The sequence below is a fragment of the Haliotis asinina genome, chromosome 14, assembly GCF_037392515.1.
Source record: "Haliotis asinina isolate JCU_RB_2024 chromosome 14, JCU_Hal_asi_v2, whole genome shotgun sequence".
In the NCBI taxonomy this organism is placed as follows: domain Eukaryota; kingdom Metazoa; phylum Mollusca; class Gastropoda; order Lepetellida; family Haliotidae; genus Haliotis; species Haliotis asinina.
Genome location: NC_090293.1, coordinates 35,361,056 through 35,423,640, shown reverse-complemented (window position 1 = coordinate 35,423,640; position 62,585 = coordinate 35,361,056). Strand labels below are relative to the sequence as shown.

The 62,585-nt window shown below is 40.3% G+C and overlaps 3 protein-coding genes across 5 annotated transcripts; 2 read left to right on the top strand and 1 right to left on the bottom strand.

Annotated features, from left to right (window-relative positions):
* Positions 1-6,474: 6,474 nt before the first annotated feature.
* LOC137261093 (transmembrane protein 41B-like) lies at positions 6,475-22,648 on the bottom strand. 2 transcript variants are annotated; one of them, XM_067798766.1, is made up of 7 exons: positions 22,571-22,648; positions 15,215-15,365; positions 12,368-12,496; positions 11,567-11,660; positions 10,575-10,679; positions 9,556-9,694; positions 6,475-9,250 (listed from the first exon to the last, which is right to left on the bottom strand). In XM_067798766.1, exons 1-7 carry the CDS (start codon positions 22,623-22,625, stop codon positions 9,081-9,083), a joined length of 843 nt encoding a protein of 280 aa, XP_067654867.1. In that variant the 5' UTR covers positions 22,626-22,648; the 3' UTR covers positions 6,475-9,080. The 2 variants fall into 2 exon arrangements, with proteins under 2 accessions (XP_067654867.1, XP_067654866.1); XM_067798765.1 differs by having other exon boundaries at positions 22,466-22,634.
* A 1-nt stretch (position 22,649) lies between these two features.
* On the top strand, positions 22,650-35,360 carry LOC137261091 (polyglutamylase complex subunit TTLL1-like). 2 transcript variants are annotated; one of them, XM_067798764.1, is made up of 15 exons: positions 22,650-22,705; positions 25,597-25,721; positions 26,372-26,437; positions 26,704-26,846; positions 27,067-27,171; positions 27,507-27,582; positions 28,266-28,400; positions 28,731-28,839; positions 29,106-29,186; positions 29,334-29,396; positions 29,626-29,666; positions 30,091-30,136; positions 31,684-31,793; positions 32,307-32,360; positions 32,944-35,360. In XM_067798764.1, exons 2-15 carry the CDS (start codon positions 25,609-25,611, stop codon positions 33,062-33,064), a joined length of 1,263 nt encoding a protein of 420 aa, XP_067654865.1. In that variant the 5' UTR covers positions 22,650-22,705; positions 25,597-25,608; the 3' UTR covers positions 33,065-35,360. The 2 variants fall into 2 exon arrangements, with proteins under 2 accessions (XP_067654865.1, XP_067654864.1); XM_067798763.1 differs by lacking the exon at positions 22,650-22,705 and adding an exon at positions 22,808-22,878 and having other exon boundaries at positions 32,944-33,771.
* A 1,615-nt stretch (positions 35,361-36,975) lies between these two features.
* LOC137261747 (inactive cell surface hyaluronidase CEMIP2-like) lies at positions 36,976-60,292 on the top strand. The gene is made up of 35 exons (XM_067799533.1): positions 36,976-37,143; positions 37,567-37,771; positions 37,999-38,165; positions 38,588-38,732; positions 38,996-39,172; positions 39,704-39,940; positions 40,212-40,316; positions 40,693-40,886; positions 41,416-41,488; positions 41,613-41,731; positions 42,457-42,629; positions 43,281-43,350; positions 43,990-44,151; positions 44,611-44,759; positions 44,982-45,053; positions 45,214-45,402; positions 45,692-45,914; positions 46,156-46,371; positions 47,092-47,182; positions 47,476-47,581; positions 48,082-48,252; positions 48,591-48,750; positions 50,498-50,548; positions 51,034-51,124; positions 51,847-52,137; positions 54,189-54,352; positions 55,388-55,550; positions 55,648-55,746; positions 55,965-56,116; positions 56,896-56,992; positions 57,501-57,575; positions 58,484-58,516; positions 58,741-58,825; positions 59,443-59,549; positions 60,022-60,292. The coding sequence occupies exons 1-35, from the start codon at positions 36,976-36,978 to the stop codon at positions 60,228-60,230; spliced, it is 4,989 nt and encodes a 1,662-aa protein (XP_067655634.1). The 3' UTR covers positions 60,231-60,292.
* The last annotated feature ends 2,293 nt before the right edge of the window (positions 60,293-62,585 follow it).

The window sequence follows — 62,585 nt, the reverse complement described above, 5'->3', positions numbered from 1 at the left end:
GCATGTGAAACGGTGCTAAGAAGACTGCGCTACGGGTCTGACTCTACATCAGCATGCCACTATAGTCCTGAACTGTTCGGCTGGATGGTTATCAGGGTGGTTTACAACTCAGCAGGAGTGATTTCTGTTCCACGTGTCTGACTGGTACAGACTGTATTACACATCATGGATATGTCCCTGTATGGTGCTCCCGGTCGGGGTCTACATTGTCCTGTACGTGTCCTGAGATTAGACTGACAAAGTTTGGGTGGTCAAGGTGGCCAGGTGGCTTGACTGCTTACATCGTCGTCCATGAATGGCCATTTATTCAAGACAAATATGATACGTAGCCAGACAGATAGAAGTTGTACCAGATGAATTATGTTTAACATCATTCTGATGTGAGTGAGTGAGGTTTCTACTCCGTTCAATATGGCGTGAAAAATGTTACGCCGAATATTTAGTTGAGTTGTAGATGAACCTGATCGGCATCCGTTGTGGGACAAGGAAATATAGAAATTTTCAGTTGTACCTGTTGACACTACTTCACGTAACAGGGGCAGATAAACACTGTCACAAAACACCACTGTTTTGGTAAACAACGATACAGGCAGCAGACATCAACAAAGTCAGACACAGTGGACAACTACATCTGTTTACAATGCGGTAACTACAAGCACCAGTGTCCAAAGGAATACCACACGACGGAAGGCCGGAAGTGGATGTAAGGGCGAAATTATAGCCAGGGGACTTTTCCAAAGGTAGGGCCTTGGCTATAACAACACTCACAAGACACGGACATAATGGTTACAGAGTTAGTCGTCACGGTCGATATCCATGCATCGGTTCAAGGCGATTCAAGCGATACTCACTAACAAACAATCCCTGTGTTTGCTATTACAGAGTGTAGATATCCAACACTTCGAAGTCAGTGAGTTTGGAGTCAACGCCATGGAAACATTTCAGTTTAATCACAAGGTACCATCTTTTAGCAGAATGGCTTGGAATGTGACCTACACAGCCATGATCATGACGTGGAGAATCTGGGATTCGAACCCATTATCAGCAGATCCTGTCAATTATTTTTCATTAGGTTACTTTCTACACTGCGTTAATGGTAATGAATTCATATAAGGTATGCTTCCAAATACGTATTTGCTCAACATCGCTGACAGTAAGAATGACTATGAGAGGGATATTGTGGACAGGTGAGTTTTTAGGGTTTTTTTAAAGAGCCTTTGCAACTGATTTCTCTGATAGTGATTGGGAGGTTGTTCCAGACTGTGGTGTAGCTGAGAAGGCTCTGTCACCCATAGTGATTGTGGATGATGGAGAAGGAAGGCGTTGCTGGAGTGGTGTTATCTGTTAGGAGTATGGGAAGTTACAAGACTCTTCAGATATTTGGGAAAGATATCGGAAGAGGAGAAGATTGAAATTGATTCAGAATGATATAGGGAGCCAGTGAAGTTGTTCGAGGATAGGAGTGATTCTGTCATATCGTGGAACACTCGGGCAGCAGAGTTTATAATTCTTGGCAGTTTGGAAAGTAGATGCCCAGCAATACTGCGATAATGTTCTCGCCAGAGATCGAGAGGAAGGACGGTAGAACATGTGGAGATCAACAATTGGGACATCTCCATGTCCTGGCTCCGTGGTGACACGTCATCAGACAGTCGGCATGGAGCCATGGAGTCTGGAAGTTGTTTCCTGGTCTAAACAACCCAACAGAGGAATGTTCATCTGGGCTGAGGCAGATTACCAAACACCTCAATATGTATTAGCTACCCAAGTCAATATGACCGTTATTGTGCAGCTGATTTCTTTATTGAACATGAAATGATATTTTGTGGATGTTGTGAATGTGTACATGCGGAGCTCTCAAATGAGATTGATTATTATTCAATCTGCAATCATGCCAACACACAGCTGACAGAGAGTATGTGATTAGACTGTTGAACATAACGCCACTGCTTACATTTGGCTGTGCTTAGAAAACGATTCACTTATGACGTCAGTTGGTACTAAGGTCCAACCAGCCATATCGTAATTTGTTTTCTCTATGGTAATCGACTAGATGCGATAACGAAGGCGCATATAACTAGAATCTCATCAGCATGTCACAATACCTAACTCCATTTGTCAATAAATTCTGCCCCGATACTGTCAGTCGGGGTAGTGGGGCTCTGTACTTGAGTTACATCATGAATTGGATGAATATATTAGCACATAGTGCTTTGGTAATGTTGCGGTAGCGCACCATGGTAAATATTTAATCAATAACGCAAGATAATACCTGTATTTGTAATGGCTAAAATATCGATAAACCTCCAAATGTAGCTGATTTTGTAAAGACGTTATAGCCCGTTACTATGGCTTTTTTCATTTTGTAATCAATAAGCGGGCTAAAAACTGTTTAGAACATATTCAATGTATTCAAGAAGTACTGAACCTGAAGGCAAGGCCAAATTTCAAAAACTGGCGCTCATGCTTCATCATACCTTTGTTATAGTGTCTACGTCAGGACAACCATGTCCAAATATTTCTACAGACCAATAACTATGTAGCCAGGCTACATGATATTTAGTTATTATTATTCAATCTGCAATCTTGATCTTTGTCACTACCGCAGAGTACATTGTTTTGTCTGCTACCTTGTTCTTCTTTGTCACTTCCATTAATTACTGTATATGACATTTATGGCCTTTATTGGTCATCCCCCTTGGCTGTGTCTGTCATCACATCAACTGTAGAAGAAAGAGTTATTGTTTCTCTATCTGTCCATTGTTGAATCTTTGCCTGTCTATATAGACGTATGCTCACATCTATACTGCACGTGAGATGTGAGTGTGGAGACCGGCATTCCGACTGTCTTTGTAGGGACGACCACGAGCAGGATTATGCCACTCGCAGCAAAGGCCCTGGGGTTGAGCTGGAAGTCCGCTCATCTCATTCATGTATACTTGTTTGTCATGTCTTGTGAAAGCAACTAAAGAAGTTTGAACAACTAAACTATGCCTTCGTTTTCATCAACACATTCATTTGTCTTCGTCAACGTAATGTTTATCAAAATCATGAGCTAATTCTCCAGTCATCCTATCCATGAGCCGGTCCCCAGTCCAAGCACCAACCATTTTTGAACGCGTTGAAACCTCATAGACAAAAACCCAAGATAGTCCTTTATCCGTATAAGAACCCAGGATAGTCTTTTATCCGTACAAAGATCCACTATCGTCTTTTATCCGTACTAAACCCAAGATAGTCGTTTAACAGTACCAAAACTCAGGATAATCCTTTTTTCATACTGAAAATCAGGATAGTCCTTTATCCGTTCAAAAACCCAGGGTAGTTCTTTTTCCGTACAAAACCCAGAATAGAGTTTTTATCCGTACAAAAACCCACTATCGTCTTTTATCCGTACTAGACCCAAGATAGTCCTTTATCGGAGCTTAAATCCATGATATACCTTTGTCGGTGCCAGTCTCTGATGTTTGGTTGGAATGAATGATCTAACCTATCTTGTTTCCAGGCCTTCCGCTCTAAACAAAACCTATCTTAATTCATCACAGCCACAAACGGTGTAATCCAGTTTCATCAACTCTAAATATATCAACTAAATGCAAACATTAATAAACACTTCAGATTACCAAAGTCCCATAGGATGTAAGCACACAAAGGTTCAGTGCAGTATAGCTTTGTAACATAACGCACTGTGCAAATATCTCCCGAGATGTATGTAGATGAATTTTCCCATCTTGTTATGTGATTTCTGGTTGATAAAATACTTTCCCAACTGATTGATATCACTCATTAAAACCTATACATGACGTTTGCTGTGCGAGTTATAACAGATAGTAACGTACCTCCAGGCTGGTCCCTACGCTTACCAATAGCTCATACAAGATGTGTTGTTCACAGATAAACTTTTAACAACCACGCCAGTTCCAAACGGCATAAAAATCATTTCACTCACTCACTCCCACTCATAAAAATTTTACCTACCTGATAAAATCAGAATCACACAGAAAGCGTGTGGGGACATAGTCAATCTAGGATTCTACATTCCGATCCACAAATGGTTCGACTAAAAATACATATATTCCGAAGGCGGAGTCCACATTTTCCAAAACCTCACATGTTTGTCACTGGAGCTATACCTATATTACTGTAATGCATGAGTTCATAGTGTCTTTCAACTTTATAAAGCTGGTACCGCAGTGGTTATACAGTTGTATCAATGCCTGTATTCACAACGCCGAGGCTAGACTATAGAGACATGAGTTCAGGTTGCTGTAACCAGGATCATGTCATACACATGAGGACTCGCCCCGCTGGGGCATACCGGGGTAGACCGCTACTGTTAGGAAACCACCTGACTGGGGTGAACGTCCTCCCTTCAGTGCTGCCTTAAGTGTGGCTTTGACATGGCGTTTAGCAAAAAATATACCCAGAATAAAAAGTTAAGCGCTAGTCGGTTTTAAACCTAAGATGTGATGCTGTGGAAATGTTAGACTAAAATATTTGGGAACATCGATCCATATTTACAGAAGATTCATCTAATAATTGATTTAGGGATATTATAATCACTTGTATTTAAAATCAAAGGAACTGACAGTACTGTTTGTATAAAGCTAAATAACTATTCCCATCCTGCTTATGCAATAATATTAAACTTGGGTTTCACTTATCAGGAAATGACATTAATGTCATTTCTGATTTTCACTTTCAAAAGAAGGTAACTTGTTTGAGAAAAACACAATGCCTTATTTCCAAAAGCGCATACATCCTGTTTAAAGTAAAAGATAATTTCAATAATGGTTTTGTTTTTAAACTGAAAAGTATTAAACCTATTACGATAATTGTTATTTTTCTGAAAGATTTCGTATCAGACAACAAAAAGGGCAAAAGATGCCTGATGGTGCTTAACTTTTTATTCGAAGTATACACATTAAATCAGTCGAAGTAGTGTACCCTTACATCAACAGTGGTATCTAAAATTTATTATTTGAGGTCATGCCTGTTAATGCTGAACGTTGCAGTCGATTGGTATGCAGCTATATCAGCTATATCAACCTGTGAAAATTCTGGAGCAGTTGAACCCGTAGTTGATAGCGCTATCTCCAAAGCACGGGCTTCAGTTATATAGCGTCTTTGGTTACCGCTGAACAGGGTGAATCTGTTCACAAATGACATCGACATACAGTCCATCTCGACCATAGACCGACTGTCTGTTTATAGCACAGGGCAGTTGCGGGTTTTGCATCGTTGGGAGTCAACGACATGCAATGGACCTCGTCGTCGGACCTGACCTTTTGATCCACAAATAGTTACAGACAAAAGAGTGAGAGCATTAGTATGTTTTACGCCACTTATATAAAATTGTCAGCAATATCACGACTGGGGACACCAGAAACGGGCTTTAAACACCGTACACACGTGGAGAATTAAACACGGGTCTTAAGCGTGACCAGCGGCCGTTGTTACCATTAGGTTACATACTGAACAGGTTATAGACAAGTAGAGGGGACCTACTGCGGTGTAGAATATGTATGGTGGGCAGAACATTCGCACGTCCAAAACCACCGGTAATATTAAATCTGCCTCACTGCACAAAGCAGTTCTAATTCAATAGCGGTTACACCCATACATCATATTCCTAGTGAGGTTGTCAATCAATGCGGAGCAGTGCACGTATGTCTCCTTCAGTGTAGCCGGACGATTGGGGTAGCATATTGTTAGTAACCTCTCCTCCATACATCATCACAGACAGGACATTGTTAACCTGTAGGGCTCACAGCAAAACTCTCACATGGCTTTACCAATGCAGCTATTTTAATGGGTACCCTGTAAGGAATAGCTTAATACTGTTACATGGAAAGAACTAGGGTTGAATTCTTGCCATAGATATTCAGCAAGGAGGGCTGATCAGCATTTTAGTCAGTCACCCCTTCTCTTGCCACGTCTGTGGCTTGCCCCGCTTGGGTTCTTCTCCCAGCATGGAGCAGACATGCCGTGTTATGACTGAAATGCTCTTACAGGCGGCCTGAACTCAAAATCCACTCACTCAGAAAGTAACTACCTTATGTGTCCCTGAAAGGAACTGTGAAAAAGTGGCAATTCATATTTCAGACACAGGCATTCGGAATCGTATACTAACTCGCGGTTTACAATCAGAGATAGCCAAGCCTAGGTCCCATCAAACAATGCTGTTTTAGCGCTAAGGTAATCGTGGCTCCGCACTTGAACAGTGGCTAGCCAGATAGTCGTGGCGCCGAGATTGATGGTGCACCCACAGTCTGAACATGGCCCATTGAGACTATTTCAAGCTCGTCTTTCTTACGATTTGGTAACCAGTGCTAGTATGTGAGATACACAGGAAAACAACTGTGTAGCGATCTGCCCCAACTGTGCCCATACGGGTGTGACCCCTTGCCCGTGAATGCTGGCCTTCAGTTGCAGCTTTGGGCAACTGATGAGCAAAACAACAGACCAAAATAATAATGTCTGCATATTTATTTTCACCATAATTGTTTGGGTTTACTTTAAATACATAAATTAAATTATACCTAAACCTGGTTTTGACAGTGAGGTATTCAGGACAAATACGAAACCAATGACAATGACTCCATTAGCGTCTTACCTGGTTTACAGATGTATGTTATGGGCAACATAAAAATAAATAAATTGAAAAAAAAAGTTAACACTTAAAAGTAATTTGATGAGATAAAATACAAAATGATGTGGTAATAAGAAAGGGTTTTTACAAGTAAGAGGATTACTTCAACTGCACCAAACATTTGTCATCACTGAAACTTGGGACGAAGAAAAAGAAAGTACTCTAAAACAAAATATTGGATGTTTGTGTTTCATCCAGACCGTCAAATCTGGTATTCAAAAGTCAAATGCCATATGATACATGATTCTAATATCAGAATGGCATGTGGAAATGGAACACTTTCTACCTATCCTTATTTGTACAATGAAGTTAATTGTTATGCATCAGAAGACCCATGGGTAATTATCTATGAAACGAGGTGCAAACAAGTCACTCAGATGAGAATGAATGGTCAAAAAACACAGCAAAATTCTAAAAGCAAAAACAAAAAAAAGAAAAAAAATTAGAAAAAAAAACTCATAAGGAACTGGTTTTGATCAATGTAGTTTATGATGAAAACAATAAAATATTTATCATGAATCCAGTCATTCTGCAGAAATATTGTAAATCTCTGATAATGTTAATTTGTCTATCCAGTAATCAACTACATGGTGGAAGAGATGCTGCAACTGGTGTCCGAATATGGAAGTATCTAAGAACTGAAGACCCTGATAAATATTAAGTAATGGCTAGTGGTGTAGTTACAAGCACTAAGCAACTGCCAGCTGCCTCAGCTCTCATCAAGGTTGCATAAGACACAAGGTCTGTATACTTAAACACCTGGGTAAATATAGTTACAGATTAAATAAAGAAAAGCACAGTGTAGACACCCCTACTGTCCTGAAGTGGAGGTTTCCAGGTAGACAGGGTTCACTACCTACTTTCATGGAATTTGTTCAAGTATAGAACTCATATGAACTATGAACTAGTGTTGGGAAATAGAAACGAAATCCACCGTAGATTATTGGAGGACTTGTGGTGAACAATTACCAATTATAATTTGAAATATATACATTTTAAATACAATCACAAATTTTAAGGGTTTTTCCCAATTTTTTTCTTAATTAATGTTAATATAATTAATTTGCATATTAGTACAACAAATATCCATCAGTTTATCTCATGTTCACAGCAGATATATTCTTAGGCTGGTTACATTAATATTTACCATAGCGATGAATCTTAAACCACAAATACAATACCCATAGCTTTACACTGTTGAGCCATGTTTGTTTGTGAATATTTGTCAAATTTAATGGTAAGTTTACTTCATTCGAGTATGCTGTACTAACACCAAATTACCATTAACCGAAAATATGTTTGTTATGATAGTTAATTATTTTTAATCGTTCTTTTGATCAATTTTCCATCATTGGAACACCACTGCTATGAAAAGTATACAGGTATGAAAGCATAAATAATAAACATTCATAATGCTATTCTGCAATATTTGGTTGTAAAAACATACAAAGGTAGGAAAAGATCAACACTGTGAAATCTCAACTCTCAACACTTGATGTTTGGTCCCAGTACAGTTTTGAGAAAGCAGTATTTTAATCAACAACCATTAACGTTAGGCTTGAAAAATACTGGTGCCAATGTTAGCTGTCCTAAGGCTTGCACCATTGCAACTAAGTAGTCTCAAATAGCAAGCTTCAAACTAAGAATTTCTAAAATGTTAAAACTATTTAACAAAATATATTCACACATTGGTCAGCCAGGACATTAATTTATATATTCTATATGAAGAGAAAATAAACCCTCAGCCATGTATTGATTGCACACTTCCCCCAACACTCCAATTAGCTGGCAATAAAAAATAGACAAGATTCTTACCAAAAATTTTCAAACAAATATATACAATGTATCTGAATCACAATTTCAGTACCTTTTCATTGCTCTATCATAAGGGACAACCCTCCCACTCAATGTAGATACGTCCATGGTAATACATATAATACATATATACTGGATGTGGATGTGAAGACATGGAACAGGGGACCATGTCAGACTTCTGTCAGATAGTCCCAGTAAAACAGTATCAACTGACTTGTTTTGGTCTGATGTTCAAACATTGTAAACACATTAACTTCAAGTATAATGTGTCATCCAATTATGTTTGGTAACAAAAGGCATCCATATTTGCAAGCAGATCCTGACTGGACATGCCTAGACATGCCAGTGGTGAGTTTCTTTCATTTTGAGATTTAACATGACTTTCAAGTCAATCGAGATTACCATCAGAGAACCATGCCACTTTGATGTGTTCAAAATGGTCTCACACAACTAGACAGCTTCTGATGACCCGTGACACTAAATGCAGTTTATTGGAGGAAACTGTTTATCAGTACATCAAATACATGGGTAACCACAGTAACAGAAACATACACAGAATCAGACAGATCTGTCATTCTCCTCACACACAAGAATGCCTAATAGGTGACTGATGTCAATCAAATTTCTTTTGTAACCTTTTCTTGAAAACTACAGGTAGTAGAGAGAGGATAGCTAATGCTGCTAGTACAATAATCGAGGTCCATGACACAGCATCCCCTGATGAGGTCAACTTGTACAAGGTTGTTCCTGCCTGGACTGCTACAAAAGAAGGGGGAGCAACTCCTGCAACATTAAGAGCAACAGAAAAAAACATAAATCTTCATAGTATAACTTTTATATTCCTTCAAACGAAAACTGGTATTTTCACCACAAAAACATTCTCCAATGAATCAGCTAAACAATAAGACAACTAACAGAGGCTTCTTTTTCACCTCTTGTGATATCGACAGACCAAAGATTAAAACCATGAGCTAAGGGACATAACTCTGCATTATTGACTGCTGCACCACTAGACACCCCATTATCCATGACCAGACAGGGTGAACAAACAGACTTAGAAACACAAACAAGGATCCTGAGAGGCCCACCTATAAAAGTTCCCCAGAAGAAAGGTGGGAGAGGCACGTCTATGACTGGGGCCGTGATGTTGATAAACCAGTTAGGAAGGAATGGAGTAATTCGCAGAAATATCATGTAGTTGAGCAGGTGTTCACGGTTCTTTTCAACCTGCAAAAAATATGACCTAATTATCAATTTTATCAGTGCAAAGATACATCACCTCCGAGAAAGAAATGTTTGCAGGATTTCTAAAAGCCACTTGCTACAGGACAAATGAGTTTGATAAAGTAACTTGTTCTGACTAATGTTCCACTTGCCCTAATTGTTATGACATCATCATGATGCTGTAATTATGAAACAACAAAATCAACATGGTATTTAATGTTAACGTTTAGTGGACTAGTTATTGAGAAGTGATAAATAGCAAAGAAAGACAACTATACTTTTTTATCGTTCTGAAATTTAAGTTACATTTTGAGCAGATATGAAATGAAATCCAGGCAAAGTTTATTTGCAGTTAGAAATCATAAGTGGAAATTATTTAGTAGCCCATGGACAAGTAAGATACCATTATTTGATTTCCTGAAATGAAAACTGACTTGTCACGGGCATGGGGCAATGGGCTTCTTCAACCCCTGATTTGGGAGCAATTCTAGAAGTTGTAAATGATAGTAATGATAGTTATGAATGGTCAACTACTTTATTTGTGTAATAGCGATGGTTCGGTATAGGTAATTACACTGTTTTCATTCAAACTTGAAAATCAGTACAAGTATCTATTACACAGTGAAGAAAACTCCATAAAAGGGCTGACATTACTATTTTCCAGAACAACATACTTTCCAAGAAATTGGACACGTCAGAACAGCCTTACCCCAAGTTAACAAACTTATTTAATTCTTGTCAAATGTAACAAATTCATACTGTTCGTTCCAAGTTATCACACAAAGATCCTCCATACATAAAACATTACACTACAGACAGACATGAAAATGGTTGACAAACATTTGTATAGTTTGTGTTAAAGTGTTTGTGAAAGGTGACTCACATGTGACCTCCACTGGGCCACTCGCTCGGGGATGTACTTCCTCACCAGTCTTCTTCCAACCAAATATGACAATAAATAACAGAAGGAAGCACCAACAGCTGATGCCTGTGGAGACAATTACACACCAGTTTCATGCACTTCCTGCAAACAGATCTTTCTAAATGCTGTTTCTGGTAAGAGTGAGTGATACAGTAAGTGAGTAAAGTTTTACACCACACGCAGCAATATTCCAGCTATATGGTGGTGGTCTGTCAACAACCAAATCTGGATCAGACAATCCAGCAATCAACAGCATGAGCATCGATCTGTGCAATTGGGAACCGATGTCATGTCTCAACCAAGTCAACAAGCCTGACCATCCAATCCCGTTAGTCGCCTCTTGTGACATACATAGTCGCCTTTTATGGTAAGCATGGGTTGCTGAAGGCCTACTCTACCAGGGACCATCATGGGTCGTTTCTGGTAAGAATATATTCAACTAAAACTGTGAAGATCTGAGTTAGAACTGATTTGAACGCTGGCTGTTAAAGAGTTCTAATGGCAACAGGCGTTCTGACAGGCTTTCTAACTTGAATGTTGAATATCTACTTCTCAGATAATATAGGCCATAATATGATGAAAAGCTCAATATGGAGCTGTAAGTTTGGAATAACAACACCATTCCTGTTAAACTGCAGTCAGCTTTGAGGAGGAGGGCCCCAAGTAGGTGGTCATATGTGCAGCATTAACTTTTCTGGTTATATTCTAGTATTCCTCACTACAGACAGACCAAAGGTCAGCTGAGCAGACATTTGTCTGACATACATTAATTGATGGAAGGTTTGTCTTAGAATATCTTGCAAATGAATCAGATGAGAAAGAGACAACTAAAGCCACCAATTAAGGAAGTTGCGGTGACAGACAGACAAAATAGAAAATTAATCAAGTCAAATATTTTTTATTCTGTTCACCTACTACTGGAGCACAATATGAATAATGTGTACAATACTCACCAGACAAACACCAAATAGAGCAATGTAGTAGGAGAAAAGATAGCCACAGATTATGCTGAGAAATATAGATCCAGGTATAGCAAATGTTTGTAAACTGAGCACTGGTTAAGGAAAACACATACAGACACTGAACACATATGACACATATTTCTTGTATGTGAATAGATTGAAAGTAATACCCAATATCAAGACACAAGCATTTAGTTTTAACTTCTGAAGATTCCTAAACTGACATTGTGCAGGTCAGCCTGCAGGACAGCCACTCTTCATTGTAAACATATACATTGAGTCCTACAACCTTCAGTCCAGAAAACACAAGACTGTTTTACAGGAGTGAGTGAGTGAGTATTATTTTATGCTCTTTTTAGCAATATTCCAGCAACACCATGGCAGGGGACACTAGAAACAGGTTTCACACATTTAACTCATGTGGGGAATTCAACCTGGATCCTCAGCACAACTAGCAAACACTTTAACCGCTAGGCTACCACACCATCCCTCTAACAGTAGGAAATAACAATGTCTCACAGAAACATGTTCAAACTAACCTTTTCCCATTTTCAATATTCAAAAGACCAGGGTCAAACATCCTATCAAGAAGAAATAATTTACGTGAATCAGTGCATGATATAAGTAATCGATCAGAATAATGATAAGGAACACACACAACAAGTTGAGGTAGCTTGTTATGTTTATATTCAAAACAAATCAGGCTACTGTGCTATGATGTTATCCAGCCTGTAACACAAACTGGACATACATATCTTCACTGCAGGGTGCATTAATGTGTTTAAAGGATACAATATATACATAACAAAAACTCCAATTAAAACTTGGTAAAAATATTTGTCCTTGTATCTTGACAAAACTCTTCCCAAATTTTTTGCATCATCAATATCTCTAGGTAGTTTAATATACTGAACTTCATCTCTGAAACAGAAAAAAACACAAAATCATGATTACACATTTCTGAGATGAAAATACATACAAATCAAAAGCAATAATCGCACAATTATTCACTTAATTAGTTTTCAAGTTTAAACTTTCATTGCAAGTTTGGGATTGTTTGAAGACACTACCATCAAGCAAACTGACAGGAACTCTACAAGAGAAATAGAAATCTTTACACCCATCCTGTGATCACTGATAATGCAATAAGATAACCCAAGCACATACATCATCCATTATGAAATATTTACAAACTTGCTAGCTGTGACAAGGCACTACTGTATTACCACAACAAAGTCATGTTAGTTGATAAATATGATAATACCTCTCCTGGATATATACAACATTAAAAACATCCACTGCGAATGGTTATTTATACAGCACTGCATTTATCCTCCCTACCTCCAAGGCTGGCATTTCAGTAAATCACAAATTATCTGCCCTTCATTTTCATCAAACAGACCCGAGGCATGTTCAACAGAACAAATATTCGTTTAACGAGCACACGCATACACGCAAACGTCTGCTGAACGTTAACTGCCCTCACCAGCACTTTCCTCTCAATACATCAGTAAGAACTCACAGCACTCCTTTATTGTTTCTGTCTTGACATGGAGCTTAGACACAGGTTCTTCCCAGAGGCTATATTAGGCACTACCTACTGTGCTTGTTATGCTAGTCTATTATGCCAACATTGTTTTGTCATCAAAACACAGACATACACTTTTGTATAGCACCACTGAAATGAATAAAAATATTAATTGAAAAAATAAGGTTCTTCCCAGAGGTGCCATTAATAATTTGAAATATCACCTAGCCACCCTGGACACCATGTTAAATTTCTTGGCGTGATAGGTCTGAAGCGGTCACAGTTTTATTTGCGGATAAGCAAGACTTCGTTTTCGTTCAGCAGTGGATACTCAAGAATACTCGAAAGTATTCGTTCTGTTGAGCATGCCTCTATACAGGAAGGAAAGTGTAAGGGAGGTAACTTTTTATATGCTGAAATAATAGTCACATGCAGCTTTAGGGGATGTGAATGCATCCTTTCAATCAGAGAGATTTTTCACCAGGGAGTTCTTTTGCATGTCTTCTTTTTAAATGTTGAATTTCCTGCTCATAAAAAATCACTGTGATTGTTTACCACATTGAGGATGGTTAGCAGCTCTCACTAAGGTACATTAAACCTACAGTCTGTTTGGGTCAAATTGATACCAATGAATCATAACTTAACTCCAAATTGGTTCTTGATCAAGCATTCATTTCAACATGGAATGTAATAAAACATCAAACCAACTCTGGCAAAAAGTTTCTTAACTGTTCCTACAACAGTACTACTATTACTTGTAAAACGTCACTCAGAAAATCAACAAAATGACAATACTTTGTTAAGTAACTATCACATTTTAGAGAGACATGGATTGAAACTTTGTTCCAGAGTTGGTCTCATATTTTCACTACATTCTGTTGAAATGGATGTTTGATCATGATTGGAGTTAGACTGTGATTCACTGGTATCATTTTGACCCAGACTTTAGTATTAGTAGTAGTACTGTAACAAATCAAACTGACAAAGTGACATTATGAGAAGGTAATCTGAGATTGTGAGAGTCATGGGAAATGATCCAGTAGGTTTCCTGAAATTCGAGCCCAAGATATATACATACCCTTTAACTTGAACATGAAAATACAAAAGTGGGCTGCTCACCTTATCATGATATTTTTTTTAAAAATCAACAACATTCTTCAAATAACATACAGTTAAAGTTCCTTCACAGGAAGTCCTTGGTACAACAGAAAGAACAGTTGTTCTAGACAGGTGAACTAAACAGGAAGCATGCATGGTCAGTAACTAAACACAAGAAACCTCATCCACCATCGCAAACCACTGAGAAATTGTTAAAAAATACGAGGAAATCTGGAGGGAATCTAATTTCATCCTCTTGAAACAGGCTTCCCCATGACAACGACATAAACTCACTGTATTGACAGTCAGGTAGCACACATTAGTACAGGCAGTGGAGTAAGTGCATTCCTTCTCCACAATACATGATAATATAGTAATGCCCTGTTCATCAGCAACATATTTAAACAGGGTTTTATATCTACCAGTGGCAGAATTTAGTTACTGATTAGTGATGTTACTCTGAACAGTGAATGTTACAAGGGGGTTTACTCAGTACAGTAATGGTACATCAAGGAGAGGCAACTTTGTACAGTAGTTGTACAACAAGGGGAGGCTACTTTGTAAAGTAATGGTACAAGATGAGGCTACCTTATACAGTAACAGTGGAAGTGGTGGCTACTCCATACAGTATTGGTACAAAAGGGGAGCCTACTCTTCAGAATGGAAGGTATGACCTGGAGATGTTACAAACTGGAAAGTATATAAACTGCTGTCTGCTGCTTAATACCAGCCAGAATTAAAGCTGCTTTTTGTCACCAGTACATTTGCTTTGAGTTTATACCAACAGTAATGACAAAATTAATCAAAATGATTCAGACCAATATCAAGGATTGTAACCACTGTTACAAATGGAAACTTCAGCCTGTGTTAGTGTCCCATATTGATGAGTTACAGGTGGCAGCATACAGCAGTACACAAAAGAACAAGTCACAGTGTTGTGAAGCTCATATACAAACCTTACACAACCTTGATGAAGGACGGCAAAGATGGGCTTATATGGACAAAGTACTCACTGATCCAGCTTTGGGAAGTTGAGATACACAACTCCCAAGGCTAGCAACGATGCCAGGAAAATGAGTCCGAGTATGAGGAATGACTTTGTGCTACTTCCCTCGGATGCATGGCGTGACCGTTGGCGCGAGTCAGTTTCATCAGTGGAGTAGCCTAAAACAGTAAGAGGACACAAGTAAGTCACAACCTGCTCCAAAGTCACATCACAACTTCAGAACAAATAATGCTGTGTCTCTGTGTAACTCTCCATGTCAGGTGGGAATATACATCTTCCTGATAAGACACCAATACTGAAAATGTGTTAAGTGATTTATTGTCTCAGCAATGAACTCATCAATGAGCTATGTGCATGACGTATACATGTAATACAGAATGTATTTTATGATATCTCACCTACTTGTAATTTGAATCTTGTAATACAAGACATGAAGATCAGAACGTATTTTATGAATATATCTTATTTACCCTGTTTGCAAACATCTTTTTTTTTTTCTACAAAATTTAGTAAAACAAGCAAAGCCAGTGGTCTTTCATAGGTCTTGGTATCTGAAGTGGTGTTTCTCGGGGAAGGAGGACGGATGGGCATAAAATCGAGCTGAGCTGGGTCACAATATTAGCTAAACTGTAGCTGAGGCAGCTTACTGTAAGGTTGACTAGTCACTAGTCAGCAGTTCACAGGGAAATATATGCTCAGGAAACTGTCACTGAAGAGGATGGTTGGATCTTCCACTCACAAAATGTATGTGAAAATACTGCCAATAAAAGCATGACTAACAGAATCAAAGATATTTGCTGGACTGGAGGCATGTAAGTTTTTAACGGTCAGCATAGTAAGTGCTAAAAAGTGTCAGTGCAAGACCAGATGAACATGTCCTGTGGGGACACAATCGTGGGAAACAACAAAACATAAGCTGCAGGTGAGAAAAAAATGTCCTAATGAGGAATGGCAAAGCAAGACAAAGGCACACTTGACTTACCCTCCATGAGCTTAGAAAAGTGTTTTGAGAACTCTGAAAAAATACAATCCTTGGACTTCTTTTCAAAATATATTCTACATATCTTTCTACAAGTTAAGGTCTGATTCTCTTTCCACTAAACAAGCCAGGTGCAATATAGTGTAGATAATATTGACAATGCTCAACATGGTGTGTTGCCCTTTGCTTTCTGATAACCTGTATGTGGTTATTCCAAGGATAAGCACAGAACAACATGTTTACAGTTTACTCGTAACCGGGCAGTGTGGACATAGTAACAGTAGCTGGTCAATGTACACACACACAGCAGATACTGTCTTGTTCAGGGGGTCGAGAAGTCACAATGAAGTGGTGGTCTGTGGTCCTGTGCACTGAGCTCAGATCACAAATCATTTGAAAATTGAAGTTAGGCAACACTGAGTGCATCGAGTCCTTGGATGGGTGACTGTGTGTGACAGCTTGACAACTGAGCACTTCAGTCATGCAGACAAAAAACTATGTGATACATGTGGTCTCCCCTTAGGCAACTGTGTTTGTTCAAAACTGCCTCTGTTCACCAGTGAAAAATGGGTACCTGGTAGGATCAGTCATGTGATTGTAACCTCTCAGCACCTAACAGGCAGCTTGGGTTATCTGGGACAATAATGTGCTAGTGCCATGAGCAAACTTACGACCATTGATATCTGTACATTACAAATATGCACTGCTAGTATTATGATGTTGTATGTCCTATTCCTGACTTGGGGTGAAAAACGTATCATTTTTGTCAGCTCATACATTAATAACTTGACTAATGCCCCATTTGAGGACTGTTTAAATCTGTTAAGTATGCCCCTAACTTACTTTCACAGTGAATATTTAGTTTAGATATCATTGATTGACAACACACCTCTTGCTCTAGTTCTATACCCATCTCCAGGAATACACAATACTTTTTTTTCACTAAGTGAGAGAATGAGTTTAGTTTTAAACCATACTGAGCAATATTCCAGCTGAATAACTGAGTCTGGACCACACAATCCATTGATCAACAGCATGAGCATCGATCAATGAAACTGGGAACCAATGATGTGTCAACCATGTCAGCCAGTCTGATCTCGTCGCCTCTTACGGCAAGCATTGTCGCCCTTTGTGGCAAGCATGGTTTGATAAGGACGTATTCTACCCATATCATCACAGGTCTTTCTTTTTTTTTTAACTAAGAATGAGTGAGTGAGTGAGCATAGTTCAATCCAGCAACATCGCAGCAAAGGACATTAAAAATGAACTTCATACATTGTACCCACGTTGAGAGTCGAATCAACATCTCCAGCAAGACAAGCAAACGATTTAACCATTAAGCTACCTCACTGTCCCTTTTTTTACTACAAATATTTTGACAAAATACAAAATACAGTAAACATTGCGAAGCTGAACTGAATAACTAAGTGTCGCTGTTCACTTTAATTATACAACCAAAGCACATTTAAGACTAACCCAGCATAACCTTCTACTGAGAATATTGTTAGATCGTGGAGACAGTCTAACTAAACTTAGTCTCAGTGTATTTCGTTACACTCCACCACCGAGTTTAACAAAACCTAGTAGAAGGTCGTGTCAGGTAACCTTTGAGCAACCAATGACCGGCCAATCAAACGTGAGACGGTTAAATAGATTTTTACCCAATCTGACAACAGCTTCTACTAAGGGAGCAGAGGGACTTTCAAAATATTCAGGTCACTGACACAGATCTTTCAACAAACAAAAATCTGCACATAACACATTTATTTGACCTGCAGTATATATGCTTTGGGGTTTCTGTTGACATGGTTACCATTAGCTAATACTTCTGCAAGATAACATCCTTGAATACTGCCAAAAATACTATTTTCATAGAGTGTTTACTCACTGTTGTCATGGTTGTATGCGCGCCGTGTGCATCACCCGGAAGTGAGCGTACGCTAAATAGTATTCAGAATCGTTTGGGTACGAACCTTTTCGAGATAAAAAGTTCAAACGGTATGTGCGAATGTGCACTTTCTCGATTTGTTAAGCTGTGTTCTGCGTGGTCAATCTCAAAGGTTACCTGATGCAACCTCCCATAAGGTTTTGTTAGACTCAGTACTGGAGTGTAACGAAAAGTACTGAGGATTAGTTTACATAGACTGATCTTGGAGAGTGGACACTAAATAAAATGCACAAATGAAAAAATTACAAGATATTCATGCTGTCATGGTTACCATTTATCATATTTATTGTCATTTCAAAAAGACCACTCTGGAGAAGTAGCATATTTATCTTTTCTGAGTGAGTAAATCTAGTGAAGCTTTGGTGTAACTTGATTTCAGTGATAAGACATCTCAGGGATTGAGATGGTTAAGTTTAATGTAGCAGAGGAAAGTATTTCAGTCGTACTACCAAATGTCCACTCAATCTTGGAGTGATGCATATTTTTATTACTTGTCTTGGGTCGAAATGACGCATATTTTGTGTGACAAAAGGTGGTAAAGATTGAAACATGTCTTCATGGCAGGACCAAAATTAGAAAAACAAGACAAAATTGTGTCCAGGGACACGCATGCCCTCAGTGCTGCAGGAAGTGTTCCCTATAGTGAGTGTGCTCTGGTGATTAATTTCTACTAAAGAAGTTCAATAAGCATCTATGCAACCATGAGATGCACACCTTTCGAGTCACAATGAAACACATATACATGTACATGTATAAGCTTAATCGATTCTGTTGAGTGGAGAAGTGGATAGACTTAATCCCCTTTTTCACTATCATCAGAGAGAAATTCCACAAAATGTATCTAAGTTCAAATGCCTCAAAACTATAAAATACAAAAACAAATATGAGATTCACACCTTTACTGCCATTAGAGTCTCCATAAAAGACACATGTAACCTAAATGCGTTATGTGCAGTGGTTTTTGAGAAGTGGATAAAGTACACTCCTTGTTGTGTGGGACGAACAGGATGAATAGAACCAAATTCAATCAATTCTGTTCAGCAGCCTTTGTGGAGAGTTGGATAGACCTCATTCCCTATAACAATATATTCATAGAGAAATTCAACAAAATTTATTCAAGTTCAAAGGGCATTAAAACTGAAAAAATAAGAAAAATACACAATCAAAACATGAGATGCACACCATCAGAGTCCCTATAAAGCACATGCATAATCTAAACGAATGCCATAAAGTAGTTTTTGAGGAAAAGTGGATAACTTACATCCTCCTCCCTCCACCCCTTCCCCCCTACACCTTTGTCCCCTACTACTCTATCATCACAGAGAAATTCAGCAAAATGTGCCTCACATGTCTCTAAACTTACAAAAAAACAATAAAATACAAAAAAACAAAATATGAGATACACACCATTAAAGTCCCAAGACAGCCAATGTGTAAGATCATTGAATTCCACAGTGTTTTTTTTCATGGAACAGTGGATAGAATACATTTCCTGTTTCGTATACTGGGGGCATAATAATACCATGTTTCATTCAACAGAAAATGTGATAAATTTGACCCAATGATTCAATGATTCAAAATCTATTGTTGCACAGACGCAAATTGTTTATCGACGGCACTCTATCACACATGGCTGCTGCAATGATAGTGTTCAGGAAATCCAGCCCTCTAGTTTACAGCTTTACACAATGTATACTTACTGTTAGGGCTGCATTGGATACACTATGAGGCGAATGCAATATGTTTACAAATACACATACACTGTGTAGTATTCATGAAAGCTGTTTGTTATATATCTAGGAAGTAGAAAAACCAACATGTCATATATGTAACTGCTTGAGTTCAATCATGTAAATGATATTTTCTACAAAAAATGGAACACATCACAAACAAAGACACTTATTGCAGTGTCGGGGCTGTCACAAACCCACATCAATGGGAAATCATTGTGAACCATTGAGAACTGATGACCTTACAGTCACCATGGCTACAGATACACCTTGATCAACATTTTGAGATACATTTTGAAACAGTAATCAGGAATGCATTTGGTAATGGTTACTATGGTTACAAAGGTTAGAACAACATGTTGTTATGACTCTAGAAGTCTGTACAGGAAGGAGTTAAACTGTAGTGGGTCTGTGTCACCAATGGGATATATATATAGGAATATGAATGATTAATGCTTGAACCACACTCACTCACCCATACATACCACAAAACAACAGTTAGAAAGCAGAAGCAGATTGTACAGAACAGACACTGAAATAACATCAACTGACACAGTGACAGAGAGCATTCATTCACAACTTGCACCAGTAGGCTCTGCAGGCCAGACAAGCAAGAATACAGCTCAGCAATTACTACAGTCAGTATGTACACATGCTATTTGGAGGAAACTGAACCATGACAAAGGATGTATTTGTATCTCTGATATACTGTCTACCTTCTCTATGATAAACACTACTTAGACAAAATACAAATGATACACATTTAACACATTTCATTTTACTACTGTTTATGAGGCATTTTTTCTTTCTTATATATAATAATGGACAGCAATGAATTTGAGGCAAATGAGAAAGAAATATGCCATTACCACTTATATGAATTTTACCTTTGTCAGATTTTTCTCATTAAACCTTTACAATGTTTATGAGATCTACATCCAACAAAATTATTTAAACTTACAAATGTAAGGTTGCCATCAGTGAAAAGTGTTAATACAAGACACTATTATGGATGACAACTTCTTTAATTCTTTTAACACGATTAGAGCCTCAGATCAATAGAGATCAAGGCGTGTACCTACCCTCTGCCTGGTGTGTCAACAAGGACTCATACAATCTATCAGCTGTGTAAACAACCATGTACTGTTAAAACATTCCCCTCTTTCATCTCTCCTCTGTGATTGTACATACCTAATTACATTTATGTGCTTTTATATACATCTTACCTCTCTGGCTTCATGTATACATATATATATTCTGCAATGTTACCTGTGCTCATTATGCACCTGACGAAGGGGCAAGAATTAGCCTTGAAATGTCGTGTTAAAAGAATTAAAGAAGTTGTCACCCATAATAGTGTCTTGTATTACCTCACCAACTTCAAAATGCCTTTGAAGAATCTCAGTGAAAAGTGTATAAGGAAATATGAGTTGCAGGTCGGTTCTGGTGGAAGTGCATGTGTTTAGTTTGTTGTTTGCATTTCCATATATTTGCATCACGACACTTAATGTCTCGGCTCAAGCTAATCAAACGATTTAAGAAAACCCATGTTTATTCAAGATTGACAAACTTTATGGATAAAAACTTCTTTATTACGATAGTGCGACGTTTCGGTACAGACTCTTGCACCTTTGTCAAGCAGGAATGAAACATACAGTGGTGGCAAAGTATGTATAGTGAGGCTAACAAAGACAAAAAGATAACAAGGTAATGCATATTAACACAATAGGGTGGGGACTGAGGCAATAAAGCCAATGGGTAGACAATGGGGTAGGGAGTAGAAGCCATTGATGTACAAATGTAAGGCATGGCTTAACAAGGCAGAGTGTTTATACAGCTGACTGTGCTTGGAAGAGTGCATCATAAGCTGATGGAATGTAATATCCTTGATCTCAGGTTGATGGTAGGCTTTTGACGTTTGATGTTCATTAAGATAGTTTTCTTTCCATTTTGATCAATGATGCATTCAGGAATATTTTAGGAGAACATATTTATTCAAGACAATCTAATACTTGACATCACCAGCTTTTCTCAGTTCCAACAATACTTACAACAAACAGCCTATTAATACTATGAAAAAGAGCTCTATCAAGTTAACATGCTTGGCATGCTAATGTGTGGCAGTACCAGTAATGCATATTAATTCAGTGGATTGATACGAAATTTTACAAACACCAACACAAACACCATGATCAATTAACATGCTTGCATTCACTTACCACTGGCAAAAGAAATGATGAAAAAAAACATACACAGGTATACCATCAGCTTAATTTGGTAAGTCCAGTATCTCAATGTCTGGTGACAGCAACAGCCTATGTGTGTGCGTGTATTGTCCACTGTCATCAGCTATGATCAATATATTTATTAACTGGAAACAAGATGTCTCTGGTCAGTCAATTAGATCTACTTACTGATGTTTAGTCCCTATATCTAAGAGAATCATGCTACTTTAACATTAACAGAGTTTATTACTATCACCACGTAAGCACGCTGGCACACACCGAATATTAACATCGCTCATTCACAGAAGCTGCAAGTAAGCATTCGTGCATAGGATCGACTGAGAGGATGACAGCAGTGCTCGTTTCTACCACTCACTCAAATCATACTCGGACACATGGCGACTTGTATAACGTGATTTTGAATACTTCTGTCGTAATGGTGGCCTGGGTGTTGCGCCCAAAGGGCTTGCAGGCAGACTACCTTGATAGGACGTCCCGCGATACTTAGCAGATACCGGTGTTCCTTCGTCTTCCATTTTCCTTTCAATGATGTAGCACTTCCGGTAATTTTTACTTCCGGTACAGTCGGAATGTCGTCCGGAGCTTTTATTTTACTGTACGGGTTTGTCTTTCTTAAAAATATAGAGATAACCGATATCACTACAAGAAATCACTGTTCTAATAAATTATTAGAGTGTTGGAGTTATGTAGACCGGATGGTTTCGTTGTGCACTTCCGGTGAAAATATGGCTTCATTGACAACATGATGCTTCTTTAGAAACACAGTTGGTAAGGTAGTTTGTCACACAACGTGTTTAGGAATGCATATTTTGTGAAGAAAGCTCTCTCCGTTTAGCGTTATTTTTACAATGGACACATGAAATAGCATAAGCAGGTGCGATCAAAACAGCACAGACTAATAACCACCTCCAAAGGCCGCCCAAGACCTTGGCAAGTTTGCACATCAAGTTCATTTTGGCGAACTAATATTTTTGTAATAATGCCAGATCAACTTCACGTGCACTGAATATTATCACTGAAACATTTGACAGACTTACAGAACCGTGCCAGTTACACATGGCCATTTGACGTAATTTCCATTTACTTATATGTTATTTCAGTGTAGCAAAAATAGTTGTCATGAAGTCAGTTTAGGATAGATCTTTGTAAAATTTAGCAGGCAAATGTTAAATGATCTAGATCTGCTCTGCGCACATAATTTCAGTTCAGTTTCCAGTCACTATTTATGAACTGTAAATATTATTTGGGACGGGGAAATGGGAGGAACTCTTACCCATTTATTATTAACATGGTTACATCAATCAGGGAGCCTGTATAGAGAGGGAGAAGAGACTCCTTGAAAAGATTCGGAACATATGTCTCACCTCATCACGTGACCAGTGTAGACAATATGGCAGTAGCTTAGTATTTAAGATTGAGCTTGGTTTATTTTCAACAGCTGATTAGATTCGCTGAGTGTTGTAGCAACTGAAAACATATATGTAGAAGATAAGTTAACTATTTTGTCACTTCAGTTTAAGTTGAATAATTGTTATTAGTGTCAGTATTGGGACAGTAGATTTGTAGTTAAGTTTCAAGTCAGTATGTTTTAGCTCACTGGCTTCCATTCTCGATTCACCGCAAAAATAGACTAAATTACATTGATAAAACTTCTTTCACACATTCGTTTAATTTTTAGAAGGGAAACATACCTTTAGTTGGAAGGTATTTGCAAGTAGTAGTGATGGTTTTAGGACTTAAAAAATGGTTATGGTGTATTTGAGTTGTGTGAAAAATATGACATATTGCCGATCTGTTCTGATCCACCATTGAAATACTTCACAACGTTGTTTAAGTGTTTTTAGTCATTGCTTCAACATTTTCAAAACATCTTTCACATACACCTTTCACTCTTATGAAGGGAATATACTATCAGGTGAAATGTGTTTGCAAGTAACAGTGATAGTTTCATCATCTAAAAAACATATATCAGGGTGTATTTGAGTTGTGTGAAAAATGTGACATATTGCTTATTTGATCTGATCAGCCATTGAAATACTACACTACGCTGTTCAAGTGTTTCTAGTTTTTATTCTAAAACATCTTTCACATACACCTTTAATTTTTATGAAGGGAATATACCATCAGGTGAAATGTGTTTGCAAGTATTAGTGATAGTGAGTGAGTGATTTTAGTTTTACGCCGCATTCAGCAATATTCCAGTCATATGGTGGCAGTCTGTAAGTAATTGAGTCTGGAACAGACAATCCAGTGATCAACAACATGAGCATTGATTTGCACAACTGGGAACTGATGACATGTGTCAACCAAGTCAGCGAGCCTGATCACCCGATCCTCTTACGACAACCATAGTCGCCTTTTATGGCAAGCATGGGTTGCTGAAGGCCTATTCTACCCCGGGACCTTCACAGGTCTTTATGATTTTAGAAAAATTGTTGAGGGCGTATGTGATGTGTGTGAAAAAAATGACGATCTGATCTAATCCGCCATTGATGCTGATGATGCTTGAGGGTTATACTTCTGTGACTTCTTTCTTTTTTGTTGATCTTGATATTTTTTGTTGATCTTATTATTTGACAAAACTGGAAAGATGTTTTATAATGCTTTGTGATAATTTTTAAACTTTCTGTGTTTGAAAGGTGTGTGACAGTGTCAGTTAACATTTTTAATGTCCATGCCATTCCCCACATGCAGTAAGAAATCTGAATTAATTATTAATGTAAACAAAAATGTCTCAAAACAGATTTTTTTAAAAGGACAGCTGATGTTAAAACATGTTACTTTTGCGGTACTTTTGCGTTCTTAGCATGTTTAGTGAGGGATGGCCGTGGCGTATCATTTATTCTTTCATTCATTTTCTCTTCATTTCTTTCATTCATTCACTGATAATTCTTGCTCTTAATTCTTACTATAATTCATTCATTCATTGTAAAATTCCGACTGTTACAATAAACTGGCTGAAGTTCTGAAGCTGCAGTTGCGCTGGGAACGAGCCAAGTCACTGTATGCCAAGTCATATTGATTAGTACAAATGATAGAGAAAGCAAGGGAGTGATCTATCCCTGTCGTAGATTATCCCTGCAACAATGCACAGTCCCATAAGCTGCCATATCATAGGAGTTCTCAGCACTGTACATATATTGATTAACCTGTTGCCATTCGATAAATAAGCAACGGAAAATTGAATGGAAATTATGTGTTAGTAGGTAAGATGATCTTCCACAAATGTCCAAATTTGACATGGATCTTATGAAAATTAAATCATTTATGCCATACTAAATCAACGTGTAAGTCTATGGAGATAATGCCCAACATAACTGGCACACATCTGTATATTGCCTGTTGAGTTCCACAGTCAATTTACTGGCATGATTAACTACACAATGTCATTAACCCAATATTCCTGTACTCAAAACTCTGTTTTGCATATCCATATGATTGTTTGTGTATTGTATAGGTTTGCAATATTATTTGTTCAATTTCCAGGCAACAATCAGCATGACATCCCGTCTCAAGTTTGCTTGTGACCAGGACAAGTCTGTCCTTCTGAACAACTTTGAGACTCGAGGCTGGGTTCAGGTTGGAGCAGATGATGACTGGAACTTTTACTGGTAAAAATAAATAGTGGATATATAGGAGCAAAGAAGTAGTGCAAGGTTCCACTAGCCACTTTTGTTTCCCTTTGTTGTGTGAGGATTCAGTGGCTGTTCGACTGCACTCTGTTTATTTTAATGCTGATCCTCAGTGTGTCACTGTCAGCAAGAGACTCTGCATCACCATGCAGGTGTTTCAGGGTTTAACTTCATCATGCTACTTAGCTGTAACTATTTAGAACCTGCTTCATGTTCCCACAGTGTTAGTGGGGTAGCCTAGTGGTTAAAGTGTTCGCTCGTCACACCCGGGTTCGATTCCCCACATGGGGACAATGTGTGAAGCCCATTTCTGGTATCCCCCACCGTGATATTGCCACAAGCAGTGTAAATCCATGCTCAGTCAGTCCGTCATGTTCACACATTAACCAAGTATGCCTTGACAGTGCTGAGGTACTGTACATAGAACACAGAAAACTCACTGATCATGATAGTATATCACCTGTTCCACATACTATGTTATATCTAATGCTTTGTCAGGTAAGCATCACAAGTCACCCAGTTTAAGTACTACTTTGATTATCTCGATGACTGATGTACTGGTTTGGGGGATTTGTTTCAAGAGAAAATAATTCAGATTTCAAACATTTAAGTTACGTGTTTGTCAACAGGGCCAATGTACAGAACATCCGGAACATCTTCAGTGTGGACTGTGGCTACCGGCTCACGGATGATCAGTAAGTTACCAATCAACTGACAATAACAAATGACCACCCAGAGAAGGAAATAATAGAGGCATGACAAGACAATAATTTTTCAGGTGATCACATCCACTCTTTGGCAGGTGTTCTTAATTATTATCCCTGCGGAATTCCTAGTTACTACTGATCCACAGTCGGCAGCTGAATCAGGTTGTCAGATCAAAGACTTGGTTGATTGTGAGTGTACCTAGGTCATGCTGATCATGTTGGTTGTTGCTCACAGTATCAATCCCCATTTCCAGGGTGATCAACCACTTCCCCAACCACATGGAGTTGACGAGGAAAGATCTGATGGTGAAGAATATCAAGCGATACCGCAAGGATGTGGAGAAGGAGGGAAGTCTCCTCGCCGAGAAGGACGAACTCGGGCGATTTATACACCTGGGTACAACAATTTCTTGTCTGAACAATAATTCATATGTCCTTGCTGGCTCTAAAATTATGACTTTAGGAAAAATATTTTTACATCTTGGTTCAAAATATGAAGTATGACAGTTGAACACAGATTGAAACTGAGTCACAGGATATCAAATAGTCATTCTGGTAGACAGTTAACAGTACCTGCTAAAGCTTAACTTTTTAGGAATGGATTTTGTCAATTTCAGATTTCATCCCACAGACGTTCATGTTACCGGCAGACTACAACCTGTTTGTTGAGGAGTTCAGGAAGAACCCTAATACGACATGGATCATGAAGCCCTGTGGGAAAGGTGGGGATGTAAAAAGGACAGACTACCTATGAGGAGTGTGTACATCTCTTTTCCATAAATTATACAACCTAGCACATGACAAGGTATATATGTTGTCTTTGATACTTGCAAAAGCATTTATAAGTGTGATAGATGTACAAACTCATAAAGTGTACAAGTATCTTCAGCCTTTTCATCAACCTGCCTGTATTTGTGATTAAGCCTGGTCAACAAACAGCCTGTATTTGTTTCATGACCTTGTGAACAGCATGTCTTTGTTTGTGTTGCAGCTTGGTCAACAAGCAGCCTGTATTTGTTTCATGACCAAGTCAAGAACATGTTTTTTTGTCTTGTAGCTCGAGGTATTGGTATCTTCCTGGTGAACAAGCTCTCTCAACTAAAGAAATGGTCAAGAGATGGCAAAACAACTTCGTGAGTTTTAATTCGGGACATCAACACCATTTTCAGTTGACCTGTTGTTGTATTTAACTCACCTACCTCCTTTCATGGCCTTTTCTGTTCATGTACATTGTAGTTTTGTTGTAGTTGGGTGGTTGAGTTGTGAAAACTTTTCTTTTGAAATGTGTGATGTATTAAACCTACAGGTGTGCCCTAGTGTCAGTGATAAAATATTGTTTAAAAGGGATGTAAACCTTCACTAGCTTACAGAAACATTGGTATTCTGTTATTTTCTGTAACATTACAGAAACAATGGTTTCTCTATGGTATATATGTTGCTGGTGTCAATCACTGATTACAAATACAGTCTATCAAGGGGAAAGCTGCGAGATCATTGATTGCAGTGGTCATTACATTTTGGTTCTCCACAAGTGGTTATGTATGAAAGCAGTTTACTGAGGGCTGCTCCTTGACGTGAGAGGTTGGGGAGTCATTTTCCGTTAAAAGCACAAGGAATGAAAATGAAGAGGTCCACACTACTATTATAGCAGCTCCTTGACACACAATGCTATTACTGAGAAAGTGTAATCTGCTACTCTCGATGCAATAATCTAATTACATCATAGACTTCCAGGGCACTTTCAGTGAGAAGGCTATTTACTATCAGATAATATTGATTGTAATTTGAAGTATTTTAGCTCTGACCTGATTTGTAGGTTTACTCCGCCAACTGCAAAGGACACATACGTAATATCTAAGTACATCGACAACCCTCTGCTGATTGGTGGGAAGAAGTTTGACCTGCGTCTGTATGTGTTGGTTACTTCCTTCAGGCCTCTGAAGTGTTACATGTAAGTAGTAGCAACATCAGTGGACTTTCACTGGTTTCACTGAACACTGTGACTGAGGGATGGTGGGCTAGCCTAGTGGTTAAAGCGTTCACTCGTCACAGAGACATGGGCTCGATTACCCACTATGGGCATAACATGTGAAGCCCATTTCTGGTATTCCCTGCTTGATATTGCTGGAATATTGCCAAAAAGTGACGTAAAACCTTACTCACTCACTGTAAGCTTGATGATGATGATGTCAGAATCTACATCGATGTTAACATTATGCAGGTGTAATAACAACACAATAATAATGTGGATGCTGACCAATGATTATATGTTGTGTTGAAGGTACAAGCTTGGGTTCTGTCGTTTCTGTACAGTCAAGTATAACGCCAACATCAATGAGCTGGACAACATGTTTGTACATCTGACTAATGTGTCAATACAGAAACAAGGGGTAGGTTGGCACATTGTGCATGTACATGTTAGTGCTCGCATGCAGCGAGATTTCCCATGTTCTCGTGTCTATTTGTTGTGGTCCTTGTATGTGGAAAATGAAATTTGAAACAAGTAAGTATTGTTCAATGTAAATATAAGGTTATTGACAGGCATTTCATTATAACAGCAAAGGAATTTCGTGTATGAATTGGATAGTTTGTCACCATGAATGTTCTGGTTGATGGCTGGCTATCACTGATGTCTGCTGCTGTTCTCCACTCTCAGGAGGACTACAATGCCATCCATGGAGGGAAATGGACGGTACAGAATCTCCGACTCTTCCTGGAAGGAACACGCGGTAAAGAGGTGAGCAGGTCGATGAGAGATTTGTCCACAAGCGAGCTAACAAAATATTTCTCTCTCTTTGAGAGGTTATGTTGGACAAGGTGACTAAATTTGCCTGGTAGCTGAATAGAAAGAAATGCATAATAAATCTGCCTTGTTCTGTTCCAGGTGTCGGACAAACTGTTTGATGAGATCCACTGGCAAACTGTTCACTCCCTGAAGGCGGTCTCTGTAAGATGAACCAATGATTGTACAACACACGTGTAAAAATAATAACTGCACATGGAATAACTGCTTGTGTGAAGCAGTGCAGTTTTAAAGATATATTTCACAAATGAAAATACAGACTATTAATTGACAACATTTTGACTGCATGTGCTATGTGTAATTTTTGTACCTGTCAGTTAGAGGTGTTTGATCTGATGTGAATATATGTGTAATGAATTATGATATTTTTCAGGGTGTGATCTCAAATGATCGACATTGCTTTGAGTGCTATGGGTAAGTTCATGAAGAACAGTTATATTAATGAAAACAGATGTAGCTGAGCACAGTACCAGTGCTTTTTTCCAGAGACATAGACTACTGTATGGCATATATTCTAACCTGTGAAGATCTGGGTGAGAAGTGATCTTCAGTAACCCATGCATGTTGTAATAGGTGACTAACAGGATCGGGTGGTTAGCTTTGCTGACTGGGTTGACATGTCATTGTATCCCACTTGTGTTGGTCGATGCTCATGCTGTTGATCACTGGGTTGTTTGATCCAGACTTGATCATTTACAGAGAGCTGCAATATAGCTGTAATATTGCTCTGTGTGGTGTAGAACTAAACTCACTCATATTCCGAGAATACTATGGCTCCCTACCTGTAGTTAGTCTACTGTTTATACCTTGTTTTATGTGCAGTGAAAATCATTTTCAGGTATGACATCATTATTGATGATAATCTCAAGCCATGGCTTATTGAGGTGAGAACTTAATTAATTTTCTTTAACTGTTTTCAGCTAACTGTGAGATCATTTTGCATTTACATTTATCATGTTTATGAGTGCTTCTTTAACATTCTCATTTAGAGACTTGGGTTTTTTTATGGTCTGGTTAACAGTCCAGGGAACAGTCCAAACCAGAAGTGGGGGAACTGGGAGAAAAATGATATGAGGTCCAAACGGTTGAGTTGGTGCTGTGGTGTACAAATTAAACTGTACAGAGATAATGATGTCCAAAGTTTTGTAAGTAATAGGTACTTTCCCCCTGTTTAGTGAATGTACATTTAAATGTTGCAGGGAGTTTTGGAATTAATCACAACATTCTTTGCTCTTTAATGTGTAAAATCTGGAAAATATATCAAGTAAAAGCACATGGCTTTCGACTTGGCAATACACTGCTTCAATGTAAACATATTTAAGCATTGTTACTTCATTCTTTCAAGTTTATATGTAAGTATGTAGACTTTGTTTCAGTATATTTCTTCACTTAATGGGTATATATTTTCTTTGACACCTTGTACCTGTCATTACTGTCAACCTGTCAATTGAAAATCAAAACTTTATATTATCAGTCAACATGAAAAAAACAAATAAAGACAGTGAACAAGAACGTGGTTGTATTATCTTCTATAGAGGTGATATCGCTTAAACATATTTTTACGTTTTTTTCGTGTTAGGGCTCATTAATTAACATTAAATTACTGGGCAGTTTCATACAATTCTCACTCATTTCATTTACTGAAATTTCCAGTCTTTATACAAACATGCATGAAGTTGTCAAGAACCTTTCTCAAGTATGTTAGTATCACAATGGAGTGAAAGATAAGAAGGTACTGAGCAACTAGAGAACCTTCTTGTTCCATGCTTTAAGTGGTACTCTAGATCTCATGTGGGCCGGTGTGGTACCCTAGTAGTTACAGTGTTTGCTCGTCATGCCGAAGACCTAGCTTCGAATTCCCACTTGGGTGCAACGTGTCAAGTCCATTGCTGTTGCCCCCTCCCATGGTATTGCTGGAATATTGTTAAAGGTCGCATAACACTAGACTATCTCAGTGGGTCTCATGTAAACCTGTTTCACTTTCTAAAGTTAGTACATATCTGGCAGGAGCCATTCCCAGATCCATAGGAGTGAGTTTATTTTTACGCCATTTTTAGCAATATTCCAGAACATCACAATGCGGACCAGAAATTCCAAGATCCATGTAGTTGTTGCTCTCTGACATGGGTACTGGATAGTTACAGCAGTGGTGCTGCCTCATAACACTAGACCCCTGGAGGTGGGCTTGTTGTTGCAAGCACTGACTATCTCTCCATTCATGTAATAGCTGTTGTGTTGCCCACTGTGGTGTGAAACTACATTTACAAGCGTACATTACTGGAGCAGAAATCCAGTTTTACAATAATCATGTCTTTACAAAATAATGAAATGCATCTTTCCAAGTGCTCATTTACTTAGCTCTGTATTATTATTTCCAACATAAGAAACAATCTGGTCACAAATACATGTTGATATGTCCAGTCTGTTTTAGGTCAATGCCTCCCCATCCCTCACTGCCACCACCTCCAGTGACCGCATCATGAAGTATAAACTCATCTCCGACGTCATCAACATCGTCATCCCACCAGGAGAAGGCCCAGAGTAAATCGACACACACACTATCATTGTTACCATGTGTAATATACAATATCTTCCTCACTCAGCTCCTTTGTATGTGCCAGGCAAACCTCTGTACATGTGTCAGGCATACCTCTGTACATGTGTCAGGCATACCTCTGTACATGTGTCAGGCAAACCTCTGTACATGTGTCAGGCATACCTCTGTACATGTGTCAGGCATACCTCTGTACATGTGTCAGCACAAGAAAGTAAAGGAAGAACAATGGCGACTAATTCAATCAGGAATGAACCTTTAACTGGTCATATTTTAAGATCAGTGATTAATAAGTTAAGTTATGGCCACTGAGGTAGTTTCTGATGCACCTACGTTGACAGTTTAAAATGTTTATGCATACAATGATCTTTATGTTAGTTGTGTGAGACTTTCTGTAGTTATGTTTGTTTAAATACAACATCTTTTAACCTGTAGAGAGTAAAGTTGTTAGAATTGTCACATTTAATTTGATGTATTAAACATGTATTAAATTTGTGCAGCGTCCGATGGAGCAAGATACCATCTAAGGAGCATTTGGGAAACTTTGAACTTTTGTAAGTGACATTCTTTTTCCTTCTTTTATCACATGTCCATTTCCATGATGTTGGTATCATAATCAATAGACTGTTTCAACTCCAAGAATACTCGGAAGCTCGGGTAGGGTGGGAGAGAACACTTGTGGTACAAGCAGAAACTAGCCAGGCCAAAAACAATGCTGACTGCCAAACTGGCTGAGTTGTTTTTAAGCAGTATAGTCATCTCTAAGCTTGCCATGGTTGTAATATTGCTGAAAAACAGGACAAATGTTTATTTAGTAAACAAAAGTGGTCTGTTTGATACGACAACTGACATCATTAAGCATACAGAATACCCTTGGCTACCGGATTTGGCAGCATCCAGTTTGAAAGCAGGTGAATAGCAAGCCATTTTTTTTTCATGAAGGTCTGAAAGCTTTGTATTTAGATACTATAGAGGGCTTACCCAACCTTTTTAGCAACAAAAGTATTAAACATCTGCAGCCAACCAGTAAGCCAATGCAGAAGTGAGTTTTAATGCATCAGAAACATTTCACCTCATCCTTTTGACTTGCTGTAGTATTGTACACACATTCATGTAGCTAGGACCTTGACATTACAGATATGATGAGGATCTGGCTCAGGCTGACCTTGTGAACCAGGAAGTGAAGAGGATGGGGGCTGCTGGGACAGGTCCTCGGGGTGCACGAGACAGAAGATCAACCCATGCAACCTGGAAATAATAGCAATAAGATTCCTGAACAATGTCAGTCAACAACATTCCTGAAAAATAGCATACTGCATAGCTCAGTCATTACACCTGTCCTGTGTGCACATCTCACAGTGCTATGTTCATCAAACTACATGGCAACATACTTTTATACAAAAGCTGTGAACGACAAATGAGAGCAGATGTCTCATGTATGTAATACACTTGTTACTGCAGAGAGATGGTTGTTTGAATGTTAGATCTGCCTTTGATGTACATTCCCAGAATTGAATCCGTCCAGTTTAATTTCAACGCTGCTCATGCTATATTATTTTGGTTAAAAAATCATTAAAACCATTTTAGTATCATTGCCGTCTCACAACTAGCAATATTCAATCTGTTATGATAAATAGCCTGGACCTATGGTTTGGTCAAAATCATGCATTTCTAAAAATGGCCAATGAGACTGATGTTGTAGCCAGGAGAAATCATCTTCTGAGTTAGTAATGAGGGACAAGCAGATGTTACATCATTCCCAAAGTGAAATCACTGCAGGAAATTGTTGTGCCATGGAGGTACAGTTTACACTGGGGAACATACTGAGAATTGTCAACAAGATTACACTTCATTTATATGTTATCACACAGATTATTCATAACTGTACACAACTGTTTGGTCATGAAACTCATGATGTAAATATTTGCTGTATTTATTAATAAAGGTGAACTTTGTTGTGTGCTGTGTACTGAATCAATTCACTGATCTGACTGGTCATTACAATCTGGAGTTTGTTAGAAAAACAATTTGAGTTGGACATGTTTCAATGTTATCTATTCTATTTACTTCAAGAACAATCAACAATTCATCTCCAAGCATCTGGCACCTACAGCATCTGTATAAGATAACAACAGTTGTGTCTTCATTTGAAGCACAATGCCACATCTACCAGGAGGACAGTCTATCTGTGTCAGTATTAAGCTGCAGAAGGTTTCTCACAGAGCAATTTAGCATGAGTCAGGATAAGTATAAAATATCAATTTTATTCAGAAAATTAAATATTTTACAAATTCTTCTGTACAGGGACATATCTGGATGTCCCTGCTCATCCCCTTCCATTTTGTATGAAACCACTGGGAGCTTAATTAGCCATAAATAACTCTATAAGTGGAAGTGATCTCTTACCCCCATCTCATATACTACTCTGTCACCAATGCAAGGCCTCGTATACAGAAAGAAATCATTAATTTTGGAGGCCTATCCAGATTTCGACCTCAGATGTTTACATCCACCAGCTGAGAGGCATGATCTCTTATCTATGATATAATGTGACCATTATGTTTTGAGCATACAGTGGGAGGATGACTCAGCTGTTTAAAGTTTGTGACTGGTGCTATAACATTTAAGTAGAGATATATGAGGAAATGTTCCTATAGTAACTCAATAAAGACACATCAAGTTTGAAGTGTTTTAATAATCGTTAAATTACTCTTGTGGCGTCATTCCATTATCTGCTCGCTGTATTACTTTTCAGGAATGGAGCGATGTGTACCACTTTGAAGTTAAAGACTTCATTTTGTCGTTTGACATTTACTTTTGATATCAGAAATATTCCCAATACTTTGAATGTATTTTAACTAGGGCAATATCCTCGTAACTCTCCATTTCTTTAAAATAATGAGCCTCGACTCCATTATTTTTCAGTAACTGAGAGTTACTCGTCCATTACCCTACACTTAACAAATCAGTTGAGGTTAACCCACGTTGGGTGTGGAGTGTCCTTGGATGGATATTTGGCAGCTTTACTCGTGAGAGTTTCATTCCTGTCCCACAACGAAGCACAAGTGTGATCTCACCTTAGGCAAGTGAGCTTGCCCGTGAATTGCCCCTGCTGTGTTCATGAACTGCCTTTTCTGCTCATGAATTGCCTATGTTCTGCTCATGAACTGCCTCTGTTCTACCCATGAACTGCCTGTTGTGCAAATGAATTGCTTCTGAAATACCTCGTATGACTGTTAACCTTGATCTTCACTGGCAGCTTGGGTTATCTGGGGTGATAATGCTTTTGCGCTTTGGGCATGCACAAGTGCTCTATAAAAAGTCATTAATATTATATTTATTATGAATAGAAGTATTAAAATTCTATATTCAGACTGGTATTAATGTGCTACACTGGATTAAAATGAACCGTAAGCAATATCGAAAATACTCACACACCAGATGTACACAAGATGAGTTGGTTGCATTTGATTGTATAATGGAGTTTCTTAGCCTACAGGGAACGCAGCTGTCCCTGAAAACGAACTTCCCTTGTTGATTAAACCATTGATAACTATCGTCATCGTCCTTTCTGTGGATATGTCATTACCTGTCTCCACGAGTCTATTATTCTCTTCGCTTATGGGTTTTACCTCTTCGGAGGCCTTGCCTTTGTTGTCTACGTGTTTACTTCTGCCTCGAGTGGTGTTTTCTGGCTCCATCCTAGGACGTTTCTGTTTCCCCTGGCTGTGGAGTTCGAACGGAATGGGCGGAAATGGTTTTGTCTGGACACATCACCTGAATTAATTCTTTTTCTTTTAGACTTTTTTCTATTGAGATGACTTTTAAGCAACGTCGGTTGCGAAATATTTCCTCTTCAGTCTCGCATACTTTTGACATATTTCGTTGAATTCTCTCCTGAGCAATTAAGGAGTGAGGAACTTGAGCGACCTGAGGCCCATTTCTGCAGTTTTCCGCCTGTATATTGTTTGACTGTTATTCGGAGCAGTTTAAAATCATTCCATATTGATCTAGATTGCAATTTTTTCTGAGGAGTGTTTTTCATGAGGTACATTCCTTTTCTTCGTATGCTCTCCTTAACCGATGGAGCAACACAGTCTATAAACAAACCCTTATACCTAACAAATTCCGATAGGGTTATAGTGAAAACGAACCTCAGGGAAAACGGCTCCAAAAACATCACGAAATAGGAACCGTTGCTAGAGAAAACGGCCTCGTAGCCTAGGGAAAAATGACCTTAATTAAAGCAGAAAACTGCATGTAGTATACTTTGGTTGTATTCGCATCTAAATCAACATTATAATAAGAAGGTAAACGCAATGATAACATCTTCATGGCAAGTTTTAGGTTGTACATCTACAAATTGTATTCATGGATCATGGATACCTTTAGTTTTTGGCTTGTTTACTTTTAGTGAAAAAAAGGTCATATTTGGGCACAAACCTTCAAGTACTCTTTGAGGGTACATTGGTGCATTAAGAAAGCAGGCAAAGGGACATTTACAGTGACTGAATGTTTCAAAACAAACCGATGTCAATTACCAAACGTCCAGGCATATAGTAAATATATGGTATACCGGAAGTTCCCCCTCCAGTCCCGCTTAAACGCTAATCACTTATGTGTTATGAAAATCACAATGAAGACAGAAAGAAGCATAATTAACAAGTTTTTGTGTCTTTGGAAGTGGCACAAGACAAAACTATCTCCAGGAGATTACACCTTCAGATCATGCGTGTGTATTTAATTCACAAAATGCACTGTCGAGTCGTGTACATTAAGTAACATGTACCGACTGTTGCAGTTTTATTAGAAGTTCTGGTAAGTTCCTGATAAACTTTTGGACACCCAACTTTGAAGCGATTGCATTTGGTAGTAACATGACCAGATCATGGCGATGACGTCGTAATGTTTATGACTAAACAAGCCTAAGGGTATCTGTGTTAGTATTTATTACACATTTACTGCGTATCAGCAGCTGCAACATCAGCATCAGTTTAGTTAAGTCTTATTAGTCCCTCGGGACATCTTAGTAATTAAATACCGCGACGAAACTATCTGATAACATGCTGATCGAACTCAGGATGATCCGGTGATGTTGTTTGTCTCCGGTCATGTGATGTCCTGAAACGAATATATACTGACTGGTCAGCCCTTGGCCACATCTTCATCATGGTGACTACGATGGACGACGGCTGGTCATCTTGGACACTGGCTGCAGTGCTGACAGTGGTGTGTCTGGCAATAGCGGACGCTGGCTGTCCCAACACGGACCCCGGTCTGAAGAGATGGAGCGAGGCCAGCACGTGGGGAGGAACCAAGCCAACGGAAGGTCAACAGGTGACGAAACCTCATGTATACGTAAAGACGATTCTATCCGTAGAGTTTGTTGGTACAACGAGGTATTATAATAGCCGAAATAGAGCGATATTGCACACATACAAACAATTTAGCACGAGACATTTCACATCAAGTCACCCATTTACGGATTTTTTAAATAATAATTTGATTAATTTAATCTATGGTTGATAATCATATCTACCGTGCTTATGGGAGCGAATCAGTATCATCAGCAACAGACATAAACAAACCATACATTTGTTAAAAACAGACCTTCAAATAATCCTCAAGCAAATTGTGTATGTCTACTACATATCTGTATTGGTCTTAAATTGCTGTACAGAATTATCTCCTCCTGTTTGAATTAAAGGGTGCATACCTTAAGTTGTGTACGGTAGTTCTGTATCCACTATATATTTATAGGTAAACTTGACTTCCGGAATGCACGTGCTACTGGACGAGTCCACTCCGTCTCTGGGGTCCATCACGGTGGAATCTGGCGCCAGTCTAGTGTGGGACGACAAGGCCGACATCACCCTCACCGTCAGCTACGTTCTGGTTGAGGGAGAGTTCCATGTCGGCAGTGACGATTGCAGATTCACCAAGAAAGGCAACATCATCCTTACAGGTACAGTATTTTATCCCACTAAGTAAACTGTAGCAGCAGATTCCCCAAGAAAGGCAACGTCGTCCATTTGGGAAATCTTTGACAGCAGGTTTTCCAACAAAATGAATATTGGTATTTTCCAAGACATAAAGTCAGACCAGTAATTTACAGCCACAGTTCTTACTGGATGTCAGCAAGGCCCCAAGCTCGTGTAGCATGTATCATTAGTTTTAACAATCTTTATATAGGCCTCAGCAATTCGACTCTGAACGTTCCTGGCTTCGGTCGGAAGTTCATTGGTGTGACGGCAGGGGGCGTTCTTGAGCTTCACGGCAGAGTGAAGACGTCATGGACGAAGCTGGCGACTTCCATCCCTGCTGCAGATCAGACGTGTGGAGTTGTCTACAACCACGAGGTAGGGTGCAAGGACAAAAACAATGTCCTTCCTTTAATGTCTTGAGGTGAGTGTCAATAAATAACTATGGACATTGAACTAAGAACAAGTGACGGAACTTATCAGAAAATACAGATCATAGGTTCAGCTGTTTGGCAGCCTGTCAGTCTGCTGTCGGTCACAGAACAATGAGAGCACGTCCATGTCACGCGGAATGTTTAGACTTGCTATGGGTGTGGCTCGAGTGGGACTAGTACACACTTTGTACTGGCTTAAACTACACATTTATTGGTACTTATTGTAATTGTAACAAAAATGTACTTGTACGTATGGACTCGCAATAGCAAAGTTACTTTCTACAACAAGTAGTTTTGTTGGTGCTTTCATGGTGCATCTCCATAGTGTTGTCAGTTCGTGTTACATGTCTTAATGCTCACCCACAGAACACGCCCTATCATGTTGAGAGTGGAATGGGGCTCCACGTGGTGGTTTGGAACCAGGACGGAAATCTCTACGACTTCGGCACGTTCTTCACTGGAGAGAACTGGGATACTGAAGCTGATAGCTTGTTCGTGGATTTTCTCAGACGTAAGGGGACACCGTTTCTTTAGATAATCACGGCTGATTCACCATGGCATATTTGCTGCATGCATTGAAGGATCAAATGGAAATATTCAGTTATGACTACTAATTCAATTATGGTGATTGCAACGCATTTGAAACAAGAGCAAAGCGAGTAATTGAGCAGTAAATTCTTCACATCGCTTCAGCATGTGAAGAAACACGCATTGGTATGGATTGTCGTGTCATGACCACTTATTTTCACTACCCCTGTAACTTGTGTTTTCCAGTTATCCCCTCCGGCAAAGTAGTTGCCATCAGTGTAATGCGTAAACTGGGCATTGAAGCAAGACCAGATTGGGACTGGGAGTCTATATTTTCTGCTGTGGAGACCCTCGGTGGACTGACACAGACACAAATGAGGAACGTCTCAGACACAGACGCGTATGCCTTCATCACAGAGGCAGGTATGAGTGGTGTGATTGACGGATGTCAATACTGCGGATATGACCGATACACTTCAGTTCAGGATATGCACTAACAATTACTGCAACACACAGAATACAACTATCATGACTGCCGATATGCTTGAAATATTAAAAATCTACAGTGGTTTAAATGAAAACCACTTAGACACAAGTCTTTGAAGGGCATTTAGAAGTGAAATGCATAAGAATGAAGATTTTATGGATATCAACTTCTTTATATGAGAACACAACGTTTCGGAGTTAATGCTTACTCCTTCATCAGGTGAAGGAGTAAGCATTAACTCCGAAACGTTGTGTTCTCATATAAAGAAGCTGATATCCATAAAATCTTCATTCTCACTTAGACACATATGTGTACGGATGGACACACACGCGCACACGTACGCACGCACATACAAACACCCACACAACACAGTGAGAAAGAAAGAGAAAGGAAGACTAGACAAATTAGAAAGCAAATTACATTGGTTCAAGCTGTAAAATATCATATAATATAACCGTACTCCGTAGGAAACAGTGACGTCACAATGGAACAACACGTGGCCCTACAGGGTAATGCAAAGTACACAATCACTGACGACGTTCACGTCACTGTCTGGGGAAGAAAACTCAAGTTTTATGCTGAAAGTGCCGTCAGGATTGTGAACGACTATAGACTCCCTCATGACGTCAACTTCAGGGTCACGTCAACTGATATCGCCTACCCAAGGATTGACGTCATCAATGATGTATCTACATGGCAACCAGGTAAACAAGTAAAATGCAAATAAGATCGATACTAGGATGAAAGTTTTGAAAGTATATTTTTAGCTAGTACGAATTAGATTAGTTTTGACTAATTAAACGTTTACACCATACACAATATATATATTCAAGTGTAGATATACAGCTGTGAAAGACTTAAACCCTAATCCCTCTTTCGGAAAACCAAGTTAGCCAAACTGAGTCGGGTTGCAAGCAGTTGAATTTAGAACTTCTTGTGTGTTCACATAAGTATGCATTAACTGTTCCTCCTCAGGTGATCGCGTTGTGTTCACGTCCACCGACTTTGACTGGAAACAGGCAGAAGTGTTTGAAGTGTTTCCTTGTGACGACTGCGCCAGCAACCAGTTCCGGGTCAAAGGTCGGTTGAGAGTGATTCAGTGCGCTTTAAGGGTTTTCAGTACTAAATATATTACTCGAAAAAATATGTGAATTTTCACTCGGATATCATATTCAAACTGATTTTAAGACATCTTCTTCGACTTTACGAATTTATCGTTATATTATACCACGGGTGGGTGAGTTTAGTTTTACGCCGCTTTATAGTATTCCAGTAGCATCACGGCTGACACCACAAATGGGCTTCACGCATTGTGCCTAATTCGAGAATCGAACTTGGTTTTTGGCGACTGCTTTAACCACGAGGCCACCCACCGCTCCTGTACGTCTCGAAATAATGCTGGAAGAAAACGCTCTGTGTTGTCGAAAAGTATGGATGACAAGGTTGCTTCTTTCAGGAGAATTCAAGTTTCCCCACTACGGCAAGGTGTATGACGGAGTGGACATGAGAGGTGAAGTGGCACTGCTGTCACGTGACTTCGTCATCCAAGGTCAGATGGAAACCGGATGTTACGTCACAGAAACAAACGGGGAAAAAGAACAGTGGCTATGTTCTCACTTCGACTTTGATCACTTTGGTGGACATTTGAAGGTAAGGCACTTTCAGGAGGGTCTTTAGTGTCGACAATGTGCATAGTAACAGTGGGATGACGCCAATATATATCATGATTTGAATGACGTAACTAATGAACAAACAGTTTTGTCAGAATGTGAAATAGATACTTAGGTGAGTCACATGTATCTAAGTGGCCTGTGGCCTCCATAGTACTAGCAATTATTTCAATGAAATATGCTCGGACCTGATCTAAGGAAACTTAGATCGGGTAAACAATTGAAATCCTACTGGAAATAAATGTTTCGCAAATAGATATGTCTCAGGTAACTGTTGTAGTGCTTCTCAGTAGATGTAGATTCATACATCTAAACATGTAAAACCGATATTAATCCGAGCCTCTTTCAAACTAATTCGACAATGTGAGGACATTGCTAATTATATGTCTTTTCGATCAGTATCACATCGTGATAACCCACAAGACGTAAAAGTTGACACGGTGGTAAGTACAGTAAGAAAATATAAAAATAAACAATCTGCAATTGATGTTATTTCGATTTATTTACAGGTGATCAAAGGTTTCAAGTCAGCTCACATCCAAGGCATTGAGTTCTACCACATGGGACAGCAGGCGTTCACAGGTTACAGCTATCACAGACACTATTACAATACATAGTATATCTGTACTTGGGTGTTTTATGTACTGAGCCATGGACATTGCTCGATACAAATATCATAGATCAGAATTATTTGGTCAACTTGCAGGTTCCTACCCCATACACTTCCACATGTGCGACGACGTCAACGGCACCTGGGTCCGCAGCAACTCCATCCACCACAGTCTGGCCAGGTGTGTCACCATCCACGGCACAGACGCACTCGAGGTACACTCATAAGTTCTCTCACTCCAGTCGTCAATCAGTTCCAGCAGCTTCTACCGGAAGGTTGACACTGTTAGAATATAGCCACTAGATACTACGTGTGTGTACACCTATAGTGTACATGTTGCCTGACGTGTGTATAGTCCGAAAGTTGCCTGATGTGTTTGTGTTCTCAATGTTACCTGATGTGTTTGTAGCCTGAATGTTACCTGACGTGTTTGTAGTCAGAATGTTACCTGACGTGTTAGTATTCTGAATGTTACCTGACGTGTTAGTATTCTGAATGTTACCTGACGCGTTAGTATTCTGAATGTTGCCTGACGTGTTAGTATTCTGAATGTTACCTGACGTGTTAGTATTCTGAATGTTACCTGACGTGTTAATATTCTGAATGTTGCCTGACGTGTTAGTATTCTGAATGTTACCTGACGTGTTAGTATTCTGAATGTTGCCTGACGTGTTAGTATTCTGAATGTTACCTGACGCGTTAGTATTCTGAATGTTGCCTGACGTGTTAGTATTCTGAATGTTGCCTGACGTGTTAGTATTCTGAATGTTACCTGACGCGTTAGTATTCTGAATGTTGCCTGACGTGTTAGTATTCTGAATGTTACCTGACGTGTTAGTATTCTGAATGTTACCTGATGTTTTAGTATTCTGAATGTTGCCTAAATTGTTGCTCTGAATGTTGGCCCGGATGGATAAAATATTCTGCCATCGTCACAAAGGTGAGCGACAACGCCTGCTACGATCATCTTGGCCATGGCTACTTCCTGGAAGACAGTGTGGAGCAGTACAATATTCTGGACGGGAACATCGGAATCGGAACGAAACACGGCACACACATAATGACGGATATGAAAAACAGCTGGTGCAGCAAAACCCTAGCCTCGAAGTGCAAGTAAGTCATGAATGGTTACTCGATCGGACTGATGAAAATTCTGAAATAACCGGAATAACATTTAAAACATTCAAAAGTAAATCACCCAAACGCAAAGAGGCCTGGTAACATATTTTTAAATTCATGTACCCTTCAACTTCGAATAGCTCAGCGCATTCGACCCACAGAACCTCTACACATATCTTTTAAAACAGGTATCAGCTTTAACAGCATGCACAACCAACAGATCAAACGTCTACAACCAACACTCAGAACATGTACAACCAACATTCCAACCATAGTCAATGGATAGAGTATGTACTACCAATAAACAGAATATGTAAAACCAATAAGCAGAATATATGCTACCTAAAAACCGAGCAATCAACATGTACTATCAAGAAACAAAGCAGGTGTACCCAACAAACAGAATATGTATAACCAACTTACTTCACATGTCGAAAATGAGAACTGAAGTGGTCATTGGAATTCGAAACATGACTTTCAATATGATATGGTAAGCCAGCATATATTGGGAATACATTTTGATATATATAACTCGAAAATACGCCAACCACAGATACGATCTCAGCTCATATATAGACGGTCATGCCATCGTGTGTATCCCTATCCACCATGTTGGTAATGTCAGCGATGTAAACGCTGTTGCAGTTCGCTGGCCACGTTTTGGATCACACACTTCAACAACTACGTCAGAAACAACGTGGCCGCCGGCTCGGACGTAAGTAACACGGCGTGTCATTGTCTTGTCCCGAGTGAGAGAAGAAAGGGATACTAAGGTCGATCATGTGCGCTGTCTAGAGACCCAAACCTGCGACACGAACTTGACATTCCAACCAGCATTAAATACCATAATCCGAAGATAAGACCTCAACTGGTTTGGCGACATGACAGTATTTGATGATATCAAGTATGTTCTTACAAAGGAAAGGATATTTTGCTGTATTTCACTAGGCATATTAGAAACAGCAGGTCATGACACGATGTAAGTTACTGAATACAGAGGACATAATTTAATCTGTATTAAATGTAACGTTTACACGATATCCGTGGTTTACTTTGATAGTGAGATTACCGCGTTTTGAATGCTGACATTTTCCTCAAATACAATTCCGTGGCATGTGACTAAAAGACATTGTCTTCCCAAAGAATCTTATTTCACACCCCTTTATAATCACATTTCAAACACGAGGCAACTGATCAATGATATCTTAGGTATAAAAACGAACGTTGCATATCTCTTGGCTCCTTGATACTGATCGTATCGGTCATTTTCACGTTCAATCATTTATGTATATAACAATGTTCTTTTATGGTAACAGAAGTTGAAGCGTATCGATAATGATTAATGTTTCCTCAGAACGCTGGTTTCTGGTTCAACTACGCCGATCGTCCCCTCGGACCATCAGCAGCCCGTCAAGCAGAGAAGTTGGCCAACAACCAGCCAGCTGTCACAGAGTTCCAGACCAGACACACCCCCATCTTGGAGTTTGACAACAACGTGGCCCACTCTAATCATGAGGTGAGATTTTGCTTCCAACCTCAGCGCGTCCTGAGAACCGGAATTGCTGTTGGCACGCGAACAGTCATTTAACAATCGTGGGGATGCGTAGAACGTTGGTATATCTCATCTGAAGGTTACACTTAGCTGGTTAAAAACATCCATGTTCAAATAGACATTTGCGAACTTAAACTTATGTCACAAAGGGAACAAGGGCTGTATTTCAATACAATGTTTAAAACGCCGTATCTGTGATACATTTGGTCCAATTACAAGACAGTATCTCAGCACCACGACTGTTGTTAAATGCCTGTGTAATATATGAATTACATAATCAGCACTACAACCGCCACGCTGGGCTCAGAATTGAATATTGTTGTGATGACCAATATTACTAATGTATGACAAGCCATTGTTGTTATGACCAGTATTACTAATGTGTGACAAACCATAGTTCAACTAATAATTTTCAATTCCTAGAGAGGTCTGATGTTTGACAGCAAAATCTCATACGGTCAAATGTACCACAACACGTTCATCCCAGAAAACGCCAAGTTTGGATCCAACGAATACGACCCCAGAGAACCAAACACTCCAGAAGGAACACCCGTCACCACCACCATCAAGAGGTAACGCAAACATGTCGCATGGTGTATATATTTATTTCTAAGGATCGGTTTTGTGGACTTATCACTGTTTATATGCTATTCCACAAGACGCAATGTTAACCAACACAGAGTTAAATAATCGCATCTATTCAACAAAATGTGAATTCGTTTTCGAATTTAAACACGCCAATGAAAATATCATTCACCAGCGTTAACTTAAAGAGAAAGTTGTCTTTCCGACAGACTTACCGTGTACAAGAACCGGAAGGAGAATATCTGGCTGAGGGGTGCCAACACCGTTCTTATCAACTCCAGGTGAGACTTGTCAAGTAGCGTACCAATCCTTGAGAATACTCCAGAGTAGATGTTCTGGTCATTATATCCCTAATGTGACTGAGACTGTCAAACAGGTATGTAACTATATGTATCTGTTAGTTATGTTTCTTGAAGTGTCGTGTATATTGTGCTGTTCCAGTATTGCTGACTCCCAGCGCGGTCTCATCATGCCGCTCTCCAAGAACAACGTCGTCAATGAAGTCAAGAACTCCGTGTTTATTGGGATGTCAGACAATATGGGTGTGGGCTATACCTACACTGATTGGAGATTCACTGGGGACGTGAAACCGGTTCACAAGTTCAGCAGGTCGTTTCTGGGCTGGAGACCGTGAGCGATATTCATTATTTACCAGTTTATCCTTTACATACAGGTGACATCGACGACGATGTGACAGATCCTCTTCTGTTGACAATATGTTAGGTGTCAACTGTGATGCACGTTAAATGTCTCTGCAGGCCACCATGACATTTGCAATGGTAGTATACGGCACCGACCTATACCTAGAGATGTCACCCTTAGTTCTACCTGATGCATCACTTCTTTATAACACAGTAATGGAAACATGGAAAAATATTTTCTTGGATTCAGAAAGATTTTAATTCTTTATTTACATCAGAACTGATCCTCTGCAAGGATTCGTCTTCTATCACGGCCCGAGCTTCGTTACCGACTGCTACTTCAACGACTTCTACCACTGGCACTGGAACACTACATGGGACAATGTCTTCAACGTTCCTGGGTATCGAGCTGGAGGTGCGCTTGGTTTCAGGAGAACCAACATGCCGGTGTTCAGTGCAAGGAGCTCCGTGTCGGGTCTCAAGTTTGGATTCTGTGACCGGGTAGGTTGATGCTCTCCAGCAGAGTTTCCCAGGTCCCCATGGACACCAGTCCCAGTATCCATGCAAATACTTTCTGAGTTCGATGAAAGTACGTGTTTTCACTCAGCAGATGAACAGAAAACATGGCCGTATCCAATGGTTGCATTTATTATTATCGTGATTATTCTTTATTCGTATGACACCATAGCCCTTGCCCATTATGCCATATACAAACTGTTCCATAGTCGGGTGTTCTCTTCAGTCTGAAGGAAACAGGGTGTTCGATGGAAACAACACCATCCCCGGATTTGAGAACGACGGCGAGGGGAAACAGCAAGCATCGTTTCACGACATTGACGGTAGCGTGACGGGCATGATTAACTCCCAGGTCGTCAAGAACAATCCGTTCTTTACCACACCCAAGTGTTCCTTGAGGGACAATTGGGACATGGCCGTATGTCCTCACAAATATGTTCAGGTGAGCAGAAGTGGTTATATACGCCATTGTGATTTTAAAGAATTCAACACCCATACCATTATGAAAAGCAGTTTTGAAGCAGAACGAACTCTTGTGCCTCTTCCCAATATGATCCTGAAATGCTCATCATAATTGATTCTACTAATATATCTAGAGCGGAAATGAAAGTAGTTATCTCCCTTTCGAATAAATATTTTAAGAAAACTAATACATTTATAAAATCTAAATAAAATACAAGTCACACCTCCGCGATGATTCTAAACAACACACACTCATGATGGAATCTCCATTACACAGTCACACAAATAGATCTAGATAATATCAAGTAATGTCTCTTGTTACCACTAAAAACGATATGAAGACATCACGTTAAAGGTCACGACAGGCCATCGCCTTCGCGAATTTTGACATGGAGTAGTGAAAAAGCAGCTTTTCGAACAATACCAGCTTACACCTGACACTGTGATTGGTCGGGCTAAAGGTCGTCTTGTACCAGAATGTCCTCCTTTGCTTTCATGACGAGAAAACAAACGAATTTAATGAAATAAGATTAATAAACAGCTTTTATGTATGGCATCTGTGTTGAAATACGATCATAAGGTTATGCATACAAGATTTTGGCATTATGGCATTTGGCATACAAGATCTTCCCATTATGGGAAGGTGATGATGCATCGCCACGTTTCGGCCATGCTCTTATCGATATGTTCCTGTATGTAGGTTATCATCAGAAGCGATGTCTGGAGGACTGGCGACAAACCGGTCACTTTGATCCGAGATGACGCCCATGAACACCCATTCTCAATGAACAGTGAGTTTCGTTTTTCCGTGTTGTTTATAGCTGTATACATGGTTGTTTGACGTACAAAGAAATGTTAATATTAAGTTCATAGTTTATGACTTGGTGGTGATGTTGATTTAAAGTGGGGAGAGAGAGGACTCCAGCCATTTAGTTTTGGGGAGGCAGGAGAGTCATTAATTTTGTACCCATGCACTAGGGATCATCATGTTTGTACATTCACACCCCCATCAAACCCTCAGGCTCCACCCCCAACACAGCCGTACATTCTGACCATTCCCAAATCACCATTGCTATTTCCTCAGAGAACCAGGGTCGAGCGTATCACTTCATTGTCAACAAGACCTACACCGTTCATTTCAACAACACGGTTCCAAAGCAGTTCAGCATGCAGGCCTTAAACATGGAGAGGTGAGAAATATGTTGTATGTTGCACCTGGTACGGGTTTTTAAAGTCAAGCACCATTTCCAGTACGCATGTCCCCCACATTTGACGGAGTAAATGTCAAGCATCTGGCTCACAAACACTAAGGCTGCCTGCAGAGATGACCTTTCCTCGTCTGTGGCTTCATTATCACTTTTCCGAACTAAACGTGCATATTTTGGTGCGAACGTATGGGATGGATTTCTAATTCGTGCTTGAAGAGCAAGTACTTGAATCGTTTACTTTTAGCAAGATGTAAAAGGATACTGACAGCGATCAGAATCCTTCTGCGTAGCAAAGATGGCTAGCTATTCTCGAAACGTTCGTAGCCCTACGAACTTCTTTAGCCCATTATTAACACATTGGCTGCTATCAAAGTTAAGAATTCTTAGGGCTATGAACGTTTCGAGAATAAGGGCCCAGATACTGACTTATAAGTATACATTTTGCCAGATATTGACATCATTGCTCTCTTTTGGGTTTTCAGCGGAGACTTTATTCGTGTCGGCGTATGCATGCCTAAAGACATGACGACATTTGAGCTGTCCAGCTGGTACCCTTCTTACAACACCCGCAGGCCGCCGCGAGAGGTCGCCACTATACAGGAACTGGATGCTGAAACTTCCGGTGCAGCCTACTTCTGGGACAAACAAGTTGGGTACGTTTAAGGTCCATGAAGTGCAAATCGATAAGCTCTTACATTCTTCCGATTGCATGTACTTCTTCGAAATATTGTAGATCTTCGTTCTGTCGTTTATGTGGATGCTGAGACTTCCGGTGCAGCCTACGTCTGGGACAAGAAAGTTGGGTATGAACTACTTTCTGAGGAGTTGTCTTTGTCAAAGAGTAGCTCAGACCTTTCGGACATGATAGGGAGACTGGTAAAGTAAACGCCAAACCCTCGTGCAACTCAAAAAGGCTACATAATCACTATAATTGTGAACGTACAGTAGCCGCCCTTTCATTTATAATCATATAGATGTATCTGTATCGCAGCATGATCTTCATCAAGCTGATGTCAAATGAGACTCGAACTGAGAGACAGGTGAAGTGCCCCAACGGAAAATGTCCAAACTTCAACATCGTGAGAAAAGACGGGAGCAACACTGCAGACTGTCGGCAGTCAGTCTATGGCCCTTACGTCAGACAACCAGAGGTACTGAATGTACACTGAACATATATTGATGTAAAGACACTCTCGTTGTGGCTCAGTATCATACAGTTTCATATATATACACCTGGAAATTAATCAAGCAACACCCCAATTTTTTCTATTGGAGCAACTTTGAAGTGTTCTGACAATCAAAATATGCCGGGTTGATATAGTTTGACACTTTTTTATTCAACAGACGATCTCTGACAAACAACTTAAAGGGAAAAAGTATCAAGACTTTGCTTTATTGCAACGAAATCCAAATTCTTAAAACTGTCTTAAATTCATGAAAAAATGGACACAATTTACTATTCATCCACAGACGTTGTTGTCAGGTGTATTAACACAAATGTCACATGGAAAGAAAGAACAGTCATCTGAGAGTCTGCACACCGACTTTCATCAATATCTAGTGTGTCCTCCCTGCGCACGCACCACCGATTCCAGACGCCTCCTCATTCCTTGGATGAGTCTCCGGATCTGATTCTGGGGGATCCTGTTCCACTCCTCATGCAGGGCAGCCGTCAATTCGTTGAGATTATGGACTGGTGGGTCTCTCTGCCTCACACGACGGCCAATAAAGTCCCACAAATGTTCAATGGGGTTGAGGTCAGGGCTCATGGCAGGCCATGGAGTTCTGTCAATTGCATTTTGCCGCAAAAAATCATTTACAGCATGCGCCCTGTGAGGTCTAGCATTGTCGTCCATAAATATGGGTCTCGTTGCCAGAGGATGGTTCTCAAAATGAGGTACCACAGCCCTGTCAAGAACCTCCTGTTGGTAACGAACACCGTTAAGGTTGCCACGGATGGTAATGATATCCAACTTGCAGTTCATGGAAATGCACCCCCATACCATAACGGAACCTAAGGCCACAGTCTCCTGGATGTTCCGTGGAGCCATTGCTGTGTTCCTCTGCCTCCAGACCCGAGTACGACCGTCCACCATGTGCAGCAAGAACCGGCTCTCATCTGAGAAATGGACCTTCCTCCAAGAGGCAATGTTCCAGTGCAAACGGTCATTACACCAGGCCAGTCGGGCTGCCTTATGGGCTGGAGACAGTCTGGGTCGCTTGATTGGCCTCCTTGCCCGGTATCCTGCAGCTTTCAGACGATTCCGAACAGTCCTGTTCGAGATGGGTCTCCCTGGAAGCCACTCCTGTCTCAACCGAGAGCTCGAGTCGAAGGACCTGCGCCGTACAAGTCTCAGTAAAGCTCTGTCCTCCCGGACTGTGGTCTTCCTGGGTCTTCCTGGTCTAGGCAGGTCTTTAACTTCATTAGTGGCCCGGTATTTTTTCAAAAGTTTTGAAATTATGGAATGATGTCGTCCGATTTGAGTCCCGATTTGTCTTAGAGACATACCAGCATTCCTCATGCCGATTATTTGCCAACGAGTGGCCTCTGATAATTTCCTACGTGCCATGACATTGAAATGAATGAAAAACCGAATGCAATCGACAACCTGCGCTTGTAAACACCCCAGGGAAAAAGTGCATTTTTCGAAAGTTGAGGTTAAAGCAATGCACGTGCGCTGTGCAAGCTTCACGCGCGTCATATCAACCCATGAAAAGCTCATGCTGTATGTCAATACATCAAAATTGAATAATCAATCATCAAAATTACTTCGTTACACTTTGTTAAGTTTTTATGTGTCTTTGAATTTGGTGTTGCTTAATTAATTTCCATATGTATATATTTGTTCACAAATGCTACTCTCGTGGTTGGTCTATAATATGTAAATCTTTTTCCAGGATGCCTCAGTGGAGAACACAGCGCCCCCTTGTGTCAGGGCATCATCACAGGTATGTAACCTTGTAAATGGTGACAAATGTAATGGAACCATATGTAAATCCCACGGAATGAGAGAGTGCGTAAGATGTTTAAACATATCTGTGAAATATCACATTGTTTCAACATACTGTCACATACATAGTCATATAGGTTGCCCATGTTTACAAAGCCTGTTGAAATACACTAGGACTAGGACTAGGACTGACAGTAATGCCAGGCCAGTGGAATTTATTGTGGGGAATCTGGGTCGCACCGTACTCGTTATATATTTCGGAGCTTAATGTTTCTAAGATAAGGATCCTTCTTTGCTCAACTACGTGACAGTTTCAGTGTGTAGATGCTGACTTGGGTTATAATGTTTACGATCCACACAGTGCAAAACTCTGAATGTTATACTTAATGTTTTGTTGTATTTCATGTTGGTGCTGGTTTCTACCCAACAAAAGCATCAGACTATATGTGGCTACGTTGTATCTGTGACGTCTTGTGTCAACAGGGTTTTGGTGCTGGTGAGACTCGCCCAACGACTGTTCCTTTGACCAGTGCCAGTGACGGAGATGACCAGTGTCCACAACGTGCTGAACCAGGTAGCCTGACACGTGCACTTAGCTTCCAAGGGAGCATTCTGGCAGGTTTAAGTGGGAACTTTGAGATGTTTTCACCAAACACCTGTTAATGTGGCGAGATATCAGGTCTGATTTACTATCATTATACACTTCATGCTTGAGTTTATTATCCCCTTAATGTTGCAGTCACTTAGGTGTTGACGAACCCTTCTCTATTTATCGTCTATGACAGCAGGATCATACTGCCAGGCCTGGTATGTTCACAGGTGAGGTGAGCTGTTCCCACTCCGACTGTACCAAGGCATGTACTGCTTGACAAGTATTAGATGAGCAACGACCTAACGAATGACCGCAATTTGAATATATGGGAATGCCCTTCAGAACATTCCATTTGAAACAAGAGGGAAACAGGTTGTCGTCTAAATATTGAAAAGTTTCATCGTGCGAATCGAGTCGCGATCGTGTTTTGCTGAACTAAATCGCTCCACGAGACACGTGTTAAACAGTAGCGGTATTGATTTCACGCCACAGTCAGCATGATTTGCACGTGCTTAATCGCCAATCTACCTGTAGCAACCAAGTGTACTCGTCCAGATTACTTGCCCCGCCTGCTTGTCACAAATGCGTTTACTGCACAGGCTCATCTAATACTTGTCAAGCATTAATACCCAGTCGGGAGACCCTAGGGACATTCTGTTAAGGGACAGGTGTATCCTCTGACACTTAACCACTGTGTGTTTCAGCTACTGAACCACTGTCCAATCAGTCCCGAGGATGCGCTGTTGACACCTGGCGGAGGGACATCGCTGACATGACTATTCAGCTCCACAGATCCATGACAAGGGGGTTCTGTGTCCAGAGATGTTCTCAGAATGGTTACAGATACGCCGGTCTGCAGAAAGGCAATGAATGTTGGTGTGGTAACAGCTTTGGTATACACGGTTCTGGTGAGGGATGTACCAAGGAGTGTAGCGCCATGACAGGACGCTCCTGTGGGGGCGTATCGAGGAATGAGGTGTTTGCTACGTGTGCAGGTAAGTACCATGAGTTCATTAATATATGAGATTCCCAACTTTCAAAAGAATTAATTAGATCTCAATTATTAAACTTTGAGCTACATTAAGTACGATTCGACCGTCAAAAAACAAAATAAGCATAATGAAAACCGCCTTCCTGTGGAGCAGGACACCTTGACACCCTGCATCTTCATCATAGCATGTTCCCGTGTGAGCCTCCCTAGTAATGCGGGGCCTTAGACAATACACCTACACCTACACCTACACCTACACCTGCACCTAAACTACACCTACACCTGCACCTGCACCTGCACCTACACCTACACCTACACCTACACCTAAACTACACCTACACCTACACCTACACCTACACCCACGCCTACACCTACACCCACACCTACACCTACGCCTACACCTAAACTACACCTACACCTACGCCTACGCCTAAACTACACCTACACCTACACCTACACCTACACCTAAACTACGCCTACACCTACACCTACACCTAAACTACACCTACACCTACACTACACCTACACCTACACCTACACCTACACCGACACCTAAACTACACCTACACCTACACCTACATCTACACCGACACCTAAACTACACCTACACCTACACCTAAACTACACCTACACCTACACCTACACCTACACCTAAACTACACCTACACCTAAACCTAAACCTACACCTACACCTACACCTACACCTACACCTACACCTACACCTAAACTACACCTACACCTACACCTAAACTACACCTATACCTACACCTACACCGACACCTAAACTACACCTACACCTACGCCTACACCTAAACTACACCTACGCCTACACCTAAACTACACCTACACCTACGCCTACGCCTAAACTACACCTACACCTACACCTACACCTACACCTAAACTACGCCTACACCTACACCTACACCTAAACTACACCTACACCTAAACTACACCTACACCTACACCTAAACTACACCTATACCTACACCTACACATACACATACACCGACACCGACACCGACACCTACACCTACACCTACACTACACCTACACCTAAACTACACCTACACCTAAACCTAAACCTACACCTACACCTACACCTACACCTACACCTACACCTGCACCCACGCCTACACCTACACCCACGCCTACACCTACACCCACACCTACACCTAAACCTACACCTACACCTAAACCTAAACCTAAACCTACACCTACACCTACACCTAAACCTAAACCTACACCTACACCGACACCTACACCTACACCTACACCTAAACCTAAACCTAAACCTAAACCTACATCTACACCTAAACCTACACCTACACCCACACCTACACCTACACCTACACCTAAACTACACCTACACCTACACCTAAACTACACCTACACCTACACCTAAACCTAAACCTAAACCTAAACCTACACCTACACCTACACCTAAACTACACCTACACCTACACCTAAACTACACCTACACCTACACCTACACCTACACCTAAACCTAAACCTAAACCTAAACCTACACCTACACCTACACCTAAACCTAAACCTAAACCTACACCTATGGGAAATATACTCTTTAAAAAAGTAGGGGAACCTGAACTTTCAATATGGATAGGAAGTGTAAACGTTAACAAACGTTTCAAGGACAGACATCTATTACCACCCGTAAGCACAACGCATGATATGGACGTGCACAACGCAGTAGCCCCATACACGAGCATGGGGTCCCATTCTTGATTTTGACGTGTTTTCCAAAAGGTCAAGAAATCACTTAGAACCTAAATTCTTACAGTGTTTGTTTGCATGCAAATTGCATGCCATACACCAATCATCTTTCAAAAGCGACTACATTCCAAATAACTATGGTTGTAAGATAGTGGAAATGGTGATGCACTCTCAAAACATTCAATAATATCATATCAACATTGACTGACTCCGATAAATCTCCTAATTAGCTTTAATCGTAAATGAAGGAATGAAGCTCCCCTAATTTTTAAAGAGTATATGTACATGTTAACTAAAGTATATCTTTATCATTGGCGTCCCCAGGACGTGGCAGAACCTTACCAAGTTGTGGTCCGGGGTCACGTGGTGTAGTCATTGACGGAAGCTGCTACTATTTTGGAGATGATCGACTCAGTTTTGTTAATGCTCAACGCGCATGTGTGAAGATGGGTGGTGACCTGGCAAGGATCTCCTCAGCAGCTGTACAGGTTATTTGGTTTGTTGTTAAACGCCGCACTCAGCAATATTCCAGCTGTATGGAGGCGGTGTGTAAATAATAGAGTCTGGACCAGAGTGATCAACTGCATGAGCATCGATCTACGCAAAGTTCTACTGGTACAAAACTTTTGAGTTTACTCCATGGTCGTTCAAGTACGTACGTTCCAGTCTTTCTTGAGATGAATCTTGAAACAAATTGCCAGTTGTCTGTTTCCTGGACTGGTGAGACACCTGTGGCACCAGTATGTTCTTATTGAATGGAAAGACATATTTTATTCATTCTTATCAGAATAATGAAACTTCATACCAAAACATGGATCTCATTACTCTATTCGGACAATAACCTACTTTTCCACCGATCCGAAATTCCTCTTTTGAAAAAGAAAATATACACTGCAAACAACACTGAATTCCTTGTTTCATAAGACAATGGTATTTACAAATGATGTTTAACTTTAAACTCTAAGAACCTCGTATTTCTATACTTTATGTCAAGGTGTAGACAGCATACTAACAGCCCGTGAGGAATGGGGTCGAAAAGTGATTCACAGTGCATCAGCTTACTGGTTACACGTGTTATGTGTCTTTGCGTTTATTCAGTGTAGTTCTCTAACGCACAATGAGATTCAGATAATACCATTTCTGTACCAGACCGCCAAAGTTTTCTAATGGCCGAGCCTCGTTTTGAGATTTCCACGATTTCCAGATTTCTGATTGTCGGACCTAGCTGTACGACAGAGCATACGGCATATTTGCAAGGATTGGAAGGAACCAAATGTTGCAATAACCAAGTGCTCAGACGAATCAGATTATACTGATTAATACAGTAATTATGTGTCCAGTTAAATGAAGTAGTCAAAGAATTCTGGATATTTTTATCGCACAAAGTTCCAAATAGAGCTGAAGCCAGTAAACAGGAAACGAAACTGTTGCGTAATCAGTGTTTTAACATGTTCATTTTGTCCTTTGGAGTTTCCACTGAAATTTTTAAAGATTATTAAATAACGCAAATCTTATAATTTAAGGCGGAAATGAGAGCATATCTGGGTCAGAGCGAAACTAATGTCTGGATTGGTTTGACGGACGTTGCTAAAGAAGGAGAATTCGTCTTCATGGACGGCACAACGGTTACATACATCAACGGGGACCTCAAATACGACGACTCCAGAATCTACGACGACTTTGTTGGTAAGACATCTGTGGTTATCAGTAGGGCATCGCTCGTTTGTCTCAGTCCGGTACCCTCGTGATGATCATCATGATGATGGCAATGTTTTTGTTTCAGCTATGGACGTTTACCAAGGCTACAAGTGGGTTCCCAGGAGGTCACATTACGAGTTCCGTTACATCTGTCAGATGCCTATCATCCCCACCTCAGCATTTGGTACGTTTGAAGTACATACCGTATTACATCATCCGACTGAAAATGTCTGGTTTTTCATTTTGCTGTTTTTTCCCTATATTTTCTGAGGCTAAAATGTTGGAAAATATGATTTCACGTTATCGACAAATATATACAAATCTGACCATAGTTTGAAATACGTTTCGTCTTTGACTATATATAACTTGCAATGTCAATCATACTTGACCATCTTTCACTAGAGAGCTGCGGACCCAACGGTGAAGGACACAAACTGAGCAACAACGGCAGGTGTTACATCATCCTCAACACCAAGACTGACCACGACATAGCCGAGTACCAGTGTTTAACTCGACGGGGAGAGCTTTCCACCGTTACAGATGACGTCACACAGGTTTGTAACAACATACAGGTCTTTGGTTCTTTTTTATGACGTTCAAAACCTGATTAACAGGTGAATATACAACCGAAGCCATGCAGTGGAAGAAAGGAAAGATGTGATGGTGGTCGGATATTCTCACCTCCCACACAAAGCATACGGATCTAGGTGGAAATATCACAAAGCGAGTGGGTTACTATGGTGACCTATCGCAATATTTCAGCAAAGATCCAGGTTAGAATTGATCTATGACCCATGTTTATCGTAAAAGACGGGGACCCGTGAAGGTCCCGGGGTAGAATAGGCCTTCAGCAACCCATGCTTGCCACAGAAGGTGACTATGCTTGTCGTAAGAGGCGATTAAAGGGATCAGGTGGACAGGCTCACTGACTTGGTTGACACTTGTAATCGGGTCCCAAATGCGCAGATCGATGATCATGTTGTTGATCACTGGATTGTATGGTCCAGACTCGATTATTTAGAGGGAAGGGGAGGGAAGGTTCGTGGTCAACGTGCCTCAAGTCTGTAGACAGGTGCTTATGACTCAGACAACCTATAGTAGCCATTTAATTGCACACTGCACGAGACATTTAACACCGCGGTAATAAAATAATCAGGATCCGGCAAACCAGTAGCTGAACGAATCAGCATCAAGCCAGAGCACAAGATACGTCACGCAGCCTGCCTCCCAGTGACGTGACGTGTAAGAGCGGCGTGTTACATGTTACATTGTAACCGTGGTCGCCAAAGGATGGAAATCACAGAAAGTCAATTGAAAGTCTGTTTTCTTTCAGCGAGAAATTCGGAACCAGTTGCTGATTTTTGGCAGTGACATGGACTACTGGACCGGAGAGGCGGGGGTCAACCAGGCTGGAGAAGTTAACTACTATAGTATGGGAGTTCATACGTAACAGACATGTTAACATCCGGGTGTTGATATCAATATCCAGACACCACAAGAATTACAGCTTAAATTAACTTGTTGGACCAAACCGATACGTGTAAAGAATACGGGTAGGACGCCATCAAAAACGCCGACGAGCGCCTGACCATTTCACCATCTTTTCAGTAACCCATGCTTGTCGTCAAAGGCGAAAATGGGATCTGGTGATCAGGCTCATTAACAAACACCAAACACCAACGTCGTTAAACAAACACCAAACAAACATTTGTTGTTTGCTACAAGTGGCAGCACCTTGTCCCCACGCACATAGAGCTGTTAGCGGACATAGAGCACATAGAGCGGACTTCACCATGGTCTCAGATCGCTTTGTTAGGAGCATGCCAGAGCCAAACAGGTTTATGTGTTCTAATTCATTAACTGAGGTTTGACCAGTGAAACCTTTTTCAACAGTCATGTACAGATAAATGCTGAACTAGTTTTCTTTGGTTTTGTCAGAATTGACTTACGCCTCCTTGTTCAGCAAAAATGCTGCCAGTTCCAGCGAGAAGAACGGTGCCCTGTGTCTCATAGGTAGGTTTACATCTCTTCAATGTTTATTGATCCAGATACGGACGCCATCATTGGCGAGTTCGAATGCTTTATTGACTTAATACTTATCGACAAGTAGAATCTGTACTATAAATCTATGGAAATATAAGTCATGTCACATCTTGTCAGCTATTGCCGTCATTGCATTCAGATTCTTTAACTCACGAAATCCTGAAGGTAAAGGTTAGGATATTCGCCTTCAGTAACCCATGCTTGTCGTAAGAGGCGACTCTCGGGATCGGGTGGCCATGCTCGCCGACTTGGGTGACACATGTCATTGGTTCGCAATTGCGCAGATCGATGCTCATGTAGTTGATCACTGGATTGTCTGGTGCAGACTCGAGTCTTTACAGACCACCGCCATATACCTTGAATATAGCTGAACTAAAACTCACTCACTCACTTAAACTCCTGGATATATTATTAATTGTTAACTAGTCACGAGGGGAACATGGGTTGATGTACCCTTGATGTTTGTTTGTGAGCCAGAGTGACCGGAGGAACCAGTAAACAACGTGTTTATCTGACACAAAACCTAATGATAATTTTAAAATGCTTGAAGTACGGATACTAAACGTTTTGCAGCCATCGCTAGATTTAGCCGACAAGGGAAATAGATTTAGAGTTATCTCCCTTCTGTCGATTTGCGTTCGCCAAATATCGGTGATTTCCCTACATCGTGCGTGATTCATTGTTCTTCGAGATAAAGAGTTACTACCACGAAGTACCGAATGAGTTTGGCATTTCCAGCGGGGAACATTGAAATGTTACTCGTTTGTAAGCGGGGTACATTCATATAGAAGAACACTCAGCCATTCAGAACGCGTCATTTATATGTGAGATGAATAGCGAATAGACTGGTTATAGGACAATATCCTTGTTTGTTGCAGAATCAGCCGTAACAACCAGTAAATGCCCACCACGTAAGATAAACATTATCATTTGTCACTTGTTTCGATCTCATGTGACGTTTCATTAAAGCTTTGAGTATCATCATCCTTTTGATAATGTAGTGCGGTTTCAAAATCTGCTAAATATTGTATTGTAAACCGCTTTACACTTGGTGAAGTTCTACTCGAGATAACTAGTGTACGTCACTGTAACTCCTGTTCACCCAGTATAATTCTGTAACTTGTATTATTCCAAGTTTGGAAGGAACACAACGGCTCCTGCTACCTGTACACTGGCAAGACCTCGAATAGCTACGAATCAGTGGCTGCTCTGTGTAACCAGTAAGTATTACTGTAGTGAACAGTGTCCGTGGCTGCTGTGTGTAACCGGTAAGTATTTCTGTAGTGAACAGTGTCGGTGGTTGCTGTGTGTAACCAGTAAGTATTACTGTAGTGAACAGTGCCTGTGGCTGCTGTGTGTAACCAGTAAGTATTACTGTAGTGAACAGTGCCTGTGGCTGCTCTGTGTAGCCGGTAAGTATTACTGTAGTGAACCGTGTCGGTGGCTGCTCTGTGTAACCAGTAAGTATTACTGTAGTGAACGTGTCGGTGGCTGCTCTGTCTAACCGGTACGTATACTGAACAGGAAAAGAAGCGCAACATTTTTTGGGAATAGACGCCATGTACATGAACGCTTACTTTTATGAGATGTCGTTTTTTTCGAAACTTGCGTTTCTTTTACTGTTCAATATATTACTGAACGTTTGTTTGTTATCATGGTACTTCCGTAGATAAAGTGCAGCTAACCTAGGGTAGTTGTGTGTGTCACTAGTTTCAGACTTAGACTATTGAATAAGCTAGGTACAATCACTCAACTAGCGAATTATATATTCATTATTTTACTTTTTAGTAGTTTCGGGATAAAGCATCGATATAACTCAATCAAACGTTGTCAACAGGGGTGACAGTAACATGGTGACAGTCCACAGCAAGGCTGAGAACGACTTCGTCTACAACATGGTGAAGGACTTCCACGACGGAGCAGATAAGAACAACATACTTTTAGGTGGGTACTGGCAACCCACTGGTCATGCCAACATTACCTCATACTGAGTATAATATCCTTCCACAAAACGTCAGGCGATGAAAGTGTCACGACATACACAAGGAGGGGCATAGACGGGGACTCAGGAGTGTACTCACGTCATGCCGGTGCCAGCCGGTGCCATGTCAGTGAACAGTTTTATAGTAAATAGTGATGATAATAAAGTTATTTGTGTTATCTTCATTTAAATGATTTAATTACAAGAAGTGAATTTCAAACCTTTAAACCGGGTAAAATGTGTAAAGAGGAGAATGTCTCTGTATCGACTTCATGGCCACTTTGGGCCTGACTCGTGGGCGGAGCAATGGACACCCCTGTCGTCTCTGTAGCCGCTGATGTATCTCAATACGTAGAACGTCTCTATTTTCTTGTTGCCTAATATTCCAATGTGCTTCAATTTTTGGAGTTTCAAGTTGTTGTGTCTTGTTACCAGGCTACCGGTACCGCAGTGTGTTCGACAAGTTCACCTGGCTGGATGGATCTGACCCCGTCTACGAGAACTGGAGTGATGGACACGGCATGTCTGGACTGACCGGCGGCTACTGCACGAAGATGTCCTATTCTGACAAGAAGATCGTGTGGATGAACACCCCATGTGTTAACCAGAATTACGCCACCGTGTGCAGGATGTCCCTCCCGTGAACCCCAGCATTACGGACGTACAGCCTCTAAATCATGTATAAGCTATACAAAAATGTGTAATGATTCCGTACATATGTACTCGATATATGCTTACAGGAAACAACGTGTGAAGACTTGTTTGTATGGAGTAGGGTATGTAGGTCTCTCTCTCTCTCTGTCTCTCTCTCTCCCTGTCTCTCTCTCTCTCTCTCTCTCTCTCTCTCTCTCTCTCAGACGAGTTATAGCAACAACAGCGTGACGTACAAAATAGTAAAATGAGAACGAAATAATAATCTTGAGTTTATATTTACTTTTCCAGTGTCTGTGTTTGGAATACTGTTGTGGGATGATTTGGAGGTCTTATGTGCGCTTTCACACATGTGTATTTTTCGCATACCTATAGCGTGTATGCGACGAAATACTATTCAAAGAGATAATACACCGTACTCCGTTAAGGCTTATAATAGTGTGGTACTGGTGAGACCTCGTGAGAACTTGTCTCCAACACCACTTGCTTGTCGTAAGAGGTGACGAATGGGATCGGGTGGTCAGACACGCTGACTTGGTTGATATGTCACTGTATCCCAACTGCCTAGATCAATGTTCATGATGTTGATCACTGAATTGTCTGGTGCAGACTATTTACAAACTACCGACATATAGCTGGAATATTACTGAGAGCATAGGTGACAACAAACGAAAACAGCAAGAGCAAAGTGTGCGTCTTAAAATAAACTCTTCAATAACAAAAGAAACACACAGGCCAAAATATGGAAACGTATTATAAGTATAAGTGTACATAAGTAGATAAACTGAACACGATGAAGGAATGAACATAGACATTTTTAACATTGTAAGCATTAATTCAGTTCACTCACTGAACTCACTGTGGACACAGTGGGTCGTTCAGGTCAGTACAGTGTAAGCATTGATTTAGTTCACTCACTGAACTTACTGTGGACAGAGTGGGTCGTTCAGGTCAGTACAGTGTAAGCATTAATTCAGTTCACTCACTGAACTCACTGTGGACACAGTGGGTCGTTCAGGTCAGTACAGTGTAAGCATTGATTCAGTTCACTCACTGAACTCACTGTGGACACAGTGGGTCGTTCAGGTCAGTACAGTGTAAGCATTAATTCAGTTCACTCACTGAACTCACTGTGGACACAGTGGGTCGTTCAGGTCAGTACAGTGTAAGCATTGATTCAGTTCACTCACTGAACTCACTGTGGACACAGTGGGTCGTTCAGGTCAGTACAGTGTAAGCATTAATTCAGTTCACTCACTGAACTCACTGTGGACACAATGGGTCGTTCAGGTCAGTACCTGGTGACGCCACCCCTTGTAGCCGTCCTGCTCACTGTAGTCAATTCCTCACCATTCCTCCTGCTACTCGTTGGCAAGTTCTGCAATTGTCTGAGGGTGTTGAGATGCGGCGATTTGGAAGACGTGGAAAGGACATGGACGTTTGTTTTGAAACAGCTCCCCCTGGCAGTTAAAAAGTTGAAGGAATGAGGTTGCAGGATTTGGTCGACTTTGCGATGTGCAGTATGACTGCCTTGAACCACAGGAACCCGATATCGCACTGTAGGTTAAACATAGACCATAGATCTACACTCACATCATATATATTAATAGAGTAAAGGAGCAGCAGCTGACATATTGGATTGTCGTGCAGACATCGACTCGTTCCGATTTCAAGCTGAAATGTACGCTAAGAATTCGGTGACATTCAAAACTATGCACACGTACCTCTCAATTAAACATGTCCCCACACATCCTGCCTACTTTCCACGACATAATACCCATTTTATTAACTTTAAGACGTCCTCAAACTCGAAAATCAAACCAAAACACCTCTGGGGTGAACGTTATCCCGCACGCGCAGCCTCTCGCTTGATCGCTGAACCGAAGTATTTATAGTATAGGAAAACAAGGCGGCATGGTTTGAGAGCGAAAAGTTTTGGATGAGCTATGAATTTGAGACCCGATCAGGTTTCAACAAAAAAAACAAAACAAAACAAAAACGATTATTAAATTTCGCGCTAATGTAATGAATTTGTTCTGGAAAAATTACTTACGTTCAGCGGACCAATGAGATTGCTCGAAAAGCTGTGAATGCGGGATAACGTTCACCCCAGAGGTGTTTTGGTTTGATTTTCGAGTTGAGAGGTACGTGTGCCTAGCTTTGAATGTCACCGAATTCTTAGCGTACATTTCAGATGGAAATCGGAACGATTGTCTGCACGACAATCCAATATGGCAGCTGCTGCTCCTTTACTCTATTAATATATATGACGTGAGTGTAGATCTATGGTCTATGTTTAACCTACAGTGCGATATCGGGTTCCTGTGCCTTGAACCACCTCTAGCTCT

Coding starts and splice junctions, on each gene's coding strand:
- LOC137261093 (XM_067798765.1), bottom strand. CDS start 22,625: ATGGAAGACGAAGGAACACCGGTATCTGCTAAGTATCGCGGGACGTCC. Junction 15,366..22,465: donor TGTGTCCGAGTATGATTTGA/GTGAGTGGTAGA, acceptor TTACTGTTTTAG/GCTACTCCACTGATGAAACT. Junction 9,695..10,574: donor TGGCCCAGTGGAGGTCACAT/GTGAGTCACCTT, acceptor TATTTTTTGCAG/GTTGAAAAGAACCGTGAACA.
- LOC137261091 (XM_067798764.1), top strand. CDS start 25,609: ATGACATCCCGTCTCAAGTTTGCTTGTGACCAGGACAAGTCTGTCCTT. Junction 28,401..28,730: donor AGGCCTCTGAAGTGTTACAT/GTAAGTAGTAGC, acceptor GTTGTGTTGAAG/GTACAAGCTTGGGTTCTGTC. Junction 32,361..32,943: donor TTGGGAAACTTTGAACTTTT/GTAAGTGACATT, acceptor TTGACATTACAG/ATATGATGAGGATCTGGCTC.
- LOC137261747 (XM_067799533.1), top strand. CDS start 36,976: ATGGTGACTACGATGGACGACGGCTGGTCATCTTGGACACTGGCTGCA. Junction 37,144..37,566: donor AGCCAACGGAAGGTCAACAG/GTGACGAAACCT, acceptor ATATATTTATAG/GTAAACTTGACTTCCGGAAT. Junction 48,751..50,497: donor CTTACGTCAGACAACCAGAG/GTACTGAATGTA, acceptor ATCTTTTTCCAG/GATGCCTCAGTGGAGAACAC.